Here is a 72,089-nt window from a genome sequence, read left to right as displayed (position 1 = left end):
TCAAAAAGATTCATGGAGATCTCTGTTTATCATTGTTCTATGGTGCTCATGGAAATGGAGGAACGCCAAAATCTTCAAAGACTCAAAAGAGCCTCTTAAGTCTATCTTGCATCATATTATATCCATCCATGATGCGACGCCATTAAAACAACCCAAATTGAAAAAAGATCGCAAAAAAGAGTTTGTAAACCCTCTCAACAGTGTTCCCTGTGCTTTCTTTGATGGGGCCGAGAAAAATAATATTTGTGGCTGTGGTGTCCACATTATTATGGACGAGAAGTTGCAATACTTTATAGCATGGAACGGTGGGAATGGCTCAAAAAGCTTGGCTGAAGCGAGGGCTCTTGCAGGACTGCTTGCCTTCTGTGTGTTTTTTGATATCCAGAACATTTCAATTTATGGCGATTCAAAAACAATGATTGACCATGTAAAGGGAGCCTGCCACATTAGTAGTCCTCATTTGACTGGGTGGATGGACAGGATTATGTTTTTCTGGGGGAGCATGAAAGATTGCTCAATTCACCACATCTTCCGTTCCCAAAATGTTCAAGCTGACTGTCTGTCAAAGAAGGGGCTGACTTTAGAGTCTAGTTCTTGGTCTATGAAGGTTTCTGATGGAGAGTGCTCTTGCTTCATCCAGGACTTTTCCATCCCTGGGTTATGAATCCTTCTTTTCATCTTTTTTGCTTACTCTAGCATATATCAAGCTTTTTTGTTATATGAGTCTAGACATCTGATGCTCTTTTTTCTAAAGATGTTAACTGTGATTTTGGACTGATGATGTTAGGCTTCCTTTGGGAAGTCCTATTTCTACAAGTTTTTTGTCTCATATGTGCTGGCAAGCTGGCTATTTTTGAGCCTTTATGTATCATCTGAACTTTTATATTGACTCTATATAATACTATGATGCTTTTTCTCTCTGAAAAAAGATATCATTCAAATGAATTATGATCCTACCCATATGTGAACTTTTATAGCATCATGAGAAGCGAGTAATCAAGATGGTAGAGGTTCTCCCAAGCTAAAGTTTGCCAAATGGTTTTCCTTCGCTGAAATGAAGAAGATTATAGGTAATTTCTGAGGGGACAATACAATCAGGATAGAAGGATATGGGAAGGTATAGAGTCTATTCCATTTAGCTTAAGATTAGATTTAGAAGTTCGAAAATACTTCAGTGGACAAGGCATGGGAAGGCCCTTTCACCTTAGACTTAGGAATTGCAAGGGCTAATGCAAAATTGAAGTGCCCGAAGTGAATTTGATTAGTACTAACAGAGAATAGTTGAAATTCAAATAAATCTGGAGATGTTGGGGTGCTTCTGCTTGATAAACTATCGAACATGAGCCATAATTACAATCAGAGCATCGACCTTGATGGTGCTAGATTTGCTACACAAATACGGTGACCCTGCTTTCCCGCCACATCCTTGTCAGTCGTTCATGACTACACCTGATTTCTTTGTGCACTCCACAAAATCCCACACAAATTGATCCACATCTTCGGCCCTGAAACGCTTCCAGGACGGAAAATTCCAACAGAATTGACGACGTATTTTCCCCAAATAGTCATCCAAGGTCTAGGATTTATGGTTCTTGGGAACCCCTGACCTCTGCTCCCACGCGAATGGAACCTTGGTCTAAGATGTCATGGTATGTTTCCAATTAGGAGACCATGACGACAAACTCAACGAAGATGAATAATTGTACCTTCCAGCTGGTCTCAGACTCATATTTAGGGGGATTTCATGGATACCTTTGAATTCTTTAACCAGTCTGAGATAGGATCTATCTTATATTTGAAATTTTTTCCATCTATGGAAAAATTGTAACTTCCAACTGCTCTCAGCCCCAAATTCAACCAACTGACATGGTTTTCCTTTGATTTCTTAAACCAGTCTCAGATAGGGTCCACCTTCTGCTTACAATTTGTACCACTCATTCCTTTTTCTTCCCAAAAAATGGCCTTTATGTTGCAATATGAGTCTTATGTTTAGGGCTCAGGCTCAACAAGATTGTGCTACATTACCGCCATGATATACAATCTTGAAATTGCTCCCATTAGCTTTGAAAATCTTGGAACAAGGAGCTCCCATGTTTTGTGAAACCCCCATATCATTTCGAAGCCCTCACCTCGATGCTCGCATGGCTAAAAGATGAACTCGAAACCACATTTGAAGCCAAGCTCTGTCGCACCAACTAGGTCGTCAGAACCGTGTGAGATCTAGCGTGATTGGGAACTGCGAATATAAAAATGATGGCTCCCGTGACGTTTTTTGGCATGTTGGTCAGTGGGGGCTTTATCGGGCATAGGAAATAGGTGTTTCATAGCGCGACATGGTAAAAAATTATTATTGGATAGAGGAGGACTAAGATTTAAAGATCTAATTGGTTAGATCTGTTCAACTAAACTTATGACAGAAACACCTTTGTTGTAATTAAAAACAAAGTACATGTTTGAAAAAATTAAAAATTAAAAATATATGAAATGGTTTTTTTTTAATTTAAAAACTAAAGTAGTATTAAAAAAATTGTAGAAAATAAATGAGTAAAAAATATCATAGAAATTAAAAAATATAACAAATAAAATATATTAAATTTATTTAAAAATATATATATTGAAATTTAAAAGAGGCATTGAATAGATGGGGTGTTGTCGCCTGAGTGACAATGGTCATGGGAAGGGGTAGGTGGAGCAACGCCCCACTCCACCAGACCGTGTCAATAGACCTGGCTACTAGGAAGGGGACATTCCGTCTATTCTTGGAATAAACAGGGCGTCGGGGGTTGTCGGAGCAACAAGGTCCACAAGCACAGGTTGTGGAGTCGCGCTACTCTCCACTAGCCTGTGGCCATGGTGCTTGTGTCTCGGGTAAGGATGCCCTTAATTACTGGAATTGACAAGGCATTATGCTAGGAAGTGCATTGTTGATTTGGTGAATCAATGGGACATGTTAACAACCAAAATTATATTTTTTTTTCTCATACTTTTTATTTGTTTGTATGTTTTTTCAATTTTTTAAAATATTTTTTTAATGTTTAAATTTTTATTTCTTACATTTTATCTTCTATTTAATATTTTTTTTTAAATTGATTTTAATTTTCTTTAATATTATCGAATTTTATTATTACTACTGTTATTATTAGTTTTTTTTTAATACGTTAAATATTTATTCTCTTAAAATTATTTATTTTTAGTGAGAATTTTTTTTAAATATTTTTTTCAAAATTTTAATTTTTTTTTTATTAATTTGTTAATTTTCTATATAATTATTATTATTATTTTGTTATTAGCTTTTTAACTCTTTCTCGGAATCTTGATTTTATTTTAATTTGTTATCTTGATCTATTTTTAATTTTTATTTGGTTTTATTTTTTTCATTTCTAGTTATGTATCTATTTTCCATTTTTTTACCATTTTTTTGTTACAGGAGTTGTGTCAATGATAGACTAGCAAGTCAACCCCACTATGTTTCAAAATTTAATTCATTTTAAACTTTTGATCATAGTGAATCAAGTTTGCCCCTGCTATGTTTTAATTTCATGGTTGATTTTTAATTTTTCATTCCAATAGGTCAAGTCCAACGCCAATGCATGTCATTTTGATGGTTGATTTTTAAATTTTCCTTGCAATGTGTTACATTGTATTAGGTTAAGATTTTTAAAGATCTATACTTTAGCATTTTAAAAGAAAAATTACTCTTGGTATAATGACTCTCTAATTTACATATTCATATTTTTGGATTTTTTTAGTCATGATATTTGGTTTTAATTCAAGGGCTAAAAATTTTCAGTTTTTTTAGGATTTTTGGAGTTTTGATATTTTACCTTTAACTTCATGGTAAAAGAAAATCAAAATTTTAATGTTTTTTTGGAGTCATGATATTTATCTTCAACACCATGATTTAAAATTGTTGGAATTTTTATGTTTTTTCGAGATGTGATATTTTATCTTTAATATTATCATAAAAAACTATTGGAATTTTATGGTTTCTTTAAGTCATGGTTTTTTGTTTTTAATGTCTTTTCTAAAAAATGTTTGAATTTTAACTCCCCGAGCGGATGTGAGAAAGATAGGGGAGGTCCCACCCTTGCTAGCAATTTAATTTGATGATGTTGACAATGTACTTCACCACCCTCCACATGCACGAGGCACATGAAGCGATGGCTTCTCGCTTGCCTCTTATTAATGGCATTTGTGAAGGTGGAAACAACAACCTTGAGGGGAATGTTTTGGGTTTTCATGTTAGTAAGTTTGGTAATTTTTATGTTGGTAATCCATGTTCAGTTCCACCTTGGCCGAAGTAGCACTATGGCTTGCGGGAGGTGCACTTTGTGGTCCTTCATCAGGTGTCAGCTCATCCACAATCACCTCAAACCAACACTCAAAGGGTTAGAGAAATGTTTCCTCATTTAGTAGCAGGTAGGACAACTTGATCTACAGTTGTTTTGTGCTCAACGTGTAGTAGAGTGCGTTACGGTGATGGAAAAGTTGCGCAAGGCTAGGTGGATGACTTATTTTTCAGAGGAATTCAAGTGCTGAGATTTCTCGGAGTGAGGGTAATTTCCCAAAGACTAAAGATAGGGAGGGACGGAGGCAATGCTGCCATAGGAATATTTCTAGATCTGATGAGTGAATTAGAAGAGAGGCTGAAATTTCTCTAGGACGTTGCACAGACGTAGTGCAAAGGCTTCAAAGCACAATTTGATTTGTTGAGGAAGGAATATTTTTGAGTTCTAGAGGCCGAGAAGAGAATATAAAGGGTCAGAGAGGTATTTTCCTAGTTAGCAACAGACAAGTAGAATTGATCTACAATTGTTTTATGCTAAGCGTGTAGTAGAATGAGTTAGGGTGACGCAAAAGTTATGCATGGCTAGCTGGATGACTTATTCTTCAGAAGAGGTGAAGTGCTGAGATTTCTTGGAGTGAGGGTGATTTCCATGTGATTATTTTTTCCAATATTTTCTCTATAGGATCGCTAGTAATTAGAATCCAAAATTTCCTCAAATAATATCACTATTGCATAATAATAAAAACCCTTAGTTGCTACACCCATTTTCCCACATTGCGTTTTGTCGGGCGCTTTTGTCAAAAAATAACAGTGACATATTTTTTTTTTGTGCGTGCTAATATTTTCTCAGTTTCCAGTTTATATTCCAGAGTAATTTTTAATATGGTTAAGATTGTAGTGTGTTTATTTAGTTGTCATAGAAATAAACTGTTAATTTAGTTAACAGTTACAAGAAATAATACGAGTTGTTGCAATAGGATTTCAGTGGTGAAATTTTGACATGGTATGAGAGGGATATTGATCAGCGAGGAAGCTGAAAAGTAGAATAAGAAAATTTTATTGTTCAAAATGAGAAGTAGGCCGAAGTTTTCTAGTGTTGTGTAGTAGCTAGTGAGGAATTTTGAGTTGTTGGGAAAGGGTTCAATTTTTGGTTGCAGGGTGGAAGAAAATACGATTTTCCTACAATAGGGATTTGAACAGGTACCTAGAGCAACAATGACTTAGATTTTCATTGAGAAGATTGTTTGTTTTGGCACAAAGGGTTTTTCAGTAGTTTGCAGAAGCATAATTAATTATCGGGTGGAAGAGAAATAACACACAGAGGGGAAAAATTCTCTCAATGGATCTCAAATTTTAGAGATCTAATTTTTTGAGTTCTAGATTGGAAGTAGCCGTGAGCAGTTTTTCTCACTCCAGTAGGGAGTGCCAATAGCAGATCTAGTAGTCGAGTAGAGGGAAAGAGGAATATTTTCGATAGATTCAGAGATGGCCACAACATGACTTAGAGACCAAGATAGGTTGGAAGGAGCCTCCAACTATTTCATATGGAAGGCTATAATGTCCTTCCTTCTAGATGAGTATGGCCTGAAAGCCTATTTGTAGAATGTGGTAGTAGTACCCCAAGATGTCGATCAACTCAAGGAGTACATAAAGGAAACAACGAAGACGAAATAGATGATTCTCAATGGAGTTCGAGATCATCTAATCTCACATGGAGAAGACAAAGGTACATCCAAGGAGTTGTGGGATAGTATCTCCAAGATATTTTAGAGTTCTTTCGAGTAGTAGAAGATGTTTCTCCAGGAGAAGTTGAGGAGAATCAGGAAGTAGAAGAGCGAGAGCATAGATGGCTTCCTCACAAGGATTAAGGAAGTATGAGATTAGCTTTCATCCCTTGGGGAAGCACCCCAGCCCACAAAACTTGTACGCATGATACTGAATATTGTCTCAAATGATTGGCAGGTGTTTATCTAAAGTATTTTAGGCAGATACACATTGCCTAAATGGGACAGGATGTGGTGTAATTAGTAGCAGGAGTAGTTGAGGCAAGAGTATCAACGAAAATAGTAGTAGCAAGGGTGTGAAGGGTGAGAAGGAAGAAGAGAATGTGGCCCTAGCATCGAAAGGTCCTATTCAGGGGTAGGGGAAAAATAAGAAGAAGAAGAACTTGTCAAAGACAAAGCTATTTAGATGTGGTGAATTCAACCATTACATTACATAGTGTCCTCTCAGGAAGAAGGACAAGCAAGACAGGCAAGACAGGGCAAGAACGCCCAATGAGATTGATAAGTTGTCCACCAGGATGGAGGAATATTTTGAAATTTTTGCAACTATATCTCCAGGAGAGAGGTGGGGTGATATGGATCTAGTCCCAAAGTTGTAGAGATGTGAAGGATCCTTAAGGTGTCCTCATGGATCATTGCTCTGTTATAGGGTCCCACATTATTTAGTAGCAAGATGGATCAATGTTAATGATGCAGTCGGGTGTAGAGTGGCATAGTGCAAAGTCAAAAACAACACAAATGATTCATCAGACAGTGTAGTTTCTAGTAGAAAATCAAGACTCACGAGACAAATGCATCATACCTAACACAACTGATCAGTATTTGGGAGGATTCTCAGTTCTAATAGTTGTAGTTGTAGCAACAATAGATGAGAGAGAGTTGTAGTGCATATATAGAGTTGGAAATAAGATAAAAGTGTTAGCAGTAGCATAAATGCAGCATCAGAGTTGCACAGTAGTTCATGGTAGTGGCCAGATGTCAGCAACATGATAGAAGGTGGTACAAAGATAAGGTGTTGTGGCAGAGTGTGCAACACTAGAGATAACACCTTCCTCGCTAAGAGGGGTTATTAGTTTGTGTAGCATTGAAGGTGTTGAAGCCTTGAAACTCTTTGGAGAGGCTAAAACACAAGATTTCTTCATAACCTAGAAATCGCTTCTAGAAATCGCTTCTAGAAATAATACCTAGAAGTGTCTTAATTAGATTATTGACATATTTTGAACTATTCCATATGTCTAAACCTAGAAAAAGTGGTTAATTAATCATAATTATTTGAAATAAGGTGCGAATCATTTAGAAACTCACAAAGATCGATAGGGAATTAATACATACCCTTGATTAAGACTTAATATTGGTTGTTGGAGGCGCAACAATAGGTTATAAGAAGAATTTGATGGGTAGATGGAGAATACACTTGTGAGAAGCATACAAAGTTTGATTTCCTTTGAGAGTTTGATTTTCGAGAGAGCCAATAGTGTTGGAAGAGTTCAAGAGGGAATCAAAGATAAATATGGGCATAGACAGTGAATTTAGGAGAATATTTATAGATCAGTTGGTTACATTGCAGAGAGAGACCAAATTTTTCTAGGAAGCTACAGAGAGGCTGCACAAAGGCTTTAGAGGGAAGTTCGATTTATTGAGGAAGGAAGACATTGTTACTTCTAGAGGCTAGGAAGATGTTCAAGAGCGACGGATAAGTGTTTTCCCAATCAGTATAAAGAATGAAAGCTTGATCTACAGTTGTTCTAGGCTAAGCATGTAGCATTCTACACTAGGGTGATGCAGAAGCTACATAGGGATAGGTGGAATACTTTTTTTGCAGAGGAACTCAAGTGCCAAGATTGCTTTGAATGAGGGTAATTTCCATCAGATTACTTTTGACATTTTTTTCTTTACATGATATCTAGTATCCAAAATCCATATTGTATTCAGATAATTTCACTATTGCATAATAATAAAAACCCTCAACTGTTGAACTAGTTTTCGCACATTGGATTTTTTCGGGGACTTTTGTTCCAAAATAGTGATGTCATATTTTTTATGAGTGTGCCATTACTTTTTGAGTTTCAATTTTATCATCCATAGTATTTTTCAATATGGTGAAGATTACAATGTGTTTATTTCGTTGTCATAGTAATAAACTGCTAATTTAATTAATATTTAGAAGAAATAATATCAGTTATTGCACATAGGCTTTAGAGGGAAGTTCAATTTGTTGAGGAAGGAAGACATATTCACTTCCAAAGGCCAGGAAGAGGTTCCAGAGTGATGGATAAGTGTTTTCCCAATCAGTAGAAAGCATGTCGACTTGATCTACATTTGTTCTAGGGTGAATGTTTAGCAGACAATGCTAGGGTGATGGAGAAGCTACACAAGGATATGTGGAATACTTGGTTTGAGTGATGGTAATTTCCATCATATTACCTTTTCCAGTTTTTTTATCTACATGATAGCTAGTATCCAACATCCAGATTGTACTTAGATAATTTCACTAGTGCATAATAATAAAAACCCTCAACTATTGAACTAGTTTTCCCACATTGGATTTTTCCAGGGACTTTTGTGTGAAAATAACAATGTCATATTTTTTGTGTGTGTGCCAATACTTTTCAGTTTCAAATTTATCATCCATAGTAATTTTTAATTGGGTGAAGATTGCAATGTGTTTATTTGGTTGTCATGGTAATAAACTGCTAATTTAATTAACATTTAGAAGAAATAATATCAGTTACTGCACAAAGGCTTTAGGGGGAAGTTCTATTTGTTGAGGAAGGAAGACATTTTTACTTCTAGAGGTCGGGAAGAGGTTCTAGAGCGATGGATAAGTGTTTTCCATGATGCCTTGATCTACATTTGTTCCAGGCTGAGCGTGTAGTAGACTATGTTAGGGTGATGCCGAAGCTACACGGGGATGGGTGGAATACTTGTTTCTTAGAGGATGTCAAGCGCCAAGATGGCTTTGAGTGAGGGTAGTTTCCATCATATTACTTTTTCCAGTTTTTTCTCTATAGGATAGCTAGTATCTGACATTCAGATTGTACTCAAATAATTTGGCTACTGCATAATAATAAAAGCCTCAACTGTTGAACTAGTTTTCGCACAATGGATTTTTCCAGGAAATTTTGCCCCAAAATAATGATGTCATATTTTTTTTGTGTGTGCAAGTACTTTTTTAGTTTCAATTTTATCATCCATAGTATTTTTTAATTTGGTGAAGATTGCAATGTGCTTATTTGGTTGTCATGGTAATAAAATGCTAATTTAAGTAACATTTAGAAGAAATAATATCAGTTATTTCATAGAGGCTTTAGAGGGTAGTTGGGTTTGTTAAGGAAGAAATAAATTTTCACTTCCAAAGGCAAGGAAGAGGTTCCAATGTGATGGATAAGTATTTTCCCAATCAGTAGAAAGAATGACTACTTGATCTATAGTTTTGTTACACTCAGCGTGTAGCAGACTACACTAGGTTGATGTAGAAGCTACGAAAGGATAGGTGGAATACTTGTTTTTCAAAGGAAGTCATGTGCGAAGATTGATTTGAGTCTCAAAATAATGATGTCGTATTTTTGTGTGTGTGCTAGTACTTTTTCAGTTTCAAGTTTATCATCCATGGTATTTTTTAATTTGGCCAAGATTGTAATTTTTTTTATCTGGTTGTCATGGTAATAAACTCCTAATTTAATTAAATTTTAGAAGAAATAATATGAGTTACTGCAATAGGATCTCAGTGGTGAAATTTTCACATCAACCCCATCAATGTTTCTATGTCCTCGTAAAAGACTACATGCTCTTTCTACTGAAAATTTTGGTGTTTTGTCTTTTATGTTTATGTATAAGAACTTTGTTATGCCAGAAAGATATAGTTTGGTTGAGTTAAATAAACATCTAGTTACTTTGGTTTTAATTAAACTTTACTATATATACTATGATGTATGGATCATGTTTTGGACAAAATCATTGCTCTTTAGGCACTAGTGTAGTTTCCTTAATTGCAAACCACTTAGAATGCTATGCATATTTTTTAGAAATGAATAAAAACTTTTAACATACCAAAAAAAAAAAAGTGTTATGGTTTTTTAGTGAGAAAAACTCAAAAGAAATATTTTCAAAGAAAACAAAATTACCACAAATACCAATAAATACTAATAATCACTTAATTCAAGAATATAATAAATTCATTACAAATAATTTTGAAATATACTTTCCAATTAAAATCTTTATAAACACATATCTATCATTATTATAATTTACATAAACATTATAAATATTACTATTAGTAATTGATCCCTATACCTCCATTTATTAAACAAAAACAAACCTTATTATTTGTAATAATGATATAAATATTATTCAATATTATCGTATTATTAACTTGACATTATAACCGTGTATGAACTACTAAGTAAGAACAACTATATTAATATAATGTAAAAGGTTACAATTTTATATTACAAAGTAGAATTTTCAAAGAAAGACACATTACCAAAATTTTAAAGAAAAACATATTTACCAAAACTCACACAAATGGATTAGTTCAAGAATACAATGAAATTATTAAGATATAATATCTAGTCATATAATAAAAAAACACCGCACAGACCTTATTCTAACCGACGTATAACAGACAAGGAAAACGCTAAACTAATGCTAAGTCGGGTAATAACGATTACTATAGTCCCTGCCGGATGCCAGATGGCAGGGACTAAAAATAATTATAATACCATATTAAAAATAAGTAAATAAAAAAAACGCAGACATACCATTAATAAAAGGGATATACAAAATAAGTAATAATAAAAATATTGTTACTTCAAACATTACATAACAGTAACTCTAATTAACATTAACATGCTTTTAAAGCAAAAACTAAAATGATAGCTTAACTAAACTTATAGCTAGTATTGTTAATATAGGAAAATACATTTATTAGGGGAAATTATATGTTATGCAGGTGGGTCTAACAACATTTTTTCTAATGGATTCATAGGGCATTGTTGGTTTTCTTTCTATTATTTTATTGATTTATTTGGCCTTGTTGGTTTATCTAATGGTGGTGAATCTCATCCACCTCCTCTTCCACCATGTTGATTCTAGATTGTTGAGTTTGGGCATCTTCCTGCAGATCTATTTGATGGTAGTGAAGCCAATGCACCTATTTTTCTCTAATTATTTGTACTAGGTAGATACCACTGAAGAGAATTGAACCTCTGACCTCTGAATAGATAGATCCACCTTAATAGAATTCAACCCATGACCTCTCAATAGCAAAGATGATTTAATGATGGGAACTCGACGATAATATTATCATGTTACCCACTATTAGTTTTAAGATTTAAATCTTGTATAACAAAATTATCAATGAAGTATTATCTTGTTACCCACTATTAGTTTTAAGATTTAAAGCTCATATAAAAAAACTTAGCAATCAATGTCATTGAGAAAGTTCCATTGTCCTAAATGTGATTCAAGTCTCACATAATCATTTTACTAACCAGCATATAAAATTACATATTTTAGACACAACATTGAGAAACCAATTATTTAATTAATTAAAAAAAAATAGTATCTCTAATATAAGCATGAGCGTGAATGATCCTAGACACAAACTAGAAGATGAGATACCATAAGTAAATAATTTAAAAACTGACTACCCATGCTCTCAACTTCATAATCTTTAATTCGAAAAATCAAACAATTGCAACCAACCTTTCAAATTTAGGCTATCAAGGAAAAGTGACTACCAATGCTATCATCTTGATAATCTTTAATTTGAAAAATCAAACTATTGCAGTCTACTTTTCGAATTTAGGTTATCAAGGAGTAGGCTAGATTGGATGTTGAATAGAAAAAATATTTGTTGAATGGAAGGATTCTTTAACCAAGATTGTGTGAAGTTTCTTTTACCATAGACTTGAACTACCAAAGTTTTTATCTTCATAGTTAACTCCCACCATGAATTCTCTCTAAAATTGAACCTAGTTAAATCGTCATAAAAAATAAGTAGATAATAAAAAATATACAAGAAAAGAGAAAAGATCAACTAGCTTCAATATTTTTATAATAATTTTAATAAAACAAAGAGTGAGAGAAGATGCTCACTTACCAAACTTGTAAAAATGTAAAGTAAATTTAAATACAAAATTCATATTCATATATCTAAAATTATCTAACATCTAAGAGTGATTAAAACCATTTTACCTAAAAAATAAATAAATTGTAGAGTAATGATAATAAGCCCATATCACGAGAGTTTCTAATTCCCTAGCCCAAAAAGTTAAAGAAATTCAAATATTTAAAAATTCTATTACATGTCCTTGGTGTTAGAATTAATAGATCACCAAAACAATAACTAAATAAATAACAAAAAGGTAAAAGTAAAGAGTATTAATTGTGTTAACAGATGTATTAGAAACAATTCATAAACCTTAAAACATCTCATAAAAGTTCTTGTATTTTATATCTTGAAACTGTGCATGTATGACAGGTCTAGAAAACAATATAAATTCCCTTCCCTCTTCCACTGAGGCCTCCCCGTTCACTCCTCCAATGATGCTTCAATATAAAATGACTATGCATTCCTCTCTCTCCCACGGATACCTTAAATTACAAACATCAAACAATTGGTACTCACACAGAACAAAGTGCTAAAAAACTATATTGTGTAGACTAACAAAATGTTTGCAAAAAACCTAAACCTAATGACACACTACCAAATCAATGTGAAAAAGAAGCAAACTCATTGCATAGTGATTTACCGATCAGTTTACATTCTAGACTGTTAAAATCTCGCACATCTCTTCAGTGGTTTTCCCAATAGTTTGACACAAAAAGTACAGAATATTTATGATAGTGAGGTGGTCAAAAGAGTTTGTAACTTCAAACAATGTGGCATGATTATCTACAAAATCTCTCACGATCATCATCTAACCAATTATCTATAGAAAAAAATGATAAAAAATAACAAAATGTAGTTTATAACTAAACATCGAAAATTATGCTCCATTGGCCCATAATAATTTTCTCTTATTTGGTTCTTCTTATTGTCTAACATGCTCTCTACGTTTTCCTTTGGATATAATCATTACAATCCATTCCCACTTAAGAAAACTTTTATACCATCATATTAACCAGCATTGTTACATAGTAAGGCCTTGACTAACATCTCCTTATCTCCATAAGATCTGAGCTCAATGTTGGCGAGACCAATGATTTATAGAGGTTGTCATCATTATATATCTTGGAAAATCCCTTCCCGGGTACTTAGGGTGTGTTCCATGAGGACTATTCTTATCTTGGACTCCCCAACCCTCAAAGAATATCAATTCCCCAAACCTGCTCTTTCTGTTGGATTCCTTATCTCATCCTCAAAGAGTATCGGTTGTCAAATGATTACTCAATCCTCCAGTTTGTCCTCCCAAGTGAAGAGGAGAATGATATTTCTATCTCTCCCTCTCAAATACAGAGGACATATTCCAATAAAGGAATATACTCATTCCTACCAAAAGGAATGTACCTAAGCTCACTCTTGTCTTAGGAATTTCTAAGTTTCTTCTAAGTAAGAAACTTCTTTTTTAGGCTCCCACCTAGCTTAGAATTTCCAAGTTTCTTCCACGTAAGAAACTTCATTTTAGGGCTCCATCTAAAATAGGGACCTATAACAACTCCTCATGTGGAACAACTAGCTGGATGAAGAACTCTTCCCTCATTCGATGTAATACATTTATTTTGTCTTGTCTTGGACTCCTAAGCCCTCAAATAATATCCGTCCTCCACAACTACTCCTTATTTTGGATTCCCTATCTCATCCTCAAAGAGTATCGGATGCCAAATGATTACTCAATCCTCCATTCTGTCTTCCCATGTGAATACTGAAATGGCATGTTTATCTCTTACGTTCAAATAGGGAGGAGATATTCCAATAAAGGAATATACTTACTCCTAACAAAAGGAATGTACTCATTCCTACCAAAATGAATGTATCTAATCTCCCTCTTGGCTTACGAATTTTTAAGTTTCTTCCAAATAATAAAATTCTTTTTCAAGCTCCCTCTAAACTAGGGACCTACATCAGCTCCTCATGTCTAACAACCAGCTGCTTGAAGAACTCCTCTCTTATTTGATGTCATAAATTTCTTTTGTCATGGAGTCTTCATCTTTCAGGGACTTATTCATAGGGCACAAACCATCCATCACTTTCATCCATGAGTTATTCATGTCCTCATTTTATCAGAAATTCATCCATCAGTTTTCCATCGAGCTTTGTGTCATATCACTCTTATTTCATGCCATCTGGAAGGATCTTAGATGCTTCAATATGGTTTTCTAAACCGATGAATCCTTTGATAAGGATTCCATTAGATAAACTTAATGATCTTTCATGGCCTCACCTGGAAGATGTTTCTTTATTGACTAATGTGTGATGATCCCAGTCGATGATGAAGTCTACTTCCTTCTATAAGTGTCACATAGGGTTTATATGAGGTTTCCAAGAGTTCTCATTCTTTGCGAATAGTAGAATTTATTCTAAACATTCTTTCATCTTCCCATGTCATGAGCTCTTACTTATAATGCTTCTATCATGTTGATATTTTCTAATCTGATGCATCCTATTACTTTCTATCTATAAAATATAAGTGAAAAGTACCTTCTAGTGAACAATATCATTTGAGTCATAGTAGAGATCCCTTTTGTTCTTCCTTCTTAAGCTTCTTTATCAAGAGTTCTTTCACTTCCTTAGTAATATGAGCTTCTTCCTTGTCCCTCTTATGTTTACAAGAATCTCTTCTATAGTGGCAAAGGTTATAACAATCATATAATATTTCCTTACTGATGCTATTTTTTCTTTGGAGGACCAAACATTCCAAATTTCCCTTTTCTTATTGTTACTGATTGATCCCTTTTATTTGAGCTTTTGTTACTTTATTTCTTCAACTTGTCTTCCTCTGCCTTGCAAAGAGACCATATTTTGATGAATGGGATAGTTTCCTCTTCCCTATTATATATGAGGTTACCTTGCTCATCAATCAAAGCATTTAGAATAACGGAGATCATTTTGTTATTAGATACAATCTCTCCTACATCATGCAATTGACCTTTTATTTGAGATGCTTTTAAGAGGTAGACTATATCCCTTCTTCCCTTGATAGCTTCAATTTATATAGATTAGATCTAAGTGATATGATCTCCCCTATCATGTTTTCAGAGAAAAGTTCTACCAACTTATCATATATTTCTTTAACATGATAGGGGAGAAAAGTTCTCCAACTTGGCTACATAGGAAATGAGACGACCTTTAATGGATTCATTAAGAATATTTTGATCCTTGAGATCCCTCTCCATGTTTTCACATAATTATGATTCTTTGGATGGCTTGGAGCCCTTTCCATGGACATGATAAATGGCTTCATTTACCTCGACGACTATGTCTATCCTTCTTTTCCATGCAAGGAAGTTTGATATACCAACCAACTTATAGTTCTCCTTGAAACATGAAGTCAAATTTATTAGAGTAGATTATAATAAAAGGTACTGACTTGTGAAGATAGAATCTTCAACTTGATGACGAACTTGCTGGTTCAGATGACCCATTTCGATCTAACCTTTCTTATATTTCAAGTGCTTCTATGGTTTTGGTCTTTCTCTCTGCATCCTTCTTGAAGATAATTCAAGACTCTTGTTGGTGTATATTTATTCGATATAGGGCTTTGAAGATATTTCCCTTGGTAGCCCTTGGATTTTCTATGATCCTTCTATGAATCTTGATTCTCGTGTGCCTACTTGCTCGAAGGCCATTTCTTGACTTTATCACCTAAGCTCTGATACCATGCTGAGAAATCTAGGGCATGAATGGTTAAACAATTTCTCTGCTTGATAATTTCTTGTGATATACTTTTACTTCTTAGATTATAGTATTTTCTTCATTATGTTATTATTGTGTTATTTTCATCAAGACAATTACTGGCATACATAATAAAAAGGAAGTTACATAGTATGTACACTTGTCAACGAGGGCCAAAGCCTCTCAAATCTTTAGAGGAAAACCCGATCAAAATTGTTCTTATAGATTGTCAATTGATGAGTACAAAGACCTTGACATAAATCCCTGACTCTAGTATCCTCCCTAGAACATTGTACTAATCTTGGAGCTCTACGTCTTCCATTTCTCGAATTTTTGCTTGATTACGAACTGCTCTCCTTGGCTCCTTATACAGGAACTAGGCCTTTATACTTCACACAGTTTCTTCTCAACTTCAACTAGAGAATCTTGGTCTCTATGATATCACTAGGCTCTTCTAGAGAAACTCGGTCTCTAGATCCTAGAAGAATTCTTCCTTTGATGCCCCAGAAGAAACCTCTCCTTCACTTTCCCAGAAGAAACCTATTCTTCACTTGCCAGTAAAAATCTCTTCGTCGCTTCCCCAGAAGAAACCTATTCTTCTATGATCCCAGAAGAAACCCTTAGTTTGCAATGCCAGAATAATCTCATTTGCTATACCTTCTTCTTCGCACTTCTTTTTGTTGGACTCTACTTTGCACTTACTCTTGATCAAATTATTGTCGAGTTTCTTTCCCTAAGTGAGGTTGAGTGTGGCTTATATATACACCTTTCCTCATGTCCTTTAGGCTGACATGATCACTTGTGGTTAGGATGGCTTCTACTATCAGTTTCTTCCATCGTTGTAGGCCAACTTGAAGAGGATAAGTGACAAGGTCGTGGAGGATAATTTTCATAGATAGGTTTGACCTTATACAAAGTGTAACCCATTAGAGTCCTCTATGAAAGGAGGTCTTGTCATTTGTATCATCCAAGAATTTGTAATTTGTGTAATATGAAGGAGGTTACCCCCTCGAAGAGGCTAATCTCTAAGGCGTTGATCTATCTATCCTATCTCTTTGTGAATTGGTTTCATAACAACCCTTGACTCTGGTATACTTCCAAGAACCTTGTCACTGATTTTGATGCTCTACCTCTTCCCTTTCTAGGCTTTCTGCTTGATTTTGAACTCCTCTCCTTGGATCCTTCTAGAGAAAATGGGTCTCTATACTTCACAATATTTCTTCTCAACTTCAACTAGAGAATCTTGGTCTGTTGGCTTTCACTTGTCTCTTCTAGAGAAATTCGGTCTCTAGATCCTAGAAGAATCCTTCCTTTGATACCCCAGAAGAATCCTCTCCTACACTTGCCCAAAAGAAACCTCTCTTTCGCTTGCCTATAAGAAATCTATTCTTCACTTGCCCAAAAAATTATCTTCTTCGTTGCCCTAGAAGAAACCTATTGTTCTTTGATCCCAAAAGAAACCCTTACTTTGCAATACCAGAAAAATATCCTTCGCTATACCTTCTTCTTCGCACTTCTTTACGTTTTACTCTACTTTTCATTTATTCTTGATCGAATTCTTGTCGAGTTTCTTTCCCTAAGTGGGGTCAAGTGTGGCTTATATTTACACCTTTCCTCATGTCATTTAGGCCGACATGATCACTTGTGGTTAGGCTAACTTCTTCTAGCAGTTTCTTCCATTGTTGTAGGCCGATTTGAAGAGGATAAGTGACAAGGTCATGGAGGATACTTTTCATAGACAAGTTTGGCCTTTTACAAAGTGTAACATGACTTCATTAGATTACAATGACTCTAACATTTTATGACTAAATGACAAATAAATCCTAAAGACTCTCAATGAAAGTCTTGACTCAAAAATAAAATCTCTTTCTCATGAAACCGATGAAGCAAGTCAATACAACAATTTTATTTTTCTTCTTTACATCTCATTACATAAAATCATAATTACATGTTGTTATGAAGACCAAACCTAGTTACACTTTTCAACAAAGATTAGGGGTGATTGACATTCTTAGTAGAAGAACAAAATATTGAAGTGCAAGGAGGAGATAAAATTCAAATTTTATATTTGAGATTTTTGCTATTAATATATTTAAAGAAAAAACTAAAAATATAGCTAGTACTATTCACATAGGTGAACACAGTTACTAAGGGAATCATATCTTGTGGAGCTGGGTCTAAGGACATTTTTCCCCAATGAGTCCCTAGGGAATTGTTGGTAGTTCTTCTATTTTCTTGTTGATTTCTTTGGTTGTGTAGGTCTATCTAATGGCAGTGAAGCTCATCCACCTCCTCTTCTACCATGTTGATTCTAGATTGTTGAGATTGGGCATCATCTTGCAGATCTATTTGATGGCGGGGAAGCAAATGCACCTCCCTGTCCCTAAATATTTGAACTAGGTTGATCCACCCAAAGAGAATTGAATTTGTGACCTCTAAATACGTAGATCCACCTGAAGAGAATTCAACTCATGTCGTCTCAATAGCAAAGATGCTGTGACCTCTCAATAAGTAGATCCACCTTAAGAGAATTCAACCCATGACCTCTTAATAGCAAAGATGCTTTAATGACCTCTAAATAGCAAATATGCTTTAACAATAACAACTTAATGATAATATTATCATCTTAACCACTATTAGTTTTAAAATTTAAATATCCTATAAAAAAATTAGCAATGAGTGTCATTGAAAATGTTACATTGTCCTAATGGCAATTCAAGTCTTACATACTCATGTTTATAACCAACATATAGACTTGATCTTTTTTACACACAATTGGATACCAACGGTATCAACTTCATAATTTTTAATTTGAAAAATCAAACGAGTGCAACCTACCTTTTAAATAAAAGTCACTGCCATTGCTATCAACATGATAATGTTTAATTTGAAAAATTCAAATCATCGCACCTTACCTTGCAAATTTAAGTTATCAAAAACAAGGCTAGATCCAATTTTGGATGGAATAGAGACATGCGAAATGGAAAGATGCTACACAAACTTGGTTTTACCATAGAGTCTTTTTGCTAACGTTTTTATCTTCATAGTTAACTCTCACTCTCAATTCTCTCTAAAATTTAACTCCCACTCTCAATATAAAACGACTCTGCATTCCTCTCTCTCCCACGTATGCCTCCGCATCTCCTCCGCATCTACTCTTCCAACGGTTTGAAGCTCCAATGATGCGGAGATCGTTACCACCAACATCAGGCACGGTTCAACAACGTCGAGATTCTAGTGCGAACGAGGTTTGAAAACATAAAAATTATGTTGTCACATGGGTTGGCACAGCTCTTGAGAGACCAGGAATTCTAACATTAACGGGAAACTCTAATATATGGAATAGACATTCTAACGTACAGATATTTTAATCGGAATGATTTGTTGTAGTGAGGTGGACTTGATTTTCCCCGATGGGTGAGATTACTCAAAGAATTTTACAGTTCGCCATTTTGTCTAACGGTATAAACTGACTGCCGTTGGCGGCAAATAAGTTTGGATTTGTTGTATTTCATCATAATTTTCAAAGATGAACAATTTTGACGCTATAATTGATAAAAATTTTGAAGCTATAATGGTGGTTTGCGTTTCAATTTTGTATGCGTATTCTAACACGGTCACAATTTCAACCAAAAAAACAATAAAAATTCAAGCAGGATTTAGAAAAAATCAGGCATTGGCATAAGGCTGAATCTATTTCCATAATTTCTCGACTGTCAATGGTATATAAAAAATTAATCGTATATAAAAAATTAACTATCTAATAAGCATCTAATTTTATATGAATTTCATACAATTTTAATAACATCCACACATTAACCAATAATAAATACGAAAAAAATGCCTGAAAGAAAAACAGTTTTCTTCGTGGATTTTACTAAAATTTGGTTTCAAGCTATATATGTCAAAGTGCAGAATCCATTCCCACTATTAAAAAAATCCATTCAAACTCTCAGCATTTAAAAAAAAATAGAACAATTTCCAAACCATTATACCAAAATCTTCCCCAGTCAGACAAGTAAATATAAATAAAGAAAACAGGTTTCGTATACTTTTCATTTGTTGTCCAGGTTTTTGTACGATGGAAAATTAATTGGATACTTCCGTATGTTATATTCGAGGAAAGCACACTCGCTCATCTGCATAGTTTTAACCAATGACTAATCCAGACGTTAACATGACTAATCCAGAACTTATTTCTAGACTTTCATCCTGCACTTATTTATAGACTTTCATCCTATGGATGGTACAAAAGAGCAGTTACATCATGCTTTTACAATATGGAAGGCACAAAAGGAGATTGATCTATTCAGTAAAATATTACCATTCAAAGCAAACACATATATTAGAAAACCAGGAAAAATATTATGGAAGGCACAAAAGGAAATTGACCTATTCAGTAAAAAATCACCATTCAAAGCAAGCACATTTATTAGAAAACGAGTCAAAATATTATGGAAGGCTCCAATGGAGATTGATCTATTTAGTAAAATATCACCATTCACACTGAGTTCAAAACAGGCAGATATAGCAGAAAACAAGACTAGAATATACTGCACTCCTAATTCTAAATGTACCGATCCAGCACTCCTTTGACCAAAACATTTCAGCACACATCCGTTGACGCTTGACTCTAATGCTTCTTTGTAGAATGTGAGGAATGACACCTCCACCGGCAATGGTACCTTTGATCAAGTTATCAAGTTCTTCGTCTCCTCTAATAGCAAGCTGCAAATGCCTTGGGGTGATACGTTTAACCTTCAGATCTTTAGTGGCAGTTCCTGCAAGTTCTAAAACCTCTGCAGTGATATACTCCAGAACGCCTGCACAATATACAGCAGCAGTTGCTCCCACCTTTCCGTTTGCAGATAATTGAGATTTCAACAGACGGTGAATCCGTCCAACAGGAAACTGCAATAAGAGCAAACAGTTCAGTCTAAATATTGCAGGAATGTTATGGAGTTCTTGCTCCAAGGGCTATTTGAATTATTACAAAGCTTCGACGAATAAGTCTACAGGGAAAAAAATGTTAGAATTCCTTTAGTTGAATCAACTTTTTGACAGAGGAAACTTATAGAAAATCAATAGATACAGAATCAAGTAAAAAACCTAGAACCCGGTCCCACAGAGTTCCTGCTCACAGCAATATTTCAATTATTAGAAAGCTTCAATGAAGACGTTTCTTCCAATAAAACATATGCCTAGATTTCTGCAAGAAAAACAGTTGAATTTAAATAAATACAAATCCAAGTCAAATGATGACCTGTAGGCGTGCACGGGATGCGCGAGAAATGGGTTTTTGCCTAGGATTTGGAGCACCAGTGGATTTGCCATTTCAAACCAACCGGGTCCTTCAAACCATCCGGACCTTTCCCGCCCACAACCATTTTGAAGACCGCCTCTTTCTCCCAGATCCGCCTGTCACGCACACATACATCAAAAACAAGAATAGCCCAATTGAACAAATGGGTTATCCAAATCTGCCGAAGGCAGAAAAAGCAAAAATGGATTATGCAGAATATAAATAGTAGGAAAGCGCTGAAAGATTTCTACATGTGCATGAAAGCAACGTGTAAAAAGCTGGATAGAATTGGAAATAAGCACTATTACAAGATTACCTAGTGGCGTTTTCAGAAGTTGTAGATGCGCAACTTTCACACTGTCCACGGATCCAAGCAATCACTGACGTGCTTGTGGGCTTGTGTGAGCTCTCTATAAATACATCATCTATGACTACATTCCTCGTGCATGAGGGAATATATACATGTGAGTATAGTTCGGAAGATTGGCTAGGGTTTAAAGGGCTGTGATAGAGAATTTTAAACCTATCTTTGGTTGAGAACCCACCACGATTTCTCTACAAAGTAGTCTAAGGAGGCTTTTTTGCCCCAAAAAGGGGAAAATCATGTACGATTACGATGAAATTCCACAAAATCGGTTGAAATTCGGTACCATTAATTTATGTTTATAATTTCAATCGTCTTATGTTCTTACCTATTTAAATCCAAGCGAGTTTTGGAAATTCGGTATAATTATTTTTTGAATAAAAATTTAGGTTTCAATTCAATTTTGTATGGTGTGAAGGGAGCTTTTAGATGAAAAAACAGGATGCTTTCAATTATCATTCTCTTTAAATTTCAACCCTTCTTTCACATGATATTAATTAGCCGTTAATGTCTAGTTCAGTTTTAATATGTTATTGTCTAGTTTTACTTTTAATAAGTGAGAAAATATTTTCCTCATATATATATATATACATATATATTTTTCTTTCTTGTTAATTCTAAGAATCAAAAAAGAGTCACATCATGCACCTTATTATCATGAATCACGGAAGAGTTAAGACATGCAAGGTATATTTTTCTTATTTTATATATATATATATATATTTTTGTTATTCTCACGAATCAAGGAAGAGTGAGTACATAGCATCACAGGGTTATTCCTAGGAATAGTTATTGATAATTGATAATTATAAATAGTAATTTCAATTTTAATTTTATGTAATTTTATCTGGTCCAGATTAATTAAAGATTATAATTATTAATTTTATTTTTATATTTTTATATTTTTATAATTATATTTTCTATTTATTTTCATTGTTATCGAATTTCACTCAGTAAAAATGTTTACATAACATCACATAACATAATTTAACCTTACAACATCTCTTCCATATTGGGTTGGAGAATACCTCTCTCGATGCAATAAGTAATTTATTATTATAAACATATTATAAAATATATTTGTCATATAGTGTTTACATAAATATAAAATCGTCATAATTAATAGTATAATTATATAAAATAATGTTAAAGGTATATGTTATTAAAATTTATATGTAACCGGTCTCGATTCATCTTATTTTTTTTATCTACATGTCAGTATTTTTGATCCTTCTGGACTCTTGGTAGATTCAAAATTAAGATGGATTTTCATTGGCTTAATTCCCTCCTTTAATAAGGCTATATTCCACTTCAATATCATGGTTCAATACCATATGCCAATACTATGGGTCATTTTTATTTTTATTTTTATTTTCATTCTTTTGTTTTCTTTTGACAGAGCTTAAATATTCACATTACATTATATTAATCATTTTATTTATGTAATTTGATTTAATCATAATGTTAAACATCAGATTACACCATCTCTACCATACTATGTTGGAGAGTACCTCTATATAAAAAAGAATGAACTTTTAGTTATGACTCATAATATCTTTTTCCACTATGGTTAAAATACAAAATATCAAAAGAAACAATACTACTATATCTAAGGTGTGATGTCACATCTCCATGTAATTAACATAATTAATAATAATAATAATAATTACATTCTACCATAGTTCTTTATGATAATTGTACTTGCACTTACCCGTTAAACATAGTAAAACAATTGTATATTATTATAAGGTTGAAGATTATTATATAGTACCATTTGCATATATTTCAACGCATTTACAATCAGGTCTTGGTACTATTGCTTAGTTATACACATAGTTATTACACGCTTTATACGGGATTATCAATGTCATTCTGCTATGCCTCCGAGTTGTGGCGGGGACAAGCCTTGACTCCCTCATCATCTGCTCTCCATTTGTCCCTCCTACCTCATTCTCTTTGATGCATCGACAATGATCAAACCACGGTGCTAATCCAATAGACAATGGGTCTTCTAATAACCTCATTTGGAATTTACGGTGGTCTTGTTTTATTTTCATTGATTTAATTCTTGGCTCTCTCGTTTTTAGGATATGATACTAGGGTTTCGTCCTTGAGTGGTTTGAGCAGTGAAGAATATACTTTGGCTTCTATGAATGCCTTTGAACAGGTGGTTCCACCACCCATACACGGCCCTTATAAGGTAATCCCTTATACTTTCCTGCGCTCTTCTTGAGTTTCCTTGTTCGCAGTTATAATGATACCACTTGGAGATTCTTGGTATCGGAGTTACATGTTCTTATGGTGAGGTCTTGTTGTTCCAAGGAATTTCAAAGGTGGTTTTCACCGATTTTTGATACCTACACTCTTAAGACTTCAATGGGTTCACGGGTACATTCATTGTTTTCTTGCGGGCATTTCATAATCGAGTAGAGAGACAAACAGTCTTGTCCTTAGATAAATTCTCTTCGAAAGGTTTTAGATTTCAATTGTTATATTCTTGGTACTCCGGATGTATATGTATTATGTGAGCAAAAGGGGCTTTTCTCTTGAAAACTTGCTGTTGTAATTTGTATTTAAGTTATATATAATTTTTGGTTTAAGGGAAACACTTGTCTACCGTTCAGGTGACTGTTCACGACTTCTAGGTTTATCCAGCAAACCCTTAGGTTTAGACTAGAAGGTCCCTAGTACTATTTGTGAATGCTCGAATAATTGTCTTATTTACTCTAGAACTTCATCCAATTCTTGTTTAATTGTATTATTTACTTTGGAACTTCTTCCAATAGTAATGAATGCCTTCTATGATTTTTCTCATGGCTGGGTCGAACCGTTATATAACGCTAACGATTTATTAGTTTAGAATTGGTTAATATTGTTTTTGACATGCTAATCCTGAAGCTCCAGCATGTCTTTGTTTGCAGTTTATGATGTGTGCCATTAACTTCTTTTATTATTTGTGCAATAACCGGGTCGCGATATTTATATATGTTCTTTTAGTGACTCATTCCGTTCTGGTTATGTTATTTCGAATTTTTCTGCAATGTTTTTCTGGGTTTAAAGATTACAATTCACAATTTATCTGTTTAACATTTTATATGTAATTAGGATTATTATTCACGAAATATTAGGACTTAAAACTAGGAGTCTTTCCCTGTCCCATGGGCATATCAGGTCCTACGGGTCTGATTTTGATTTCTCGATTATTTGTTGGCAATCTTTGTATTAGATAATTCTTCAATTTTCTTGATGCTTTACAGTACTGCATTACTATATGGTTTCGGGTGACCTACCATTAATATAAAATTTATATTATGGTTCTCAAAGGTAGCAGTAGGACATGCCTCGGTCCAATTTTTCCTCTATATTTATTATTCGGTTTTAGTTCTGTCAAGGAAATAATACGTATTCTTTTCTTGTAGTAAAAGTATGCCCAGATTCCCCGGATGAGGGTGACCATTAATACACTTACGTTGAGAAGACGAGACGATGGCGGACTGGCTGGCCAATTGGATCTCAACAATCTTCCTAAGAACAGAGTTAATACTCCTTAGAGCACCTTGTAGATGACATTAATTTCCCACTATAGCCGACGCAGAACCATACTCTGTTTAACCATGAAGCCCGCTCATAAACATGGCATTCTTCCCTTGATCCATTGTGCCCACCCTCTGCAGGTGGCCGTGCATATTGAAAGAACCAGTACAGGGCGACGCTACTAGCTTGTTTGCAGCCTTGTTTTGGGCAAGGTCCATTACCACTCCCAAACAATTCTCTGCAATTCAGCACCCGCTCTCTAGCATTTGGATTTCTCAATGTCCAATTCCCTATCAATCCCCCCTTTGCTTACCCTGACGCTCTCTTTGCTCTTCATTCCACCATGGTTCACCACTTTATGCTCAGCAAATGGGACAACTCACGGGGTGGTAACTCTCGGCCTGATGCCAGGTAACGAAGTATCTCAGACTCTCTGTTTTCCTCGGTGGAAAATCCCCACTATCCAAATACAAGAAGTGGCCATGGCATAGTAGTCCTTCACAACTCAGGCAATGGTGTGGATGTTGTGCACTCTGCTCCCTTCCCTTTTCCCTTGCATCATAGCCCCCATACCTCACAATTCCAATTCAGAAGCTTTCTCAATAGACCGATCATCGTCGCCACTATTTCCATCTCCTTTTTCGAGGAAGCAAAGCAGAGTATCCAGATGACCTTCTCCATGGAAAAGATGCACAGAGCTGGACCGAGTCGAAACAGAGACAAGGAAGAAGCGCAAGGAGGTAATGGTGGTCGGAACAAATGGAATGGGAAGGCCATTACTAGCAGCCTGTATGAGGAATTGGAACCACAGAATGACACGCAGGATGTGGAAAGTCGCATGATGGACACGTCGGACCCGCAGCTGGACGCAGGTAGTAGAGAAGGTGAGCAATAGGCAGTGGGCCAAACTGAGTCAGACAACCCAGATGACTGGGCTTGCCCAATAGTGGAGGAACCTGCCACGGAGGATTTCACTACATGCGTCACGAATGCTAAGTGGCACTTCACTTAGCTCTTGGTTTTTTCTTCCTCTTTTTGTCCACGTTGGTGATTCAATGCGGATGTACTATTGGTTTTCTGGGTGGTCAGCTGTTCTTGGGTGGAGTAGCTGGGTTTACAATGCTGGTTTATTGGTTCTCTTCAGAAAACTATGGACAGTTTTTAGTGTTGTCTTCTTTTCTTGCATCTCCCTCTCTATCAAACTGGTTTCCCCTCTGTTGGGGCAGTCTCAGATCTAGTTAAATGACATCAAGCTAAGTTAGGATGTGTTCCTTCACGACTAGAACACCTTTGTAAATGCCTTTTTATTTTCTTTTAATAGATTACTCTTACTTAGAAAAAAAAAAGTATGCCCAGATTCTCTCTGGTAATTCTGGATCTTGCTTAGATTAATTATTTCCTTTCTAAGTAAGTTTCTAATTCTGTGCTAAATTCTTAAATTTATATATGAACTAGGAGAAATCTCTTTCTATGTTTTATTGAAATAACTACTTTTCTACTTCAGGATATTACTGTACAGTGTTTAAATTTCCAAGTTTTCAATAACAATATTTTTCCAGAACTGAGCATTTACTCCATCATCACACATTTAAATAAAGCTTCTCCAAGTTGTTTTACTTACCTGAGAATAGTAAATAAAGTAAAAATGTAACTATTGAAGTCACCTCTGTAATTTAATAGATTCCAAGCCTCCCAATCTTGAGAATTACCTTTAGGTCCAAGTCTCCCCCTGATCTTGCTCACAAGATCGATGTTTTCTTGTAACGATTCACACATACTGCCACAACTATATGATCAGCACCAAAGTTAGCCTCTTTTCCCGTTTGACCATTCAACACGAATTCTCTCCCCTTCTCCTCTGTTATTATGAGGTTTCCTATCTACCCTCTTGAGTCCTTTCCTTGGAGAATTCATAATCAGGGAAGTAGTTAGGGTTAGGAAACTGTCTATCCTAGCTTTCTTGATCTGAAAAGTTATAAGATTTGTTAACACTCCAAAATAGTTTTATTTATAATTATCAAATTTAAATACTTAATTCAAACAATAACCATAATATCCATTTTTTTTACTGTGGTAAAGTAAAAATAATTACAGTTTGCTAGGGACATCACATCTCCCCCGCTGAAATAAAACATCGTCTTGATGCTTTTATGCTATAAACAAACCTAAAAGGCTTCCTTCATGAGCTGCTCATCATCCCATGTGGCCTCATATGGCCCATAATGTTGCCATTGCACTTTATCCTGGGTGATAACGCGTTTCCGCAACATTACTTCGCCCCGATCGAGTATGACTAGAGTTTCAAACAAGAATTCTCCTTTCAGCTCGACCTACATAAGAAAAAAATTTGCTCAGTTTTTATTATCATTAGTTTCTTATTTGACTTTCTTAGAGAAAATCCTTTTACCTATATATCTTGCCAACTGATTATATGTTTAGGATCATAAACATATCTTTTTAGTACGGATACATGGAAAACATTGTGTACTCCAATATGGCTGGGCAATGTGAGCAGGTATGCCACTGGCTCCACCTGTGCCAAACTTTGAAGTGGACCACAAAATCGGGGTGCTAATTTATCACACCCACTCCATTGTAAGTTACTCTTTTTTGCGTGTAACCTTATATATACATGATCCCCTACTTGGAATTCTCTTAAATTTCTTTTTTGATCGGCGAAGTTCTTTTGTAGATCTTAAGTAGACCTTAAATTCGAACGAACCTTCTTAACCATTTCTTCCATTTATTTTAACATTTTGGGTCCCAACATCAACTTGTCCTCGAGTCCTCCCTAACTAGACGTTGTGCGCCACTTATGTCCATACAAAACTTCAAACGAGCTCATTTGTAAGGAGGTATGATAGTCGTTGTTATACACAAATTATACCATATGTAAGTAATCTTCCTGTTTGGAGGGTTGTTGCATCACATAATTTTGTGGCATGTCTTCCACCACCTTATCCACCTGCTCTGTCTGCCCATCCCTATGAGGGTGAAAGGCATTGTTGAAGTTTAACTGCATGCCTAACCCTTCAAACAAAGCTTTCCAGAAGGCTGATAAAAATTTTACATCACGATTAGAAATTATAGCTTTTGGCAATTTTCACTACCCTATAGGTGGATTGTACTGGTATGAAATGAGTTCATTTTCTTAATTTTTCCACAGCCACCATTATTGAGTCATTTTTATTTTTAGATGTAGGTAATACCTTGATGAAGTCGAGGGAAATGGTCTCCCATTTCCATTCTGGGATTGGTAATGGATGCAATAATCCAGCAAGATGTTGGTGTTTTTTTTTACTTGCTAACATTCTAGGTAGTGAATCAAATATTCTACTACATTATTTTGCATACCCGACTAGTAGTATTCTTTGTGGAGTGCAGTAATTAATTTTTGGTATCCTTGGTGTCTTATATAGGGACTCTTATGATATTCATCCAAAATCAAATCCTTAATGTTGTTTTGGTTAGGCACATACAATCTCTTCTTATAAATCAGCATACCTGTAGGATCCATTTCATATTCTAGCTGATGCTCATGGTTGTTTGTAGTTTGAGCTTGCTGTCCTAAAAACTGGTATTCTAGGTCTCACTCGGTTGCTTCGTTAATTAGTTCATTGAAGGCGCTCCAAACCTCAATGTAAGAAATTTGATAAAGACAATGTATCTTTCGATTTAAGGCATCAGCTACCCAGTTCTCCTTTCCTTTCAAGTGTTTGATTTCAAAATAAAAGCCACTTCAAAATTCTACCCACCTGGCTTGCTTGGCATTCAAAGTGGGCTACTTAAAATAATTAGTCAAGATGTGATGTTTAGTCATTAAAAGGAATTTCTTACCCATCAAATAGCATCACCACATTTTTATTCCATGAAAAAGGACTGTCAATTTTAAGTCATAAGCTGAGTATTTCTGCTCATGCTCCTTCAACTTTCTAGATTCATAGGCGATTACTCTACCTTCTTTCATTAAAACACCACCTACCCCTTCCTTGATAGCGTTTGTACACACCACATAGTCCTCACTTAGATATTCTATGCTTAAGATTGGTGAAATGGTAAGTAAATTCTTGAGCTGTTCAAAGCTCTGTTGGCATTTAGTTGTCCATTTGAAGGTTTTTCCCTTCTTCTGTAGGGAGGTAATAGGATATACCACCTTGGAGAATCCTTCAACAAATCGTCTGTAATACCTTACCAGTCCCATAAAAGATCTTATATCCGCCACGTCTTTTGGTACTGGCCATTCCATTATGGTCTTTATCTTTTCTGGGTCTAATGCGATTCTGTCTTTGGTAATGATGTGGCCTAAATACTAAATTTGCTCTTTAAAGAAATCACACTTGCTAAATTTTGCATACAGTTGATGTTCCCCAAGAGTCTCCAGCACTATCCTGAGATGCTCTTTATGTTCTTCAATATTTCAAGAATAAATCAGTATATCATCAATACAAATTAACACAAATTTACCTAAATACTGATGAAATATATTGTTCATTACACGCATAAAAGTGGTGGGGGCATTGGTCAGCCCGAAGGGTAACACCACGAACTCACAATGTCCATAACAGGTCCTAAAGAGCATTTCATCTATCTCTCCCTCCTTGATTCTGATTTGATGGTATCCCGACCGTAGATCAATCTTTGAAAACACCATCGCACCCTTCACTTGATCAAATAGTTCATCTATGCAAAGTAAACAATACTTGTTCTTAATGGGCATCTTATTTAGCTAACGATAATCCATACACATACATAGGGTCTCGTCCTTCTTTTTGACGAATAGTATGGGGATTCTTTGAGGCAATACACTTGGGTGGATATAATTTTTATCCAATAATTCCTATAATTTCATTTTCAATTCCATCAGCTCTGGTATACTCATCCAATAAGGAGCTCAGGACACAAGGGTTGCTCCTAGTACTAGTTCAATGGTTAAATCTATGTCTCTTTTTGGAGGTAGCCCTGGAATTTCTTAAGGAAATACATCTAGAAAATTTTGTATCACAGGGATACTCTCCAAGGAAACGAACGTATCCTTTCAGTTGGAATAACCCACCTGAATCATGTAAATCTGGCATCCTTTTATGATTCACTTTGCTAGTTGAGAGCAATTATTGGTTGTAATTTTATTGGTCTCAAAATGCCTTGAATCTCCTGTTTGCTTCCCTGGTCATCCATGTAGCAGATAAATTTTGTTTTACAGTTTATAAGGGACCAGTGCTTCTCCAGCCAGTCCATGCCTATTAGAACATCATATTACCATAGGGGTAATACGTTTAGATTTACCACCAAAGGCTGACCTGCTATTTCTAATGGACAGTTGTTGACCTTGGCCAACACATGTCTCTTTACCCCCATTTCTAGTTGTATTAACCAAGGATTTTTGAACTTGACAACTTGTAAACCACATTGATCAACTATTTTTGGACTAACATAACTTAACGTAGCTCCCGGGTCAATTAAAACAGATATAGAATGATCAAAGATTTTACCTTCGAATTCCACCATAGTTGGCTAGTATTTAGCCAGAAGATCTTCAAGGGCAGCATTGATTTTTGGAATACTCCTAGCTATATCTGCTAGTGTGGATGCCTCCTGAATCTGCAAAATATGTTCAATGCCCTTGCGGTCAAGATAGTTCTTAATGTAATGTGGCCCTCGACATCCCCAACCTTGTAGTGGGGGTCTTGTTGTTGCTTCAACTTCGGTTCTTCTTGATTTATCATTGGATTTGGCTTCATAGGGAGGTCTAAATTTGGACTAATTTCTATGTATATTTCTATTTTTCTGTCGTCTAGGAGGTCCTCTATTGATATTTCTCTTGTTACCTTTATTAACAATAGAAAACTTATTGTGATTTTTTACAATCCATTTCATTCCCATCACTTCTCATTTCTGTTTACTTTGCTGATAACATATCTTGGCTTTTCATATGACATCCTTCATTGTTATCGGGTTATCGAACTCAATACATTCATTCATGAACATCGGTAAGCTATTGATAAATCGTTGCACTTTTGCCTTCTCTTCTCGTATGTAAGGAACATACCGATGTAAGGTGGTAAATTTTGTAACGAACTTATCAATTGTTAGTTGTCCTAATCGTAGGTTGTGAAAACATTTTTATTTTTCATCCTAGAACCATTCAATTAAATACCTTTCTTTGAAATCTCTTTGAAACTTTTCCCATGTTATGCTTTGTTCGTTTAGCCCTCGTATGGTCTTTACCTCTTCCCACCATAGGGTGGATTTCCCTTGCAGCTGGAAAATGGCCAAGCGAGCCTTTAAATTGTGATAATATTCATATAGTTGAAAGTATTTATTCATATTAATGAGCCAGGCTTCAGCTAGCTCTTCTTGTTCACTGTCAATGAGGGGTGGCTTTATTTTACGGAATTCTCCTTGCAGTTATGTCCTCTGCCCCTTTTCTGTTTTATGCTCTGAGGCATTATCTGACTTTTCCTCTTGATTTTCTTCCCCTCCTTCTATTTCCACATACTCTGTATGATATTCTTGCTCTCTTGACATGTGCTCGTGTTCTGGGCTGGGAATCGGATGACACTGATTTTACTTATCTGACTGACTTTTAATAATCTTCTCCTGTTCTGGCATTAACCTTTCATTGTTAGCTTGCAATCGGGACATCTCGCTCTTTAATTCTTGCAAGGTCTCCAATATTGTAGGATTGGTGCTACGGGGTTCTTCTCCCAACTGCACCCATACTTTAGGTTTGATCTCAGGGAAAGTTGCAGGTCCTAAGCCTGTTATGATTTTGTGGGGAGCATTATCTGTCCTTCTCATGGTAGTTTCTCCTGCTTCTTTTGTTGAGTACACACAACACTATCAGTCATTAGCTTTATAGAGGCCTTTGTTTGGTAACCTTAGCTCTGATACCACTTGTCACATCTCCATGTAATTCAAAATAATTCACAATAAAGACAAATTATATTCTACCATAGTTCATTATGATAATTGTACTTGCACTTACTCGTTAAACATAGTAAAACAATTGTATATTATTATAAGGCTAAAGATTATTATACAGTACCATTTGCATATATTTCAATGTGTTTACAATCAAGTCTTGGTACTATTGATTAGTTATACACATAGTTATTACATGCTTTATATGGGATTATTAATGTCCTTCTACTCTTCCTCTGAGTTGCAGTGGGAGCAGGCCTCGACTCCCTCGCCGTCTGCTCTCCAGTTGTCCCTCCTACCTCATTCTCCTTACTGCATTGACGGTGATCAGACCACGGTGCTAATCCAATGGACGATGGGTCTTCTGATAACCTCTTTTGGAATTTAGAGTGGTCTTGTTTTATTTTCATTGATTCAGTTCTGGGCTCTCTGGCTTTTAGGACATGATGGCAAGGTTTTGTCCCTCAGTGGTTTGAGCAGTGAAGAATATAGTTTGGCTCCTATGAAGGCCTCTAAATAGGTGCTTCCACCACCCATATGCGGCCCTTATCAGGTAATCCCTTATACTTTTTTGCGCTTTCCTTAAGTTTCCTTGTTCACAATTAGAACGATACCACCTGACGTTTTTCGATATTGGAGTTGCAGGTTCTTGTGGTGAGATATCGCTGTTCCATTTCAGAGGTGGTTTTCACCGATTCCTGATACCTACAGTCTGAAGGCTTCAATGGGTTCATGGGTATGTTCATTGTTTGCTTGTGGACATCTATTGGTCGGGTAGAGAGACAGACAGTCTTGTCCTTAGATGAATTCTTTTGGAAGGGTTTTAGATTTCAACTGTGTTATTCTTGGTACTCCAGATGTATATGTATTATCTGAGCAAAAGGGGCTTTTCTCTTGAAAACTCGCTACTCTAGTTTGTATTTAAGTTATATGTAATTTTTGGTTTAAGGGAAACACTTGTCGACCATTCGGGTGACTGTTCCAGACTTATGGGTTTATCCAGCAAACCCTTAGGGTTAGACTGGAAGGTCCCTTGTACTATTTGACAGTGCTCGATTAATTGTCTTATTTACTCTGGAACTTCATCCAATGATTGTTTAATTGTCTTATTTATTATGCAACTTCTTGTAATAGTAATGAATGCTTTCTTTTACTTTTCTCATTGTTGTTTCGACTCGTTATATAACGCTAACGATTTATTAGTTTAGACTTGGTTAATATCATTTTTGACATGCTAATCCTGAATCTCCTGTATCTCTTTGTTTCTGGAGTATGATGCATGTTATTAACTTATTTTATTATATGTGCAACAATCGGGCCCTGATTTGTATATATGGTCTTTGAGTGACTCATTCCGTTCTCGTTATGTTATTTCTAGTTTTTCTGCAATGTTTATATGGGTTTAAATATTACAATTAGAAATTTCTCTATTTAACACTTTATATGTAATTAGGCTTATTATTTGCAGAAAATGAGGACTTAAAACTGGGAATCTTACCCTGGCACATTGGAGTATGAGGTCCTACAGGTGTGATTTTGATTTCCTAGCTATTTATTGGCAATATCTGTATTACCATACTTCTTGAATTTTCTTGATGCTTTACAGTACCACATTACCATATGGTTTCAGGTTACCTACCAGTAATATAAAATGTTTATTATGGTTCTCAAAGATAACAGTAGGACGAGCCCCAGCCCAGGTTTTCCTCTATATTTATTATGTGGTTTTAGTTTTGTCAAGGAAATAATATGTATTCCTTTATTGTAATAAAAGTATACCTCTTTGGTGATTGTGGTTCTTTCTTAGTTTAATTCTTTCCTTTCTAAGTTTCTAAGTCTGTATTACATTCTTAAATTTATATCTGAACTAGAAAAAATCTCTTTCTAGGATTTATGGAAATAACTACTCTCCTACTTCAGGATATTACTATACACTGTTCAAATTTCCAAGTTTTCAATAATAGTATTTTTCTAGAACTAAGCACTTACCCTATCATCTTATATTTAAGTAAAGTTTCTCCAAGTTGTTTTACTTACCTGAGAACAATAAATAAAGGAAAAATTCAACTGTTCAAGTCACCTCTATAATTTAACAGATTCCAATCGTCCCAACGTTGAGACTTGACTTCCAATCCTCCCAACGTTTAGACTTGCCTTCAGGTCCAAGTCTCTCCCTGCCCTTGCTCACAAGATCGATGTCTTCTTGCAACGCTTCACACACATTGCCACAACTATGTGGTCACCACTAGACTTGGCCTCTTTTCCTGTCTAACCCTTCAACACAGATTCTCTCACCTTCTCCTTTCTTACTCTCAGGTTTCCTATCATGCACACATACATCAAAAACAAAAATAGTCCAATTTAACGAACGGGTTATCCAAATCTACCGCTAGCCAAAAAGCAAAAATGGATTATGCAGAATATAAACAGTAGGAAAGAGCTAAAAGATTTCTACATGTGCAGGAAAACGACATGTAAAAAGTTGGATATAATTGGAAATAATCACTATTACAAGATTACCTAGTGGCATTCTCAGAAGTTGTAGATGCGCAACTTTCTCACTCTTCACGCTTCCAAGCAATCAATGACATGCTTGTGAGATTTTGTGAGATCTCTATATATAGACCATCTATGACTACATTCCTTGTGCATGGGTGAATATATACATGTGAGTATAGTTCGGAAGATTGGCTAGGGTTTACATGGCGGTGATAGATAATTTTAAACCTATCTTTGGTTAACAACCCACCACATTTTCCTTACAAAGTCGTCTAAGGAGGTTACATTTTTTCCCTAAGAAAGAAACTCATGTACCATTATGATGAAATTCTGCAAAATCCATTGAAATTCACTACAATTAATTTATGTTTATAATTTCAATCACCTTATGTTCTAACCTATCCCATTTCGAGTGAAGTTTTATTTCATGTTATTCAATACATAAACTCCTAGGGTTATTCCCACGAATCAAGGAAGAGTCAAGTCATGCACCTTATTCCCATGAATCAACGAAGAGTTAAGGCATGCACCACCACATCTTCTTTATGCTATATATATATATATATATATATATATATATATATATATATATATATATATATATATATATATATATAGATAGATAGATATACACACATACTTTTGTTGTTATTCCGAGGAGTCAAGGAAGAGTCCCATAGTTATTCCTAGGAATTAAGGAATAGTCAAGTCATGCACCTTATTCCCAGGAATCAAGGACCTAGGGACTTATGGGACTAAACCACCACACGCAATTGTTAGACCATAGCCTCAGAACTCATGGACCTTATATATATTCAAATTGTTGTCCTAAGAAATTTAGAATCAAATCAAAGGGTTTTATATTAATTGAAGTAAATTTTAAGATCATAGTATAGCACAAGGACCTATAGAATAGCTCATTATTTTGTCTGAGGTTGTGTACAAAACCCTCAATTTTCATGTTATGTATCATCCATATAGCTTCAGATTTATTTTGGAACATGGGGATCAAATTTCTCAAAATGCAAACCTTCTTTCTAGAGTGTAGTCTAACTTATAGACAAAATAGTCTTTTACATAAGAATGAGTAGACAATATTTCGAGCAATACTATAATTTTTTGTGGCTTAAAAATACAATTTTAAATGCATAGATGGACTTAGAGCACTGAAAAGACACGTGGGGCACCCAAATTGTACAAATTGAATAAATTAAACTCATATTTTTAAAAATCTTTGTCCCCTTTATTAAAATTAACCAAAAAAATACCCTCAAAAAGATCATTGGTCTATAACTTACATTGTGTGTTAATAATTTATTATAATTAATAAATTAAATTATTTATAGTAAATTAGTTAATATTTATTAATTACTAATTTTATTACTTAAAGTAATTAATAACATTAATAAGTATTACTTTATTAATTCTTTCAATAATATTATTATTAGTTCATGACAATAATTATGATGATCATCAATATTAATAGTTATTTTAAATTATAATGATTATTGACATAATTTTCTAGTGTGTAGGATATTTTTACTTGTCACCTATCATCAAGGACTAAAGAATATAATGATTACAAGCAAGTACTTTGAAGCCTAGCTTAACAATTTAATGAAATAATATTAAATAAATGACATGATCATTGAAAGAATTTCGTTCTTGTCTGATGTTTGAGGTGGACACTCCAACCATCATCAGGACCAAAGAATAGAATGATTAGAAATGAGGTCTTCGAACTTTAAATATAGGAAAGCTTATCAATAATGCATTAAATAATTAATATCAAATAAATAACATAGACAATCAAAGAATTTTGATCTTGTCTAACGATTCGACACAACTAGAGAATAAAATGATTACAAATTACTTATTTGAAGCCTTAAGTAGATGTAAGCTTACCAATTAAGCATTAATGAAATTACATTAAATAAATAACATAACATTTAATCCAATTTTGATCATGTCCAACCCTTTTGGTGGACACTACACCCATGATCAAGGACCAAATAATTGAATGATTACAAATGAGTGCATTCAAGCCTTAAATAAGGGAAGCTTAGCAATTAGCCATTAGAGAAATAATATTAAATAAATAACACAATTTGTAGAAGAATTTTGATCCTATCCAACATTTATTATGGATGCTCCACCCATCATCAAGAACTAGAGAAATCTTTATTATACTGATAATCTTATTGGATCAATCATAAAAAAAATGCGTAATAATTTAGCATACAAAATATTAGTTAAAGATAAACATCCAAATAACTGTTAAAATCATGTAAATTTCAAATAATTAATTATGGAAAATAAATTATTAAAAATTAAATAATGTTTTTAAATTTTATTTTCTTAATCTAAAATTGCTAAATATTTATTTCAAATAGTAATGTCTATCAAATTAAAAAATTGTTTAGATTTGAAGTAACTTTTAAATGGTTGAATTTAGTTCCAGTATAAATATAAATATTCAAAGAAAATTAAGAAGTTGATATTGTAAAATATAATGAAAGAGAAAAATAAATTTTATAAGCTAAATTAAAATGTTCAAGGAATTTAGGTTAGTTTATAAAATTGTGGTAAATGTTAAAATCAATATTAATAAAGAATTTAAAAATTATATAGTTTAAGGGTTTGTTTTTTGGGGAAATTAATAATAGAATTATTTGTTACGTTATGAATTTTTGTTATGTAAGTTGATATTTTATATGTATAAATTTATTAAAAAATGTGAAAAGATATTACACCATTTATATTATATATATTTCTTAGTTTAAACTTATGATTGTAACCAATACATTTTAACTTTGCATCAAATTAATTGAAAAAATACCAAATACTTATGTATAATTTCACTAAAGAAAAAAGATTATTTGAAAATATATTAAAAAAAATGTCAATTTAAATGATTATATGAAAAATTATAATTTCATACATATTGAATAATATTTTGTTATTTAAAAACTTAGTTAGGATTTAAATAATAATATTATTATTTTATATAAAATGCTTTATTATTAGTGATTTGTGTTACAAAGTGTACATAAATATAAGGTCTCAACATTTATTATGTCTCGCGAAAGACTATATCTTATTTTACTCTATAAGAAATGTGCACCTCAAGAGATTTGATTTTACTCTAAAAGAAATGTGTACTTCAAGATATTTGATCCTTCTTCGCGTTTGATAGATTTGGAGTTAAGATGATCCAAGTTGGCTTAGTTATTCATAAATGATAAGTATAAATATTAATTTTATAATTTTATTTTTAATTTTATGTAATTTTACTTAGCCAAAATTAATTGAAAATTATAATTCCTAATTTTATTTTTATAATTTTTTTAAATTTTTAATTGTATTTTACATTTATTTTTATTGTTATTGAATTTGAACGAGTCAAAATGTTTACATAACATCACATAACATAATATAACATCTCACCCATATTGGGTTGGACAATGCCTCTCTAGACGCAATAGGTAATTTATTATTATAAACAAATTATATAATATTTTTGTCATAAAGAATTTACATAAATACATGTTTGTCATTTTTATTTTTATTTTTATTATTATTATTATTTTATTTTTATAAGCTTATTTTTATTTTCATTTTATTTTTTTACTTAATTTAAATATTTATATTACATTTTATTTTATTTTATTTATCTAATTTGATTTAGCCAAAATGTTAAACGTTATATTACAACGTCTCTACTCGTATATATTGTTGTTATTTTAAATAAGAAAGAATGAACTAATAGTTATGATGCATGATATATTTTTCCACTATAGTTATGATATAAAATATTAAAAGACACAATACTACTGGATCTAAAGTGTGATGTTATGGCCCGCATTTTATGACGGTTGTTAATTGAGATTGTTAATTCAAAAATTCAAGTTATCTTAAAATATAAGAGGATGAGAATAACTTATGCTAAGACAATTTTGTGTGATTTAAAAAAATAGTTGTTATTTATATATATCTTGGGTAGTTGGAAAAAATTATTATTATTTTTCTATATAATTTTTTCGAGAATCAAAATATATTTATTACTCATAATTGGTCCATCTAATACATAAAATTGTTTTTTTCTCAAAAATTGTCTAAATTCTCGAATCTATTTATGAATTATTAGGAAATACATTATAAATAATAAAAAATCACAATCTTATTAAAAATTGTATTATCATATTATACATCTTAAAAATTAATTTTATTTATTATTTGAATTGCACTAATTTCTCATATAAAATATAAAAAAAACTATTATTAAAAATTATATATATATATATATATATATATATATATATATATAAAACGAACTTTATAATTAATATAGTTATATGAAATAAAATTCATAAATTGTGTTTCAATTCGAGTTGATGAATTGTATTACGAGAATCCTAGTTGATGAATTGTAATATGACAATCCCTAATATGTCATCGATATTCTGAAAATTGATATTAGAAAAATGTATACTCAATATGTAAATACCATACACATTGTCCACCATCATTCGTTCAGTGAAGTAGTTGGTTTCAAAAGTAAGGCTTGAATTTTCCTTTAGGCTTTTTCGGCACTTCAACTCCAAAATTTATTATTACACATGGCACTGATTAAAATTTTGTTATTTTAAGGTACATTTTACGTATTTAAAAATTATATTTATATTTTATTATTTGATTCGATATTTTAAGGGCTGATTTTATAATTATTACTGTATTTATTAAATTAAATGGTTGAAAAAGATTAAATTTGTGTTATTTTAAGGTACATTTCACGTATTTAAACATTATATTTATATTTTATTATTTGATTCGATATTTTAAGGGTTGATATTATTATTACTGTATTTATTAAATTTACCGGTTGAAAAATATTATAAAGTGTTGAAATATTTATTTTATGATATATTTTACTATGTTATGGTTTTTTAATGTAACATGTTTAAAAAATTTCATTAATATCAATGTGACACATGTTCATATGACATTTGTTTTAATTAATCAATTTAATTAAAAAGATAAAAAGAACATAACTGTTTTGAGAATAAATTTAAACTTTTTATCTATTTATACTATTAAGAATATTCTAAGATATTTCATAGAGGTTATATACTTACCATTCACCAATTTATTAATAATTAAATTAAGATAATTAAATCCATACTCCAAAATAAACATATATCAATAATTATTATTATTAAATTTAATTTTATAGCTAGAGTAATTATTATTATGTTGAGTTTTATATTTTTGATATTGAATTGAAATATCAATATTATGTCACTTTGGTATTGGTATATTATCAATATAAACGTAAATTACATTTAATCCTTTCTTCTTTTAAGAATTAGTTGGTTTCAAAGTTAAAGATTAAATTTTCTTTTAATGTGAAAAGTTAGAGTTTTGTGTAAAATTTTAGAAAAATTATTCTCTTGCTTCATATTTAATCTAAATATAAGATAAAAAGTATATCTAAATTATTTTATACACCTTACATGTGTAATTCTGTAATGATGCCCAAATATGGACTGATTAGGTGATCAAAACCATGCCAAACCTCTTTGAATTTGGATGGGTTTTCCTTGGCTACCATGAATGCCCCTACTCACTTCCCTGGAATGAAATTTCTCAATTATTATTCCATAGATTTTTTTAAGCAACCTGTAAACAAACTTTGTGGGTTTCCATTTCAGTTAACATGATTGGATCTATCGTTATTTCACACCCCGTATTTACTAGATGATCATTTAGTAAGGTGGTAATGCACTTAATTCTGAAATTTCATCCTGCACTCTCTATAGACTTTCATCCTGTGGAGGGTACAAAAGAGGAGTTACATCATGCTTTTACAATATGGAAGGCACAAAAGGAGATTGATCTGTTCAGTAAAATATTACCATTCAAAGCAAACACATATATTAGAAAACCAGGCAAAATATTATGGAAGGCACCAAAAGAAATTGACCTATTCAGTAAAAAATCACCATTCAATGCAAACACATTTATTAGAAAACGAGTCAAAATATTATGGAAGGCACCAATGGAGATTGATCTATTTAGTAAAATATCACCATTTACACAGAGTTCAAAACAGACAAATATAGCAGAAAACAAGATTAGAATATACTGCACTCCTAATTCTAAATGTACTGATCCGGCACTCCTTTGACCGAAACATTTCAGCACACAACCGTTGACGCTTGACTCTAATGCTTCTTTGTAGATTTTGTAAGAAGTTCCTTGCGAATGTGAGGAATGACACCTCCACCGGCAATGGTACCTTTGATCAAGTTATCAAGTTCTTCGTCTGCTCTAATAGCAAGCTGCAAATGCCTTTGGGTGATACGTTTAACCTTAAGATCTTTAGTGGCAGTTCCCGCAAGTTCTAAAACCTTTCCAGTGATATACTCCAGAACGCCTGCACAATATACAGCAGCAGTTGCTCCCACCTTTCCGTTTGCAGATAATTGAGATTTCAACAGACGGTGAATCCGTCCAACAGGAAACTGCAATAAGAGCAAACAGTTCAGACTAAATATTGCAGGAATGTTATGGAGTTCTTGCTCCGAGGGCTATTTGAATAAGTCTGCAGGGAAAAAAAATGTTAGAATTCCTTTAGTTCAATCAACTTTTTGACAGAGGAAACTTATAGAAAATCAATAGACACAGAATCTAGTAAAAAACCTAGAACCCGGTCCCACAGAGTTCCTGCTCACAGCAATATTTCAATTATTAGAAAGCTTCAATGAAGACGTTTCTTCCAATAAAACAGATGCCTAGAATTACTTCAGTTGATTCAGGATTTCTGCAAGAAAAATAGTAGAATTTAAATAAATACAAATCCAAGTCAAATGATGACCTGTAGGCCTGCACGGGATGCGCGGGAAATGGGCTTTTTCCTAGGATTTGGAGCGGGCCCTTCAAACGATCCGGCAAATTATTCCCACCCACAACCATTTTGAAGACCGCATCTTTCTCCCAAATCCGCCTGTCACGCACACATACTTCAAAAACAAGAATAGCCCAATTGAACAAATGGGTTATCCAAATCTTCCGAAGGCCGAAAAAACAAAAATGGATTATGCAGAATATAAACAGAAGGAAAGAGCTGAAAGATTTCTACATGTGCATGAAAACAACGTGTAAAGAGCTGGATATAATTGGAAATAAGCACTATTACAAGATTACCTAGTGGCGTTTTCAGAAGTTGTAGATGCGCAACTTTCTCACTGTCCACGGTTCCAAGCAATCACTGACGTGATTGTGGGCTGGTGTGAGCTCTCTATATATAGATCATCCTTGTGCATGGATCATATAAATAGGTCAGTATAGTTGGGAAGATTGGCTAGGGTTTAAAGGGCTGTGATAGAGAATTTTAAACCTATCTTCGGTTAAGAACCCACCACAATTTCTTTACAAAGGAATCTAAGGAGGCCTTTTTGCCCCAAAAAAACGAAACTCATGTACCATTATGATGAAATTCCGCAAAATCCGTTGAAATTCACTACCATTAATTTATGTTTAGAATTTCAATCGTCTTATGTTCTTACCTATTTCATTCCGAGCGAGTTTTGGAAATTCAGTATAATTAATTTTTGAATAAAAATTTATGCTTCCATTTAAGTTATATTGTGTCAAGTTTTGGAAGGGAGCTTTTAGATGCAAAAATAGGATGTTTTCAATTATCATTCTTTTTAATTTCGACCATTCTTTCACATGCCATTAATTAGCTGTTATTGTGTAGTTTAGTTTTAATAAGTTATTGTCTCGTTTTAGTTTTAATAAGTGAGAAAATATTTTACCTATATATATTTTTCTTTTTCTTTCTGCTTATTTCTAAGAATCAAGAAAGAGTAAGTCATGCACCTTATTATCATGAATCACGAAAGAGTTAGGACATATATATGTATATACTTTTCTTGTTATTTCCAGGAATCAAGGAAGAGTCAAGTTATGAATGTTATTCCCATGAATTAAGGAAGAGTGAGTAAATAGCCTCCGAGGGAAGAGTGAGTAAATAGCCTCCGAGGGAGTGGACCTAGCGACTTATAGGACTAAACCACCACATGAAATCGTTGCACAATAACTTGACAGGGACCTTATATATATATATTCAAATTATTGTCTCAAGAATTTAGAATCAAACTCATATTGATGGAAGTAAAATTTATAGTCATAGTATAGCACAAGGAACTATAGACTAACTCATTATTTTGTCTAAATTTCACTAAAAAACCCTCAATTTTTGTGTTAGGTATCAGCCATATAAATTCAGATTTATTTTGGGTAAGGGGATCAAATTTCTGAAAATGAAAACTTTCTTTCTGGAGTGTAGTCTAACTTATAGACAAAATAGTCATTTACATAAGAATGAGCCAATAATATTTCAGGCAAGATTATAATATTTAATGACTTAAAATATATTTTTAAATGCATAAATAAATTGGGCACCCAAATTCTACAAATTGAATATATTAAACTCAAGCTTCTAAAAATATTTCTCTTTTATTAAAATTAACCAAAAAATACCCTAAAAAAGATTATTTGTCTATAACTTAGACTGTGTTAATAATTTTTTATAACTAATAAGTTAAATTATTTATTAATAGTTATTTTTATTACTTAATGTCATTAATAATTATTACTTAATTAATTAATTATTTCATTAATATTATTATTAGTAGACATCAATCATTATCATCATCATCAATGTTATTAGTTATTTTTAATTATAATGGTAATTGATGTGTATGGGATTTTTTATCTTGCCATAAAGCTATATAAATATAATGATAATAATCGGATACTAATATTTATATAAACATAAATATAAATTTATGAAGTATGGGAAATTTGGAAAATATTGTCATAAATCAGCTTAGATCTATCTTAATTCAATATTTACTAAGCCTTGAGAGGGACCAAATCTCATTTCAATCTAAAGAAATGTGCAGTTTAGGAGATTTGATCGCTCCTAGGGATTGGTAGATTTGGAGTTAAAATGGATCTAAGTTAGTTTAGTTATTAATAATTAATAACTATAAATATTACTTAAGTTAGTTTAGTTATTAATAATTGATAACTATAAATATTACTTTTAATTTTAATTTTATGCAATTTTACCTAGTCAAAATTAATTAAAAATTATAATCATTAATTTTATTTTTTTATTTTTATAATTTTATAATTATGTTTTCCATTTATTTTGATTCTTATTGAATTTGACTGAGTCAAAATGTTTACATAACATCACATAACGTAATTTAACCTTACAACATCTCTTCCATATTGGGTTGGAGAATACCTCTCTCGATACAATAGGTAATTTATTATTATAAACATATTATAAAATATATTTGTCATAAAGTGTTTACATAAATATAAAAACATCATAATTAATAATATAATTATATAAAATAATGTTAAAGGTATGTGTTATTAAAATTTATATGTAACCAGTGTGGATTCATCTTAATTTTTGATCTACATGTCAATATATTTGATCCTTCTGGACTCTTGGTAGATTCAAAATTAAGATGAATTTTCGTCGGCTTAATTTTCTCCTTTAATTAGTCTATATTCCACGTGAATATCATGGTTTAATACCATGTGCCAATACCATGGTTCATTTTTATTTTTATTTTTATTTTTATTTTGATAAGGCTATCTTTATTTTCATTCTTTTATTTTCTTTTCACAGAGCTTAAATATTTACCTTACATTATATTAATAGTTTTATTTTATTTTATTTATGTAATTTGATTTAATCAAAATATTAAAAATCATATTACACCATTTCTACCATACTATGTTGGAGAGTAACTCTAAATAAAAAAAGAATGAACTAATAGTTATGACTCATAATACCTTTTTCTGCTATGGTTAAAATACAAAATATTAAAAGACACAATACTACTATATCTAAAGTGTGATGTCACATCTCCATGTAATTCAACATAATTCATAATAATAATAATAATAAAATTACATTTTACCATAGTTCTTTATGATAATTGTACTTACACTTAAACTAGTAAAACAATCGTATATTATTATAACGTTGAAGATTATTATATAGTACCATTTACATATATTTCAACGTATTCAAAATCATGTCTTGGAACTATTGCTTAGTTATACACATAGTTATCACATGCTTTATACGGGATTATTAACGTCATTCTGCTCTGCCTCTTAGTTGTGGCGGGAGCAGGCCTGGACTCCCTCGTCGTCTGCTCTCGAGTTGTCCCTCCTACCCCGTTCTCCTCGCTACATCTATGGTGATCAGACCATGGCACTAATCCAATGGATGATGGGTCTTCTAATAACCTCATTTGGAATTTACAGGTGGTCTTGTTTTATTTTCATTGATTTAGTTCTCGGCTCTCTCATTTTTAGGATATGATACCAGGGTTTCGTCCCTGACTGGTTTGAGCAGTGAAGAATATAGTTTGGCTTCTATCAAGACCTCTGAATAGGTGGTTCCACCACCCATACGTGGCCTTGATAAGGTAATCCCTTATACTTTCTTGCGCTTTCCTTGAGTTTCCTTGTTCTTAGTTATAATGATACCACCTAGCGGTTCTTAGTATTGGAGTTACAGGTTCTTTTGCTAAGGTCTCGATGTTCCAAGGAATTTAAGAGGTGGTTTTCACTGATTTCTGATGCCTACACTCTCAAGACTTCAATGGTTTCACGGGTATGTTCATTGTTTTCCTGCGAGCATCTCTTGATAGGGTAGAGAGACAGACAATCTTGTCCTTAGATGAATTCTCTTCGAAGGGTTTTAGATTTCAACTGTTATATCCTTGGTACTCCGGATGTATATGTATTATCTTAGAAAAAGGGGCTTTTCTCTTGAAAACTTGTTGTTGTAGTTTTTATTTAAGTTATATGTAATTTTTGGTTTAAGGGAAACACTTGTCGACCGTTCGGGTGACTGTTCCAGACTTCTGGGTTTATCAAGAAAGCCCTTTGGTTTAGACTGGAAATTCCCTAGTACTATTTGACAGTGCTCAAATAATTCTCTTATTTACTCTGGAACTTCATCCAGTGCTTGTTTAATTGTCTTATTTACTTTGGAACTTCTTCCAATAGTAATGAATTCCTTCTATGATTTTTCTCATGGCTGGTTCGACTCGTTATATAACACTAACGATTTATTAGTTCAGAATTGGTTAATATCATTTTTGACATGCTAATCCTGAAGCTCCTGCATCTCTCTGTTTCCGGAGTATGATTCATGCCATTAAATTCTTTTATTATTTGTGCAATAACCGGGATGTGATTTGTATATATGGTCTTTTAGTGACTCACTCCATTCTGGTTATGTTATTTCCAATTTTTCTACAATGTTTGTCTAGGTTTAAAGATTACAATTCACAATTTATCTGTTTAACATTTTATATGTAATTAGGCTTATTATTCACGAAAAATGAGGACTTAAAACTGGGAGTCTTGCCCTATCGCATGGGGATATCTGGTCCTATGGGTCTGATTTTGATTTCCTGGTTATTTGTTAGCAATCTTTGTATTAGATACTTCTTGAATTTTCTTAATGCTTTACGGTACCACATTACTATATGGTTTTGGGTGACCTACCAGTAATATAAAATTTATATTATGGTTCTCAAAGATAGCAGTAGGACAGGCTTCGGTCCAAGTTTTCCTCTATATTTATTATGTGGTTTTAGTTCTGTCAAGGAAACAATATGTATTCCTTTCTTGTAATAAAAGTATGTCTAGATTCTCTGTGGTAATCCTGGTTCTTGCTTAGTTTAATTCTTTCCTTTCTAAGTAAGTTTCTGATTTTGTACTAAATTCTTACCTCAGAACAGTAGATAAAGGAAAAATTCAACTCTTCATGTCACCTTTGTAATTTAACAGATTCCAATCATCCCAACCTTGAGACTTGACTCCAATCCTCCCAACCTTGAGACTTGCATTCATGTCCAAGTCTCCCCCCAAGCTTGCTCACAAGATCGATGTCTTCTTGCAAGGCTTCACACACAGTGCCACAACTATGTGGTCACCACTAGACTTAGCCTCTTTTCCTGTTTGACCGTTCAGCACGAATTCTCTCCCCTTCTCCTTTGTTACCCCCAAGTTTCTTGTCACACACACATACATCAAAAACAGAAATAGTCCAATTTAACAAATGGGTTATCCAAATCTGTCGTTAGCTGAAAAAGCAAAAATAGATTATGCAGAATATAAACCATAATAAAGAGTTGAAAAATTTCTACATGTGCATGAAAATGTGTAAAAAGATGGATATAATTGGAAATAAGAATTATTACAAGATTACCTAGTGGCGTTTTCAAAAGTTGTAGAAGTGAAACTTTCTCACTCTCCATGCTTCGAAGCAATCAGTGACACACTTGTGGGATTTCGTGAGCTCTCTATATATAGACCATCTATGAATGAATTCCTTGTGCATGGGTGAATATGTACATGTGAGTATATTTTTGAAGATTGGCTAAGGTTTACAGGGCAGTGATATGGAATTTTAAACCTATCTTCGGTTAACAACCCGCCAAGTTTTCCTTACAAGGTAGTCTAAGGAGGCTACATTTCTTCCCCAAAAAAGAAACTCATGCACCATTATGATGAAATTCTGCAAAATCTGTTGAAATTCAGTACAATTAATTTATGTTTATAATTTCAATTGTCTTATGTTCTAACCTATCCAATTTCGAGTGATGTTTTATTTCTTGTTATTCAATACATAAACACCTAGGGTTATTCCCACGAATCAAGGAAGAGTCCCACGGTTATTCCTAGGAATTAGGGAATAGTCAAGTCATGCACCTTATTCCTAGGAATCAAGGAAGAATTAGTACATAGCATCTGAGGGTTATTCTGAGGAATCAAGAAAGAGTTAGTACATAGCGTCCGAGGGTTATTCCCAGGAATCAAGAGTTAGTACATAGCCTCCCATGGAATGGACCTAGGGACTTATGGGACTAAACCATCACACACAATCATTAGACCATAGCCTCAGAACTCATGGACCTTAAATATATTCAAATTGTTGTCCTAAGAAATTTAGAATGAAATCAAAAGGTTTCATATTAATTGAAGTAAATTTACAGTCTTAGTATAACACAAGGACCTATAGACTAACTCATTATTTTGTCTGAGTTTCTGTACAAAACCCTCAATTTTTGTGTTATGTATCATCCATATAAGTTTGGATTTATCTTGGAACAAGGGGATCAAATTTCTCAAAATTTAAACCTTCTTTTTGGAGCGTATTCTAACTTATAGACAAAATAGTTTTTTACATAAGAATGAGTAGATAATATTTCGAGCAAGACTATAATTTTTTGTGGCTTAAAATACAATTTTAAATGCATAAATGGATTTAGATCACTGAAAAGACCAGTGGGGCACTCAAATTCTACAAATTGAATAAATTAAACTTAAGTTTTTAAAAATCTTTGTCCCTTTTATTAAAATTAACCAAAAAAGTACCCTCAAAAATATCATTGGTCTATAGCTTACATTGTGTGTTAATAATTTATTATAATTAATAAATTACATTATTTATAGTAAATTAGTTAATATTTATTAATAACTAATTTTATTACTTAAAGTAATTAATAACATTAATAATTATTACTTAATTAATTCTTTAATTAATATTATTATTAGTTCATGACAATCATTATGATGATCATCAATATTAATAGTTATTTTGAAGTATAATGATTAACAAAATAATTTTCTAGTGTGTAGGATAATTTTACTTGTCACCTATCATCAAGGACTAAAGAATATAATGATTACAAGCAAGTACTTTGAAGCCTAGCTTACCAATTTAATGAAATAATATTAAAAAATGACATGATCTTGTCCGATGTTTGCGGTGGACACTCCAACCATCATCCAGACCAGAATGATTACAATTGAGGTCTTGGAACTTTAAATAGAGGAAATTTTATCAATAATCCGTTAAATAATTAATATTAAATAAATGACATAGACAACAAGAGAATTTTGATCTTGTCTAACGATTCGACACAACCAGAGAATAAAATGATTACAAATGACTTATTTGAAGCCTTAAGTAGATGTAAGCTTACCAACTAAGTGTTAAAGAAATTACATTAAATAAATAACATAACGTTTAATACAATTTTGATCATGTCTAACCTTTCTGGTGGACACTACACCCATGATCAAGGACCAAATAATTGAATGATTACAAATGAGTGCTTTCAAGCTTTAAATAAGGGAAGCTTAGCAATTAGTCGTAATATTAAATAAATAACACAATGTGTAGGAGAATTTTGATCCTATCCAGCATTTCTTATCCACGCTCCACCCATCATCAAGGAGTAGAGAAATCTTTATTATACTAATAATGCTATTGGATCAATAATAAAAAAATGTGTAATAATTCAGGATATTAAATATTAGTTAAGGATAAACATCCAAATAACTATTAAAATCATGTAAATTTCAAATGGTTAATTATGGAAAATAAATTATTAAAAATTTATTAATATTTTTAAATTTTATTTTCTTAATTTAAAATTGGTAAATATTTATTTCAAATAGTAATTTCTATCGAATTCAAAACGCTTTATATTTGAAATAACTTTTAAATAGTTTTGTTGAATTTAATTCAAATATAAATATAAATATTCAAAGAACATTAAGAAGTTGATATTGTAAAATATAATGAAAGAGAAAAATAAATTTTATAAGCTAGATTAAAATGTTCAGAGGATTTACGTGAGTTTATAAAATTGTGATAAAAGCCCAAATAAATATAAATAAAGAATTTAAAATTTATATAGTTTAAGGGTTTGTTTTTTGGGAAAATTAATAATTCAATTATTTGTTATGTTATCAATTTTTGTTACTTAAGTTGATTTCTTATATTTATAAATTTATTTAAAAATGTGAAAGGATATTACACGATTCATATTATATATATTTCATAGTCTAAATTTATGATTGTACAAAAATACATTTTAATTTTGGAGCAAATTAATTGCAAAAATACCAAATATTTATGTATAATGTAAATAAAGTAAAAATGATTATTTGAAAATACATTAAAAAAATTGCTCAATTGCAATGATATGGAAAATTATAATGTTATAGATAATTAATAATATTTTGTTATTTAAAAGCTTAGTTAGGATTTAAATAATAATATTATTATTTTATATAAAATGTTTTATTATTAGTGATTTGTGTCATGAAGTGTACATAAATATATGGTCTCAACATTTATTAAGTCTCGAGAAAGACTATATCTCATTTTACTCCAAAAAAAATGTGCACCTCAAGAGGTTTGATTTTACTCTAAAAGAAATGTGTACTTCAAGATATTTGATCTCTCTTTAAGTTTGATAGATTTGGAGTTAAGATGGATCTAAATTGGCTTAGTTATTGATAGATGATAACTATAAATATTAAATTTATAATTTTAATTTTAATTTTATGTAATTTTACCTAGCCAAAATTAATTAAAAATTATAATTATTAATTTTTTTTTTTTTTTTTTAATTGTATTTTACATTCATTTTTATTGTTATTGAATTTGAATGAGTCAAATTAACATCAAATAACATTATATAACCTTACAACATCTCATCCATATTGGGTTGGACAATGCCTCTCTAGATGCAATAGGTAATTTATTATTACAAAAAAATTATAAAATATTTTTGTCATAAAGTGTTTACATAAATATATGTTTGTCATTTTTATTTTTATTTTATGTTTTACTTCATTTAAATATTTACATTACATTTTATTTTATTTTATTTATGTAATTTGATTTAGTCAAAATGTTAAAAATTACATTACAACATCTCTACTTTTATATATATATATATATATATATATATATATATATAGTTGTTATTTTAAATAAAAAAGAATGAACTAATAGTTATGACGTATGATATATTTTTCCACTATAATTATGATATAAAATATTAAAAGACACAATATTAGTAGATCTAAAGTGTGATGTTAATTGAAATTATTAATACAAAAATTCAAGTTATGTTAAATATAATAGGATGAGATTAAGTTATGCTAAGACAGTTTTGTGCGATTAAAAAAACAGTGGTTATTTATATTTATGTTGGGTAGTTGGAAAGAATTATTATTATTTTTCTATATAAATTTTTCAGGAATTGGAATATATTTATTACTTATAATTGGTCCATCTAATGCATAAAATTATGTTTTTAAGAAGTTTTTTTTCTCAAAAATTATCTTAAATTCAATAGAGGATTTTCCAAATAATAAGTCTAAATTGTTTAATTTACAATAATCAAGTAGTTTAACTATTTTTTATGCTGTTGAATCTATTTATGAATTCTTGAAAAATACATTATAAATAATAAGAAATCGTAATCTTGCTAAAAATTGTTTTATCATATTATACACCCTAAAAAATAATTTTGTTTATTATTTAGATTACACTAATTTCTCATATAAAACATAAAAAAAATCTATTATTAAAAAAAAAAAATATATATATATATATATATATATATATATATAAATTGTATTTCAATTGGACTGGATGAATTGCACTACGAGAAACCTAGTCGATGAATTGTAATATGACAATCCCTAATATCTCATCGATATTCTTAAAATTGATATTAGAAAAATGTATACTCAATATGTAAATGCCATACACATTGTCCACCATCATTCGTTCGGTGAAGTAGTTGGTTTCAAAAGTAAGGCTTGAATTTTCCTTTATGCGTTTTTGGCGCTTCACCTCCAAAATTTGTTATTACAACACATGGCACTGATTAAAATTGTGTTATTTTAAGGTATATGTCACGTATTTAAAAATTATATTTATATTTTATTATTTGATTCGATATTTTAAGGGTCGATTTTATTATTATTAGTGTATTTATTAAATTAATTGCTTGAAATTATTAAGCATTGAAATATTTATTTTACGATATATTTTATTATGTTATGGTTTATTAATGCAACACGTTCAAAAAAATTTCATTGATATCAATGTCACAGATGTTTATATGATATCTTTTTAAATTAATCAATTTAATTAAAAAGATAAAAGGAACATAACTACTTTGAGAATAAATTTAAACTTTTTATCCATTTATACTATTAGGAATATTCTAAGATATTTCATAGAAGTTAAATACATACCATCCACCAAGTTATTAATAATTAAATTAAGATAATTAAATCCATATTCCAAAATAAACATATAGCAATAATTATTATTATTAAATTTAATTTTATAGCTAAAGTAATTATTGTTATGTTGAGTTTTATATTTTTTATATTGAATTGGAATATCGATATTATGTCACTTTGGTATTCATATATTATCAATATAAACGTAAATTACATTTAATCCTTTCTTCTTTTAGGAATTAGTTGGTTTCAAAGTTAAAGATTAAATTTTCTTTTAATGTGAAAAGTTAGGGTTTTGTGAAAAATTTTAGAAAAAATATTTTCTTGCTTCATATTTAATCTAAATGTAAGATAAAAAGTATATCTAAATTATTTTATACACCTCACATGTGTAATTTGATAATGGTGCCCAAATATGGATTGATTTGGTGATCAAAATCATATCAAACCTCTTTGAATTTGGATGACTTTTCCTTGGCTACCATGGATGCCCCTACTCACTTCCATGGAATGAAATTTCTCAATTATTAATCCATAATCTTTTTTAAGCAACCTGCAAACAAACTTTGTGGGTTTCCATTTCAGTTAAAGGTTTCATGATAAGGCCTTTCCGCTATTAATAGCCTAAAATATCTTTCATACAATGATCCTTTGAAAATGCATACTTAGGGAAAGTCTTCTCATTTGAAGGTATATCGTAGAATTCCCCCTTTCCATATTTCTCGATTAATAAATTTGTACAAGAGTCATTTATGAAGATCAAACGTCCATTGAAAGTTCATACTTCGGGAAAGTCTTCTCATTTCAAGGTATATCGTAGAACTCTTCCTTTCCATCTTGCTCGATTGATAAAGTTGTATGGTAGTCAGCAATGAAGATCAAACCATTCTTAATTTAGAAGAGATTGGCATCCTATATCTTTAATACCTTTGTACAAAATTTGATATACGTTATCCGTGATGAATGTTCCAATGAGATGTAATATTTTGGAGGGCTGCAATCTAGTGTAAACTTTCATCTTAATTTTTGGAATTATATATAACCTTTAAGGAATGTCGTAATCTAGAATAATATGTGAAGTTTCTCACACACTGACAATGGGAGAAAATTTGGGAATGGGGTCATTAGGATTGTGCACCCATAGGAACACATGTGAGTTTTTAGGAACATATACATGATCCTGTGACTGCACACACATTCTTTTACATCAAGTTTCGGCAAGCCCTAAACTACTAGCCAAGATGCCAAGTAGCACAAAAATTGCATGGCTCAAACATAGGTGCACACTCTTAGGAACATTCATATGTTATCAATAATTTGGAGGTGTTCCTAGTGCGACCCAATGTTATTGAGAAACATTTTTCATCGTTGGTCTACATCGAATGTGAAGTCAATGAACTAGATCTTATTTAGATTCCACCTAACCATTAAATTGGAATTTCTCTACTCTTTCACTTTTTTTTATTATTTATTTCCTTTTTTGAAAATTTGATTCAAAATTCGCTAAAATGAAAAAAAAACTAAATAATACCCTTAACACAAGTTCCATATTGAATTACAAGAGACTAGGTTAACATGTAGCCTAGTTAGAACCCAAACTTGCAAACACTAGACTACAACTTAGAACAACAAGATCCCAACCTAGGAAAAGGAGATCTAAATATTGAAATTGATGCATGCTTGGCTACTTTGAGGGAATTTATACAAGATCTCTAAAATAACAAAGAAACTTATGATTATATCTTGGAATTTTACTAAATTCAATTTCATCATCAATTTTTAATGCATAAGGGCTATAAACTAATACTGATGATTACAAGGCTAGAATTAATGATTAATATAGAGTTGGCCTAACTTATGGCCAAATTACATATATAAACATTACCAAACAAGATCTATTATCATTTTCATTCAGCGAGGTAATAGAAAACCTTTACCAATCAACATGAAACACACTTGTATTGAATGGTTCACTTACCAACCATGTTGACACCATTGGATGCATAGGTGGTTCATAGTTTTTTATAGGTATCACCTTCTTTTTGTAATAATAGGATGAAATTTCTCAAAATGAAAACCTTCCTTTTGGAGTGTAGTCTAACTTATAGACAAAATAGTCTTTTACATAATAATGAGTAGATAATATTTCGAGCAAGACTATAAATTTTTGTGGCTTAAAATACAATTTTAAATGCATAAATGGATTTAGAGCACTGAAAAGATTAGTGGGGCACCCAAATTCTACAAATTCAATAAATTAAATTCAAGTTTTTAAAAATCTTTGTCCCGTTTATTAAAATTAACCAAAAAGATACCCTCAAAAAGATCATTGGTCTATAACTAACATTGTGTGTTAGTAATTTATTATAAATAATAAATTAAATTATTTATAGTAAATTAGTTAATATTTATTAATAAATAATTATATTACTTAAAGTAATTAATAACATTAATAATTATTACTTAATTAATTCTTTCATTAATATTATTACTAGTTCACGACTCCCATTATGATGATCATCAATATTAATAGTTATTTTAAATTATAATGATTATTGACATAATTTTCTAGTGTGTAGGATATTTTCGCTTGTCACCTTGTTATAGACATATTTGGGCACTGCAACCCCAACCACATATGTCCATAAACAAATGGCTTCTAAAGCCCTACAATTATTGTTTCATACCCTAAAGGAAAAATGTCAACTAATTACATCATTTCCCAGAAATTCTCCCTGAGAAACTTCTCAGAACTCATCAAAACTGGACCATACAGACTGCTCCATGTTGAGGGTGCAATGCATCTCACCTATTACACATGGCAGGTGCGATGCATACTAAAAATCCCTTCTGTAGGGTACGATGAGCGAGAGAAGACAAATGGCAGAAGCAGTTTCATAGGTGGAAACTCAAAGAATCTTCTAGAAACTACTCATATGACACTTACTTCTCTCAATTCGCCCAGGGATGAGTAAGAGATCATGAAATCTCCAAGTGGAACCAAGAACTATCAGTGAAATGACACTAATCAAAATCCCAGAGGTTGACTCACTCTCCTGCAAACATCTATATATGGATCCCTCATCCTAGAGATCTAGAGGCTAAAATTTTGTAATTTGCAAGGAAGTGTTGTTGGTTTCTCTTTGAGACATTATATTGTTGGGTGATCTTGCTTTGTATGAGGTGAAGAGGGCTTTCATGCTGGGAGGATGATGTTGGATCAAACAGCTTGGCTGTAATCCTCTCTTCTACTACTTCTATCAATAAAGCTATTTGAGTTTTCCACCATATGTTTGTATATCTCTGAATCTTGTATTGGTATATGCATTGGTATGGTTAATATACATCTGATCCTATATTGTTTATGGTTATAGATCTCTATGCTTTGATGGTATTTTGCTGCTTCTACTCTACAGGTGTTCTTTGAAGTGGGACAAGTGAGAAAGGAGTGGTGAAAGCTCTATCAAGGGAGAGAGGAAACAAGCAAGGAGACTAGTGAAAGACTAAGGTTGGTACTCTCTGCTTCTCTCTCATCTATCTCTAATAAAGGAAAACACAAGTAACTTTAGTTTTGTTTTGTTTCTAATATAGCTATCCGTCTTAGTGGGACTAGCAGCTCTGAGTGGACACTAGGTTTCCCGCTAGCAAAATGGTAACTCCACTGGGGAACAAGTAGTTTGTTTGTTTTGTTATTGTTGTTTGCTTTATAAACTACAGATGGATCCTGAAGTTAAGCCAGCTAGCCTTCAAACTGATTTTGCTATCCAACTACAAAGTAGATCAACACTACTTCAATCAATCTCCAAGTTGGTTTATGAACTGAACATCTGACTTGCAAACATCCTAAATTCCCTGGTGGTAGCTCAAATAACCTCATTAGATCAGCCCTTATACTTTGTGTTTACTGCCTATCATTAGCTCAACCTAAACCCTTGAACTTAGCAGCAAACTATGAGTGAAAGCCAAGCTCAGTCTCATCCATGGTCCATCGCAGTGTCCCTCATTGGCAACCTGGATGCATCACACCTCTTGTGTGTTCCAGGTGAGATGCATCCCTGTTTCCCTATGTTACAGGTGCAATGATTAAATGTGATTGTTTCTGCCTCCATATTTTGGTTTTTTCTTCATTGTCTTTAGCTTTATTCAATATTTTTTTTGTCTATGATCAATATATCACTATTGAAACCTTCTTCCTTTGAATTATTCAGCCTCCATTGATAAGGAATTGTGAATGTTTTTATGTATTTTTCATGATTTATAGTCCTCCTTTGCAAATAGTAGCTTAATCGAACTGTCGTCTTTTGATTTTAAAGTGTCGCAACTATCGTTTTCGGTCAATGAAAAGAGTGTAGTAAAGTCTTCCTCTTTTAGATAGTTGTCACACGGAATTTGTCAAGGGTGCGGACACGACTGACCTTCCTAGAAGTCTAAGACATTCTAATGACAAACAAGACAAAATGGAGTGATCTTTCTCTAAATCTACCTTTTACAACATGAAAAGTACAAGTGTTTAGGCTTACCTTATTCCAAAACGCTGTTGTTGTAGTCCGTTCTTGCCAATCCGGATGAGCTCTTCCTTCAAGTCAATTCCTGCAACCACAAACAATCAAACAATTACCAAGCACTTGTATTTTTTATAATAAAACATAGATTCAACATGCAGACCAAGGAACACATGAAATAACTCATTAACACAAGCTATTGAGAAAAATAAACCAGTTTGTATTAATAACGAAACAAAGAAACTCTTACAACCTGGCCTTGGTGTTGTGCAAGTTCCTCCCAGGGTCCATCAAGTGTTTTCCTCTACTTTGACAAAGCTCACCCACTTCCAAGTAGAATCATGTAAAGACAATCTCTCCTCACAAAGGTTCTAATGGAAGACCTAAATCCTGCAGCATTTACCCAAAGAAAATGTATAGCTCCAACCTCTCTTCCTTCTGGCTCAATGCCTTTATTTATAGTGCTGTAAAGAGGTTATTCAGGTCCACTATCAATGGGATCATCCCCCTCTATGGGTGGGATAGCTCCCTTATTGATGGGATAAGTTCCCTCTTTATAGAGATACATGAACCAACTGGAGGCGCATCCATTTCATCAAACCGACCTCTAGAATGTTCTAGAAGTAACCACAAGTAACTTTCTCAAGATAAAACTTGCGCATTTTGCCTTTTACAGGAGGACGCACCTGTCCTTTAACATACAGAGCGTCCATGGACGCAGTTTTTGTGAACATGACCTGCGTCCCCGCAGGTAAGGCTAGAGAGAACCTGCGACCCCAGAGATAAACATAGTTTTTACAAGACTTTCTCTCTTCTTTGAGTTTGAGATGGATAACAGAGGCATAAACTTGCCTAAGAGGGTAGCATGACTGTTGATTTTGAGCCATACTAACTGTAAGTAGTCAAGGTGACATTTTTTAGTGTAACAATAGTCGATTATGCTTGTGCCATTGTACTTGATTTGAAATTATTAGTATTTCGAAGTATCGAAAGCAGTTTTAAATTCAAATTCGCAAAGTGTCGTCTTAGTCTTCCTTTCATTTTTTGAAGAGAAAACTTTTAGTATTGTCGCTTTGAAAGAAGACAATTTAGATCTGTACTTAGTTTTCTTTTTGTCATTCTCACATTAAGGAAATTGAAAAACAAATACATGCATGTGCATTTGCATTTAGACTGCATGCGATAATTGATTTAGGAAAAATGCATCTAGTGTGTGCTCTCTGCTCTATGTTGAAAGAATTTTATTTCTCTTTCCTTAGTAGCTAGGATTTTCATTGCTAAAAGAAAGCAAACGATTGTTTATCATCTTAGATTTCATGTTTAGGAATTGTATATCTACATCACATGGTGAACCTTAAAGGAAAACTTCTTAAGGAAGATCAACTATAAAATAAACCCCAATGAACATAAAAACGCTTTGGAACCTAATGCACAACATATAGAAGTCTAGGCTAGAGACATATTCCGGCATCGTAAAGCCTAGTAACTATCGTTTTCATTGTAGGTTGGGTGATGCCTCCTCTTTGATATGACAAGTTCCAGTACGGACTTATGCTCCCACGTATCGTCGAGTATATATTGGGAGACCACAATAGGCTATATCGTTTATCCTTAGGAAGCCATGTCTACTACCTTATTGATCGCAATGCATTGAACACAGCATTCAAGAAAATTGATTGCCATACCATAAAACGTAATCTACAGTTTTGCAATTGGTTTGGTAATCCCTCTGTCTAGATTTCCAGAGTAGTCACTTTCATTCCTTTTCAGACTCCTTAAAAGAAAAGGTCCATCTGAGCACTTGTCACTTTAGGCTCATTAAGAATAGAAGGCGACTAGAGTCATCTTTAGCTTTTTCTTGACTCTTAAAAATTGAAAAAGAAAGTTGTGTCAAAGCGTCATAAAATTTATTTTAATCGGAATAATTTCATTGTTCCCTCATTGGTCTTATGTTGAGAAAATGGAGTCTACAAATCAAGGATTTCCCCTTTAGGGAAATCCTAGTCCTTTCTCCTCTTGGGGAGATGTTGGTGCTCCACACATGGCTACATTGTCCCTTCTAGGACTCACAATCGGCTTGCCTGTATGGATTTTCTCGACCTTTGTCTTTCAAAACAACATAATTACTTAGCAATCAAATAAGCAACTAGATGATACTGAAGTTTCTCCCCCACCTTCTACTTCACTTGTTTCTCCTTCTTCTTCTTCCTCTTCGCTTGGTGAAGCTAGTAATGCTAAAAAAAAAGTAATTAAGAAGAAGAATAAAGGGAAGGATAAGAAGAAGAAGAAGCCAATGGCGAAAGGGGACAACCATGCATCATCTGGCGAAAATCCACCCACTGCACTACCCAAACCTAAATATCCATGTGTCATTTGCAAGGGAGACCACTATCATTGAGATTGTCCATGCATCCCACGGATCTTGAGGGACTGGTCTCCTCGCTTTCACAATTCGGTGTCTTCAACCTCTTATGATCATGTTGAGAGCACACCATCAACTAGTGAAAACGAAGCCAATGGAAAGAAAGGAAGATCTAAATTTCCTTGTAGACCGTGTGAAGGTGATCATGCCCTCCACCGTTTTCCTTTCCCAGACGAAGCTAAAAGATTCTTGGATAACCGTCCTGCTTCACCGTAGCAACTTCCTCCTGGATACAAAAAACTCTTGCTGAGTCTATTGCTAGTTGAAAATCCGACTGACACACCTCTGTTGTCGGTCAAAACACCTACCATTGAAGATAAACCCTCTCAGTCCACAAAGGACCAAAGTCAACAGGTCGAGATGGCAGTAAACCCAGTCTTCTCTTCGGAAGGTCCACCTTCATATGATATAGTCACCAAAGAGGATGAGAACGACACCATTCAAATTCTTTTTGTTAACACAGAATCAAATGAACATGGGGGAAATCTACCTATTCCTTTACCGCAGGAAAGAAGTTCGTCAGAGATTTCTCCGGCCGTTTATTCAGTCCCTCTGCCAAGCAATCTAGTGGTTTCCTTCGATTGGAATCTACTAGGGAGACCCTGCCTACCATCTAATGTACCATTACGAATCATAGTACAAGCTTACGGAATGATCATGGTTGGTACTATCATAAATGAAGGGGCTTCTGTGAGTATCCTTTCCTCAACTTCTTGGGAAGTTCTTGGTTCACCACTGCTTCTGCCTGAGATTCGAAATCTATCATGCTTCAATAAAGGAACCAGTCAACCTTTAGGGATCCTTCCAAATTTACCTATAACTTTGAGAAGGAAAGTCGTTCATCTAAACATGATGGTAGTCCAGGGGCCTCTAGATTACAATATACTCCTTGGGCGTGACTACATTTACAGCATGGGAGCTATTGTTTCCTCACTCTTTCGAGTGATGTGTTTTCGGCATGAAGGTAGAGTGGTCCAAATAGTTGACTAGCTTTCATTCCCTGGTTCAAACATAGCTACTAGTCAAATGCCATCCCTAACTGGTCTTTTTCACAAGGAATGTCTCATCAATCTCTAGTCTGTCCACCTAATGAGCACGAGTGATTCGGTGATTATGACTAAACTTAGGGGCCATGCACCCGGGTCTACTTCGGTAGGAAAACCCCAGCTATAAGGTAGGTTTATGCGTAGGATATATGACTAGTCTAACCCCCCTATCCATTTAGGAAAATGGGGTAAGACTAGAAAAGGATTCCTCCATCAAAGGTTGTCTATTCCCGACAGAGCCAAGGAAGTGTTTTGTCTGCAAATGTGGATGAAACAATCATGCTAACGCAAGAACTTCATTATGGTAACCTGGAAACTGAAATCTTATTTATACCTAGGGGCATGCAAACCTTTTTGCATGCAAGTGAAAAAACAACCTTTTATTTTCTTAGTTTATAGGCTCTCAACCCTTTAAGCTCGTAGGTTGGTCATTCCTAGCTTGCATACAAAAGGCTCCGGAGCAAAGTTTCGCATGGGGAAAGCTCCCTAAAAACTGAACCTACTAATGAGAGACATCCTTATTATACGACTAGCGCGAGCAGGTTTATGCAAAGGTCAGACTCTTTAAAAAATAAACCTAGCAATGAGCACATGTTCCCCCAGAGTTTAAGCTCATTAAAAAATGAAACCACCGTCGGTAAATAACCATTGTGATCGCATAATTATTAGATTTTGAACCTTGGTCACCTCCAGTCTTTTTTAGTTGATCATACACCTCCATTTGATTGTTTACCCTTTTGAGGAATAGCTATGATGAGTGATTCTATTAGCCACCTCCTTTACACTTCCATGATTGAAAATGTTCCAAACCTTACCTAGAACGAGTTTCTATCCAAAAACATCACTCATTCCTCAAAAACGAGTCTCCTTTAAGCTCTTTTCATTTGACTCATAAAATATGAAAAGATTGTCGAGCAATTGGCCTCTCCAGCTCGTTAAAGTCATTGAAGTGCCATCCCTCATCTATATTTTAATCTTTTTGGACCTGAGGGATCATTACACAAAAGGATTGAGTGCTTTTCTTGTTTGGCTCATTAAAAGTATCAAAAAGTCATCCCTTTCGTATTATTTTATACTTTTTCAAAGTTAAGGGATTATATTATGAAAAAGGACTACTGGAGTTGACTTCTGTCTCTTTTTAGACTCTCTAAAATTGAAAAGGACCGAGATATCTTTGTCGTTAAACTCGTTAAAAAAGTAGTGACAAACTTTTCCATGTAGACAAGAATGAGTTTGACTATCAGTAGGCTCGTTAAAACATAGTGACAGGTTTGCCCGAAGGGAAAATTATAGAACAAGCATATGTTATCCTCCTCAAGCTTGACAAAAATAAAGAGGTAGTCGTCAGCAATGACTAGGGAAAAAGGGAAGAAAACTTGAATAACTTAATTGGTAGCAGGTCACTCTTGAACATGACACTTTCACTCCATCACCATGATTGAGTCAGTTTGGGTTATTTCATTCACTGGTCATATCACCATTGGTCCTCTGTACCATCCATTTTGGGGTTAACGCTAACAATCCATTTCAGTGTCTCTGATATGTTCAAGAGAAGTCACTCAGAGAATTCACCAACCCAGGTAACGCCTCCTCCGCTGCAATACCTTAACACTCCATTCTTTCATGACCACCACCATGAACCTTGTATCATCAGATCATTTTCACCTCCACAAAATCATTTGCTCTGTTCTGTGTCGTAGATGTGGGATTCATTAAGGCCCTCCTATGACGGGTCACTTCTTGTCGACATAAGCTCATTACCCAAGAAGTTGACTTAGGAACAACCTTTTAAGTACTTTGAAGCTTGCATGCCTCAATGGCAAGTTTCTCACTTCCGGTGATAGGTTTATATCAATGGACTTTGATCGAAAGATTTTGCATGGTGTTAAACATCGTCTCATGTATTCACACCACGTGAATTGTAGTGCAATACCTCGAGGGTCATTATCATTATCGTTGATTCCTCTCGCACCTGTTAATAGCTTACGTCATTGGCTGGTAATTAGGTGATGTCCTTCCATGTTTGACATCAGAACATCTTTTCACATGGATCGACCTGTACTTCGGTCGAAGATTGAACGAGTTTTAAGACCCCAGATCTAGTTTCATCCATCTGGGCTGCGATATATTCAGGAAAATAAATACATCAAATGTACATCACAGTTGCATAGATAATCATCCAAACTAAGGGATGATGGATCTACTAGAATCATCGGTCTGCCACACGGACGATTGTCTGTCTTATGTACATGAAAATGAATTTATAAAGTTGAGCATGGGAGTTCCCGCCTCAGCTAGATCATGAAAATATTATCAATATAATGTATTGTATTGTATCTTATTGCAGGTCACCTTCCAGTTTGAAAAACCTAGGATCCTCATGATAAAGCATTTCACCCAACATTAGAATATTTACGACCTCATGCTTTAGGGGGCAACTGTTATAGACATATTTGGGCACTGCAACCCCAATCACATAGGTCCATAAACCAAGGGCTTATAAACCCATAAAAGTGTTGTTTCATACCCTAAAGGAACAAGGTCAACTGATTACATCATTTCCCAGAAGTTCTCCCTGAGAAACTACTCAGAACCGGTCAAAACTGGACCATGCAGACTGCTACATGCTGAGGGTGCGATGCATCTCACCTGTTACACATGGGGGGTGTGATGCATACTGAAAACCTTTGTGTAGGGTGCGATGAGTCAGAGCAGGCAAATGGTAGAAGTAGTTTGCTAGGTCGAAACTCCAAGAATATTCTAGAAACTGCTCATATGACACTTACCTCTCTGAATTCGCCCAGGGATGAGTAAGAAATCGTGAAATCTCCAAGTGGAAACAAAAACTATCAGTGAAATGACACTAATCAAAATCCCAGAAGTTGACTCAACCTCTTTCAAACATCTATATACGGATCCCTCATCCTAGAGATCCAGAGGCTGGAATTTTGTAATTTGCAAGGAAGTGTTGTTGGTTTCTCTTTGAGACATTGTATTGTTGGGTGATCTTACTCTGTATGAGGTTAAGAGGGCTTTCATTCTTGGAGGATGATGTTGGATCGAACAGGTTGGTTGTAATCCTCTCTTCTACTACTTCTATCAATAAAGTTATTTGAGTTTTCCTCCATATGTTTGTATGTCTCTAAATCTTGTCTTTGCATATGCATTGGTATGGTTAATATACATCTGATCCTATATTTTTTATGGTTATAGATCTCTATGCTTTGATGGTATTTTGCTGCTTTTACTCTATAGGTGTTCTTTGAAGCGGGACAAGTGAGAAAGGAGTGGCGAAAGCTCTATCAAGGGAGAGAGGGAACACACAAGGAGACTAGCGAAAGACTAAGGTTGGTACTCTCTACTTCTCTCTCGTCTACCTCTCATAAAGGAAAACACACGTAGCCTTAGTTTTGTTTGTTTCTAAGATAGCTACCCATCTTAGTGGGACTAGCAGCTCTGAGTGGACACTAGTTTTCCCGATAACACACCTATCATCCAAGACTAAACAATATAATGATTACAAGCAAGTACTTTAAATCCTAGTTTACCAATTTAATGAAATAATATTAAATAAATGAAATGGTCGTTGAGAGAATTTCGATCTTGTCCGATGTTTGGGGTGGACACTCCAACCATCATCTTGACCAAAGAATAGAATGATTACAAATGAGGTCTTGGGATGTTAAATATAGGAAAGCTTATCAATAATCCATTAAATAAATAACATAGACAACAAGAGAATTTTGATCTTGTCTAAAAATTCGACACAACCAAAGAATAAAATGATTACAAATAACTTATTTGAAGCCTTAAATAGATGTAAGCTTACCAATTAAGCATTAAAGAAATTACATTAAATAAATAACATAACATTTAATACAATTTTGATCATGTCAAACCTTTCTGGTGGACACTACGCACATGATCAAGGACCAAATAATTGAATGATTAAAAATGAGTGCTTTCAAGTCTTAAATAAGGGAAGCTTAGCAATTAGTCATTAGAGAAATAATATTAAATAAATATCACAATGTGTAGGAGAATTTTGATCCTATCTAACATTTCTTGCGGACGCTCAGCCCATCATCAAGGACTCGAGAAATCTTTATTATACTAATAATGCTATTGGATCAAAATAATAAAAAAAGCATAATAACTGAGGATATTACATATTAGTTAAAGATAAACATCCAAATAACTATTAAAATCATGTAAATTTCAAAAGCTTAATTATGGAAAATAAATTATTAAAAATTAAATAATGTTTTTAGATTTGATTTTCTTAAACTAAAATTGCTAAATATTTATTTCAAATAGTGATTTCTATCCCATTAAAAATTGTTTAGATTTGAAATAACTTTCAAATGGTTTTGTTGAATTTAGTTCCAATATAAATATAAATATTCAAAGAAAATTAATAAGTTGATATTGTAAAATATAATGAAAGAGAAAAATAAATTTTATAGGCTAGATTAAAATGTTCAAGTAATTTAGGTCAGTTTATAAAATTGTGGTAAAAGTTAAAATAAATATTAATAAAGAATTTAAAAAATATATAGTTTAAGGGTTTGTTTTTTTGGGAAAATTAATAATAAAATTATTTGTGACGTTATGAATATTTGTTATTTAAGTTGATTTTCTATATAAATTTATTAAAAAGTGTGAAAAGATATTACACCATTCATATTATATATATTTCATAGTCTAAATTTATGATGGTAACAAATACATTTTAACTTTGGATCAAATTAATTGCAAAAATATCAAATATTTATGTATAATTTCAATAAAGAAAAATGATTATTTGAAAATACATTAAAAAAATTGTTCAATTTAAATGACTATATGAAAAATTATAATGTCATAGATAATGAATAATATTTTGTTATTTAAAAGCTTAGTTAGGATTTAAATAATAATATCATTATTTTATATAAAATGTTTTATTATTAGTTATTTGTGTCACAAAGTGTACATAAATATAAGGTCTCAACATTTATTAAGTCTCGAGAAAGACTATATCTTATTTTACTCTAAAAGAAATGTGCACCTCAAGATATTTGATTTTACTCTAAAAGAAATGTGTAACTCAAGATATTTGATCCCTCTTCACTTTTGATAGATTTGGAGTTAAGATGGATCTAAGTTGGCTTAGTTATTGATAGATGATAGCTATAAATATTAATTTTTCTATTTTATTTTTAATTTTATGTGATTTTACCGATCCAATATTAATTAAAAATTGTAATTATTAATTTTATTTTTATAAATTTTAAAAAATTTAATTGTATTTTACATTTATTTTTATTGTAATTGAATTTGAACGGGTCAAAATGTTTACATAACATCACATAACATAATATAACCTTACAACATCTCATCCATATTGGGTTGGACAATGCCTCTAGATGCAAAAGGTAATTTATTATTATAAACAAATTATATAATATTTTTGTCATAAAGTGTTTACATAAATATATGTTTGTCATTTTTTCTTTTTTTTTTGTTTCTTTTATTCTTATAAGCCTATTTTTATTTTCATTTTATTTTGTACCTAATTTAAATATTTACATTACATTTTATTTTATTTTATTTATGTAATTTGAATTAGTCAAAATGTTAAACATTACATTGCAGCATCTCTATTGATATATATTGTCGTTCTTTTAAATAAAAAAAATGATCTAATAATTATGACGCATGATATAATTTCCCACTATAGTTATGATATAAAATATTAAAAGACAAAATACTGCTAGATCTAAAGTATGATGTTATGGCCCGCATTTCGGGAAGGTTGTTAATTGAAATTATTAATACAAAAATTCAAGTTATGTTAAAATATAGTAGGATGAGAATAAGTTATGATAAGACAATTTTGTGTGATTTAAAGAAACAATTGTTATTTATATTTATCTTGGGTAGTTGGAAAGAATTATTATTATTTTTCTATATAATTTTCTCAAGAATCGGAATATATTTATTACTTATAATTGGTCCATCTAATACATAAAATTACTTTTTTCAAATGTTTTTTTCTCAAAAATCATGTAAAATTCAATGGAGGATTTTCTAAATAATAAGTTTAAATTGTTTAATTTACAATGATCAAGTAGCTTAACTATTTTTTATGGTATTTAATCTATTTATGAATTCTTGAAAATACATTATAAATAATAAGAAATCACAATCTTACTAAAATTATATTATCATATTATACATCCTAAAAAATAATTTTGTTTATTATTTAGATTACACTAATTTCTTATACAAAATATAAAAAAATCTATTATTAAATATATATATATATATATATATATATATATAATTAATGATATATTATCATAAATAAATAACAAATTTTATAATTAATATAGTTATATGAAATAAAATATTGAAAATGAGATTAACTCAGACAAATTACAGAAAAACACATATAAAAACCAGAGACAAAATATTGGCGGAAAAAGGCTGAAGCTTCAAGCTTCCTCATGTATTATCTCTCATTACACATTAAAAAAATAATTGAATATAGTGTTACAAATAAATAGATGAGAGACAATGTTCTCAAGATAGTGCGTGCTATCTTAGACACCTTTGGTTGAGATAATTTCTCCTTTGGTTGAGATAATTTCTCACCAGACACACCAATATAGGAGTTACCTAAACTAACTCCTATCTTAGAGGAACAACCCAAGAGTTAGGCACAAATTCCTAACTTGGAATTTTTAATTAATTAATTTATTTTTGGATTTATTATTGTTTTATGAGAGAGGCTAACATTCCCCCCTTCAATGATAAATCCAAAATAAGAATGAGGAACCATCTTCCAAGTTCTCATGTTGATCCTCAAAAACATTACCTGAAAAAACCGCCAAAACTGGATGCTGGAAAAAACTCAAATCTGAAGAGAACATGAATCAGCTGCATGCCAGATTCATCTCTGAATGTTGCTTGACAACTCCATCATGTGCCAAGCCGCAAAAGGATCCAACTGTCCTTTGCTTGAAAACAGCATCCGATGTCCACTGACACAATTTGATGAACGCCCACTGGCGTGTTTTGCTGATGATGATCGCCCACTGGCTGAAGATGTCGAAAAACAACTCAATGTTGCTTTTGCTATGATGAAAGCTGCTCACTGCTGCTTTGGCTGTCGATCGCCCACTGGAGAATTTGTTGATGCTCACTGCTGATGACAAATGCCCACTGGTTGATGAAGATGTCCACTGGCTAATGAAGATGCCCACTGGCTGCTTCGCTGATGTTGTCGAGATTTTCAGTCTGACAACCACTTGTCAATTTCATTGACATTTTCCCCCCTTTGTCAGCTGAAAGGAGAGACAATCTTCTCCAAAATATATCTGAACTCCCCCCCTTCAGGTGTAGGAGAGTTTCACTGTTGTACTCCCTCATTCAATTGCATGAGATTACCATCATCTGTTCACTGCTGGCTGCACTATGTGTGATTGTAGTCGATTGTAGAACTGAGACAATCGTTTGACTGTGGATGAACATTCCCAAGGATCAATCCATGCATAATGTATCTTCAATCTGGCTGATTTTTGTGGGTTGCGACATTTTTCTGAGGAATGATTGTGCTTGCCACAATGGCAACACGGATGGAGATCAAAACACTGATCTTCCATATGACTGGCTCTTTGACAATGAGAGCATTTCGGTAGAACATGAACTTTAGGTTGCGGGCAATTCGGGTTGACTACTACTCTCTCAGAACCTGCGGAGGTGTGTTGTTCAAGAAATGCTGCACTCACAAACTTAATTGGCTTGGAATAATCTGGGATTTGTAAGTTGGTGTCATCAGTGACATATCCTAAGCCTCGTCTATTCTTGTTATTTTGAATTTCTTCCCAGGGCTTGATGAGGGGTTTGGAAGAAATTTGAATTTGATCATGAACAACTTTGACACTTGAAGTTGTTGGGATGAATGACTTATCATCTGGATGGTTCAAAGACTTGAAAGTATCACTCTTTTCTTGCAATTCATTCCTTTGAAGTTGGGACTCAAGTTGAAGAAACTCAATGGTTTCATGTGTTTGTTGTAGATGTCGTGAAAGATCATCAAGAATTTCTTTGCTGATGTGCACCATGTATTCATCACTGGAGATGATCAAACTGTGAAGAATGTTTAACAACTGAATATGCTGTGCCATCTGAACTTACTCACTTGAAATCAGGCTCTCTTGTTGTAGATGTCATGCTTTGAACTGTTTCACTTGATTTTGTTACTTGAATGACAGGCTCGCTTGCTATGGAACTTGAATGGCACGCTCGCTTGATTTGTGGCTTATTGTACCTACTGAGAACACTTGTTAGAACTTTCTAGAATTCACGCTCGCTTGATGACGAACTCAACTTGCTTGATTGGTGTTAGAGTTGAACTTGTTGTGGTTGCTGTGATGGTTGTTTCAAGGAGTTAAAACTCATGGACTCACTTGATTGTGATTTTAAAGGAAGGGTGTCGAAAACTGTCGAAAATGCACCCAAAAAGCTTACAATGATTTCAATGATTCACTACAATGACTCAATTCAAGACGTGGGTGTCGGTTTCAACCGAGAATGCACCCTTACAATTCAATGTAATTTGAGTTTGATTACAAGTTCAATAATGTTGATGTAGACTGTGCTTTGAAATGTTGAAGTTTACAGATTCATTAACTTGATTGTAGTGATGTAGACTTTGCTTTGAAATGCTGAAGTTTGTAGATTCATGAACTTGATTGTATTTGAGTGAGTTTGTTTGTTGATGTAGAATGCCGTTGTTGAAAACTTTGATTATTTGTTGTATGTGTGTTCTTGATTATCCTTCCTTGAAAATATTTTGTTACAAGTGTTGTGCTTGCTTTATGTATGCGATATTAGATGAAATTATTGATGTGTCACAACTAGACACAGATCAAAAAGAAAAAACATGAAGCCATAAAACACATGCGCCATCAAACACGCACAGTGTACCTTAGATCCCCTTATTCAATTTCAGGCGGACCTAGGACACAATCACCACAAATAATACGTCTTTATTGAGTATTGAGATCATCAACCTTTCATCTTTTACAACATTGCCATGAAAACTTTCTCAAACAATGAGAATTTGACACTCACAAATTTGGAAGAAAATGCGTTCAAAAACCTGACTCAACCTCCTACATCAATGAACTTTCCTTTAAAAAATTTATCACTCCAAAGATTTCAAAAATTAAAACAGCCTTTCTCATCTCTCATCATATTCACCATTAATTCTCTCTTCGTCCCAAATATTATTCTCCACTAACTCTAACCCATTAAAGTTCATGAAACATTAAGGGTTAAACTTCATTCTCACCCCACTCATTCTCTCACATTCCACTTACTATCTCTCATCATATATTAAAAATTACCACGCTTCATTACAAAATATACTCCTTTTTAAAGTTTCATTAAAATGTTGTATGAAGTCACTTAAAAAGAAGAGTTTTCGTTATTTAAAGCACACCTTAAAAAACGTGAGAATGTCAAAAGTCACGAATTTTGAGCATGAGCAATTGCACCCTATCTCCACAACGCAGAAAAGCCATGTCAAAATATGCTAGAGCTCCAAAGCAGTGACTAGGAGAATGTAGATAAAGATACCAGATGACTATCGTATTCCATTTGAACTTTCTTCATGCCGGCGGAAAACACACAGCCAAATCGATTCATATAATACCAACACTATTGCTCGCCTTGAATAAAGCGTCGACGGTTTCTTTTCAGGTGGATGTTGCCTTCTTTTCCAGCGACCAAATCTATATTTTGCAGACAGGTTGTATGCAAATCGTTGGTGGTTCGGTGGAGATCCGCGCTGCACCGAACTATTATCCCCATTGTGTTCCGTGTTCGAATCTCCAGATCATCTTTAAACCATGCCTGTCACGCTCAGAAAGCGCTGCCTAGAGCCGATGGTCCTGCCGGATTCCACTAACGTCCAGGAGTCCAAACGCTTCAATGGCATGGGCGAAGAAACGGATCTGTTCCGCCACTTTCATTTATGTCACTTCCAGAACTTGCAGTCAACACAAATGTGAGGAACCGGTACTTCTAAAAGCAGATATAATCACACTTAACTTGAAACTTGGATTTTGATTTATATTTATACCCCACACAGCATGTGTAATCTATTTTTCTTACCCTAAGTCAAGCAGTTTGATCTTCTCTGCTATAAAAATCTTTCAAGATGAAGGAATAATAGCACAACCTTTTTACAGGAAGGAAACTTGGCCCATAATGATGAGAACTTAACCAGTCAACAGAAAGAAGGCATTCGACTCCCTCGTCTTCAAAACTCGTGCTATCCATAAGGAAAACATCCAACAGTTAAAGGAGAAGCACGAATCAGTTAACCCTTTAAATATAATCCACACTCCTTTAGAAATTGGACATATAGAGCCAACAACACTATGGCGTGTAGCTACCAGAGCATGTAGCAATACGTCGGAAGCATTGCGGTCACTTCAGGATTATTTGGCAAATGCATCAACTGTTGACATTGGATATACTGTACTTTTAGAACACACGGTTGTGGAGAGGGACCGAAGCCCTCCAGTTGTTGCAAAGTGTGTAGCACTTCTCAAACGATATCTCTTTAGTCTGCAAACAATCAGCATGTATCATCAACTGCATCTGTCAATTCATCTTCTCCAACCTCAACATCTGCAGCATTTGCCTCAAGAGCTCTGCGCTCCTTGAAATTTCGATTGCTCACACTACAAATGCTGCTTACATTGCCCTTTGATAAACCAAAACTATAATATGCAAACAAATCAAATATATAATCCACGTTACCAAAACGACCCAATGACATAGATCTGCTGAGATCCCGTGAGATTCATCCGTCTTCTCGCCCCGCGACGGTTTTGGCCTTTTTGTTACAGGTTCACACTCATGCTACAACAAACGCCTTACAAATAACTTGCAGGCTCACAGCTTTGGATGCAGCCTTGATGCAGCCTCACACAGGTCTAACATAGCTCTGATACCACATATTGAAAATGAGATTAACTCAGAAAAATTACAGAAAAACACATATAAAAACCAGAGACAAAATATTGGCGGAAAAAGGTTGAAGCTTCAAGCTTCCTCATGTATTATCTCTCATTACACATTACAAAAATAATTTAATATAGTGTTACAAATAAATAGATGAGAGACAGTGTTCTCAAGATAGTGCGTGCTATCTTAGACACCTTTGGTTGAGATAATTTCTCCTTTGGTTGAGATAATTTCTCACCAGACACACCAATATAGGAGTTACCTAAACTAACTCCTATCTTAGAGGAACAACCCAAGAGTTAGGCACAAATTCCTAACTTGAAATTTTTAATTAATTAATTTAATTTTGGATTTATTATTGTTTTATGAGAGAGACTAACATAAAATCCATAAATTGTGTTTCCATTGGAGTTGATGAATTGCATTACGAGAATCCTAGTTGATGAATTGTAATGTGACAATCCCTAATATGTCATCGATATTCTGAAAATTGATATTAGAAAAATGTATAGTCAATATATAAATACCATACAAATTGTCCACGATCATTCGTTCAGTGAAGTAGTTGGTTTCAAAAGTAAGGCTTGAATTTTCCTTTATGCGTTTTTGGCACTTCATGTCCAAAATTTATTATTACACATGGCACATTAAAATTGTGTTATTTTAAGGTACATTTCACGTATTTAAAAATTATATTTATATTTTATTATTTGATTCGATATTTTAAGGGTTGATTTTATTATTATTAGTGTATTTATTAAATTAAATGGTTGAAAAATATTATTAAGTGTTGAAATATTTATTTTATGATATATTTTACTATGTTATGGTTTATTAATGAAACATGTTCAAAAAAATTTCATTGATATCAATGAGACACATGTTTATATGACACTTTTTTTAATTACTCAATTTAATTAAAAAGATAAAAAGAACATAACTACATTGAGAATAAATTTAAAATTTTCATCAGTTTATACTATTGGAAATATTCTAATATATTTCATAGAAGTTAAATATTTACCATCCACCAAGTTATTAATAATTAAATTAAGATAATTAAATTCATATTCCAAAATAAACATATAGCAATAATAATTATTATTAAATTTAATTTTATAGCTAGAGAATAATAATTATGTTGAGTTTTATATTTTTGATATTGAATTGGAATGTCAATATTATGTCACTTTGGTATTCGTATATTATCAATATAAACGTAAATTACATTTAATAATTTCTTATTTTAAGAATTAGTTGGTTTCAAAGTTAAAGATTAAATTTTCTTTTAATGTGAAAAGTTTGGGTTTTCTGTAAAATTTTAGAAAAAATATTTTCTTGCTTCATATTTAATCTAAATGTAAGATAAAAAGTATATCTAAA

General features: G+C 33.0%; 1 pseudogene; it reads right to left on the bottom strand.

The window, feature by feature from the left end:
- Positions 1 to 40,754: 40,754 nt before the first annotated feature.
- Positions 40,755 to 69,669, bottom strand: LOC149165543 (putative histone H2A variant 3 pseudogene; annotated as a pseudogene).
- Between the last annotated feature and the right edge of the window lie 2,420 nt (positions 69,670 to 72,089).

Source organism: Pinus tabuliformis, chromosome 5_1 (genome assembly GCF_031772625.1).
Source record: "Pinus tabuliformis cultivar Carrire ecotype Pingquan chromosome 5_1, CPIR1, whole genome shotgun sequence".
NCBI lineage: Eukaryota > Viridiplantae > Streptophyta > Pinopsida > Pinales > Pinaceae > Pinus > Pinus tabuliformis.
The sequence above is the reverse complement of the archived record's forward strand: the minus strand, read 5'-3'. Positions and strand labels throughout refer to the sequence as shown.